This window comes from Zonotrichia leucophrys, chromosome 2 (genome assembly GCF_028769735.1).
Source record: "Zonotrichia leucophrys gambelii isolate GWCS_2022_RI chromosome 2, RI_Zleu_2.0, whole genome shotgun sequence".
Classification (NCBI taxonomy): Eukaryota; Metazoa; Chordata; class Aves; order Passeriformes; family Passerellidae; genus Zonotrichia; species Zonotrichia leucophrys.
This window is the reverse complement of record NC_088171.1, coordinates 126,349,096-126,421,184: the sequence shown is the minus strand read 5'-3', so window position 1 is coordinate 126,421,184 and position 72,089 is coordinate 126,349,096. Positions and strand designations below refer to the sequence as shown.

Genomic DNA, 72,089 nt, shown 5'->3' with positions numbered 1-72,089 from the left:
GTAAAATGAAAGTATGTATGGCACAAATCCTAAGAACTTTGCTTAGAATTATTACAGACATTGAGGTACAACTTCTTTTGGCATCCATGGGACATCAGGATTTGGAGCAGATCCTTTCCTGCAGAAACAAAAGGCATTTGTGTTATTGAATAAAGATGGAAAATGAGAACAGTAAGAAGGCACTGGTAGAATATCTATGCATATTAGGTTTGACCTAGATTATGAATTTCAGTTATGTTTGCTAAGAACTTAGAGCATTAACTATATGTAAAACTACAAGTAGGAAATCCACACAAATTACAAACCAAGAGTTACAAATCACCTGTAGTACTGTAAGCTGTAATTTCTAAAGAAGTCAGATATTCCTTAATTTTTGCAATTATGAAAATGTCAATTGTCTTGCTTAGTAGCAGGAAGAATTGAGACATTATAACACATATTCTATCTAAACATTGCCCACCTTTAATGTAGGTTTGACCACTTCCTTGAACTTCCTGCAAATGCCTAAATATAACTTTCAATCATTTTATTAGGATATAAACTGTGCTCTATGCATAAGAATCACAACAGAACACGGTGTGACCCACAGGATCACCTAGGAAACTGCTTGTGTTGGTAAAAGACCATGTTCTCTCTTCCTAACAAAAGTATTGAATGCAAATTGTCTGAGACATAAAATGTGCACACTGTATTAATATATATATTCATGAATATATATATATATTCATGTCCACATGAATTAATATAACACTTGGGCAGTATTAGCATATTGACTCTTGCTTCTGATTTACAGGGAAAATATACTGCAGTGTGTTGCAAACTCCAGCAATTTATAGAAATACAAATTAAATTGGATTGAGTAGCATCAAGTCCAGTAATTGCAGGACCAAATAAATCCCATACATTACCTTAGGATCTATTCAATACACTGGTGAACATCAACTACTTTGTGAGATCTTACTTACCAGTTTGTCATGAGATCACAAAACATTTTACCTAAATTTTCAGTAAAATGTAAAACTAGGTAAATACTCAATAAAATGAAAGATGTTACCAAATCTAATGATAAATTCCCTTTAATTAGGACTTTCTATCTCGCTCTGATTTTCAGAAGTAAAATATATTTTGAGCAATAACCTGAACTCCTTGTGTCAAAGTGATCCAGTGACAATACTTAATATATGGTGAGATTCACAGTAGCTACTTTTTTGTCAACATTTGCAGATTTTTAATTCAGAAATAGCTTGTAGTTCATGCAGGGGAGTAAGTTCTTGTTCCTTTCCACTTAATGTCCCTGGGGTTTCAAGTAGTGATGCCTTTGAGAAGAATGTTGTGGCCAAAACTTTTGATTGCTCTACTAATGCATCTCTGGTGCTCGCTGTAGAACTACTGTGCAGTTGAGGGGAAACAGCAACAACTATTATTTTTAGCAGACATCTATCTGACAAGAAAAGTGCTGCTGACTAAATAATTTGTTGCACATGCACTGGTCCAGATTCTGCTTGTCTTTTGCAATCAAAGCTCTCCTTGGTGCATCTAGGAAAACTGAGAGTGCACACATAGCAAATTCACTCCCCTAAATATTGAAGGACACATTTTCCTACTTTTTCTTCCCTTTAAGCATGAGCATATAGTGAAAATAGTACTTGTAGGATCAGTCATGTAGTGAAAAAACATTTAATGAAAGTGAAAAATTTTCCTTTAGATTTATAATAGGCTCATGCAGGCAGAAAAAAAATAATGAATACTCAAAAAAACCTCAATGCAGTGAAAATCCACATTATAATCTAAAAGCAAGGATGCCATAAATCCTGTGCCATTCACAGGCCAGTATCTGAGTTCCATTCCTTTTATCTCTGCCAAATCCTTCAATGCACATTTTCTGGCAGTCTTATTGACTCTTCTAAAGGATATTCAGTGACTCCATCTAGGTTAGTAAATCAAATGTTTCCCAGGAAATTAACTGCCTCCACGTTAAATTGCCAGGAGAGTCCCTGTGATGGCTGTGCCAAGGCTAGGTAGCAATTTCCCAAGGAATTCCTGGATGTAGTTCTGGAGGGGACACAGGCCAGAGACCATTGCTCTTTGGATGTGGCCACCACGTCTGACCCCATCAGACCTGACCATGGGGTCAAGCAGCTCTTTCACTCACTAGGAATTTCAGCATATGACAGTCTGAATAGCATCACCTACAGCCATGGGCTTTTTTTGTACTACTAGAGAAGTACATGAATTTTCAATAACCCTCTTAATTCTCACTACAAGGGATCTTTCACCAGAAATCTCTCACTCTGGCATTTGGGTCCTGGGATTCATTCACTTGAAGCAGCTCCACTGTAGGAGCATCATGGAGACTTACCCCATAACATCCAGATGGTTGTTACTACAGGTGATCTAGCCATCAGCTCCCACTTCCATTTCTATGATGCTAGTTCTTCAAGAGATGTTGTCAGTGTAAATGACACTGTGATTTCTTACACAAGAGAGAGGCTGTTAAAATGTATATATTCACAATTTTTTCCCTGTTGTCTGAAGAACTATTCTAAAGACATATGCACAGTTTCTTTGGGTTTCCACAGAAAGCAATTTCAGCACATAAGCTGTCCTCCTTCCTAGTCAAAGCTTCCTTCTGTGACTTGCTTTCAGAAGCTCCAAGATAAGCAAGTTACAGCAAGAAAGGGCTGCTGATATCAAGCTGTGTTTGAGGGAGGTCTGGAGTGCATCTTGAGATTATAACTTCCCTTATTCTTTGGTCCTTTTTAGAAAAGTTACCATTAAGATAACAGACAGTTGATTACTTAGAGAAGATTTTGGATTCCCTGATAAGTCTGTATGCATAACCACTCACAATCATCTGAAGAGATTAAAAATTAAGACCTAGAAATGACTGTAGCAGAAATTTAAAAAAATTACCATATACATTTCTTTTTGTGGCCTTCAAAGGTGATAATTTTTACAGATCCTACACCAGTGTTCTGCTTACTGACCTTGAAGAGCACATTATACATTTTTATATTTACTGCTGCCTTTTCCAAAAATAGGAGTTCTACAGAATTGCAAATGAGTAATAAAAAAAGAAATGCTGAGGAATTACTGAGTTAAAAATAGATAATACAATTAATCCTTGGCTTTAAAGGAAAAATAATGCTTTTTAAACTCATACTTCCAGCACAATCCCATTAAAACCTAGGTAGGTCTTGGTCATATATTTGCTTCATCTTCTCACAATGATATTAATGCAATTAATTTTTATTACTTAGGACACAAAACAAAAGTAGTGGGAGTGTGAAAATATCTGGTTAGACTGTGCCCTTGAATTTCCAAGGAAGCTGGCTGTAAGCTTATGTGGTTTTGGAAAGGCATAACATTCACTTTAACAATGTGCTACTGGCTTTTACCAAAAACAAGTGAGATGTGAAAAAAGACCAAAGAAGTGCTTGCAAATATATTTCAGCATAGAAAGTAGCTTGTTACAGAAGTTAGGAAAAACTTTCTCATGCTTACCAGCCTCTACAGAAAATGTCATAATATACATCCTTTTAAAGGTAGCTTCCAAAGAAGTATACACTAAAATGCATTATATCAGCACCTCATACAAATTTTTATTATTATTGAAACTTGGCTGTTATAAAGTGGGGATACTGAAAGCATAGTGTAAAGAATAAAGAAGGCAGATTTGATTCTGCCTTCTTGATTTGAGTCCTGGCTGTGCACACATAGTAAGCAATGAAGAAGCTAGTCAGGCCACATTTGGGATGCTTATAGGATCACCTCCATAGGAGTAGAGGGGATTCATTAACTGCCCTCAGGATTTAATTCAGGAAAACTCTCTATTGGAAACTTCCATGGACATAGATAGATGAAAGTATTTTCCTTTCAATAACAGGGTCTCATACTAGAACAGGCATGAAATTCAGGTTACCAGTTGTCCAGTTTCATCCTCAATCAATATGATTACCATGTTAATATTTTTGTGGAAGCAAAGGTCTGCAACTTTTAGATTTGCATTGTCAAATATTTTATTTACATAGTGAAACATTTATTTTGAAGCAAGGAAACTTCAAATTTGTCAATACTTGAGTCCTTTAATGAAGGATAACAACAGGCTGACAACAGAAAGATGGAAAGGTTGTAGTAGGTCTGTTTTTTGTGGTTTCTGTGGTGGTGAGTTTTTTACTTTTAAGACAGAGAAGACAGTAGCTGCTAGAGAAGTGGAAGAGATCTAAAAATTTGTGGAGAAAAAGGATTATCTGCACAATACAGTTGTGGGTTGGATGTAACCACTGAGCATTCAACAGAAGTTTGCCATATTCAGTCATCTGATAGGCCCTGAGGAAAAGAATATCCAGAAATATTTCTGGAGTCCATAATGAAGTCAAGAGAAGCATGCAGTGGAAGAGGAGAGGAAAAATCAGGTTTGCAGATAAGAGCTCATGAGAAGATCCAACAGTTTGATCTGTGACTGTGTAAGCCATCACATGATCAAATGAAAGAAAAGGTGGAAGAAAAAGGAGATTCTGTATCAAGAAGCAGAGAAGAAATATAGTGGGGATAGTGAATGATCACATCTTGAGTGGAAATCTTCAGGATATTTAGGAGATCATCAGAAAAAATAAAAGACAGAGTGATACTCAGAAAGCTGAAAGAGGAAAAAGTGAAACTTCAGATCCAGGCTAAAAGAAGTTAGGTCTGCCCTACGGAGGAGTCCTTGTTAAAAATGAATAAATGTGCAATGGCAGATGGCAGAAGGATATAACTGAAAGAGGAGTACAGTGTGAGTTTCAAGCCTCAGAAGAGCAGGCAAAATGATCCCTGTGGGACCACAAAATGTCCCCAACCCATTCATCATTTTTGGAGTGCCATGACAATGTTCCTGTATAGGAAATGATTGTATAGACTTAAAGAAAATATTCATAGAAATGCTGTAAATAATAATAAAAAAGCCTAGTCATGTAGCATGAAGCAACCACCACACCACTTAGAATGTGGACCAAATGTTTGTTGGGCAGACAGACGATCAGAGAGCTGCATGACTCTGGTGAATTTTCCAAGATGTTCAGGCCAGAAGATTTGCAGCACAGTGACAAAATGGGAGACATTTGGAAAATGCATTGTCCAAGATGATCTCCTATCCCTTAGTCAACCTGAAAAGCCCACCCATCACTCTGTTATTGAAGCACACAAATTAGAGAGCTTATGCCAATAAAAGATCATGATCTAACAGCCAATCAAGACTATCATGTCTTCTTGAAAATCCTTCCATGTTTTTGTACAGATTTGTGATGCCTGTTTAAAAGTTTTCAACCTCTGTGTGGTAAGTACTAGAATCTGGCTTACAGAGAATGGGGCTTACAAACTGCAGTAAAGCAAAAGATGGCACAAATATACTCATTATTTGTCCTTTCACCAAGGAGGTCAGTGTGTAAGTGAGCCTTAAGAGGTTCCTTAAGAGCCCTGAGGACCAGGGAGAAAGCTTATGAGCATCAGCCTGGGAGGCATTGGCAAAATATGCAACATCTGTGCTTGGAGCAGATAAGACACACAGAACCTTGGACAAGCTAAGATCTTTATTCTCTCCCACTAATAACATTCTCAATAGGGTGCAGGTGCCTCCTGTTATTTTGAGGAATTCCATCTAGCTTCTATTGCCAGGACTAAAGAAGCCAAATATGCACAAAGTGCATCCACCCAGTGCACACTATTACATCTTGCAGCAGTTGCAGATTGGTGGTGGATAATTCACTGGGAAAGCTGGAGGCAAGCAGGCATGGTTTCCAGAGTCATTCAAATGGCAATATTACAAATACTATACATATGATGATGATGATCTGCTTTACCTATTTACAACATATGAGAAACTGGAGGTAATTTTGTTTATTATCACAATAATACTGGAATACTGATGAACTCATTAGCTGATCCGAAAATCTGGAAAGGACTCCCAAAAGCAATGGAAGTCCCTGTTCAAGACACTAGAGAAATTAGGGAAGTCACACTGGAAATTAAGTGTAAAATAATTACAATTATTTTGAGCATTTTATGGTCAATAGCAATTTTATAGCACCTTTTGTTATTGAAATTCTTCACATTTTTTTCCTGCTTACTTTTTCTGCCTTCACAGAAAAGCAGGAGGACAAAAAGTGTTTTACAAAAAGAAACAGCACCTGTTTTATTATATGAAATGTAACACATATACTTCTTTCTCCTCTGCATACATACACCAAGTAAATACAGCCCATATGGCACTCAGAGTATGCATGTGCTCACATTCATGCCACACATAGTTATCCTTTCAAGAAGTCACCTGCTAACTTGTGCTATTCTGCAAACTGGAAGTGCTCCTACTGCTGCAATGCTGCACTGAAGAAGATGCTGATCTGTAGGACAGATGTTATCCCTGAAAAAATTCTAAATCTGGTAGTGTACAAAACATTGATTTTTCTGCTGAATTATTGATTTAATTGGAGCTTTTTCTGCCTCCAATTTTGAGATCATGGAACACTTTTTCTAAGGCTTGTATATATTGCTTGGTGGTTTGCAATATTTCAGTAATGCCTTGAGGCTTTCTGTTTCATTGCAATTGCATTTACAGCAATAAACTGTTCAACAAACACTGAGTTTTATTAAACTGGCAAAATATGTGATAAAGAAAGCTAAACAAGCCCACAGTCAGCTGTGCCAAAAATAAACAAATGCTTTCTTTTAAATACTAAAATAACAACAAACGAGGTTCAACAAAACTAAAACGCAGAATAATTCCAAAAGTGAAGTGTCTATAAAATTAAATTTCACAAGAAGAATAGTCACACTATCCAGCTGCAGTTCCACTACAGCAGAGATTCATCATTCCATGTGTAAGGAAATCCTTAGCTATTTTCTCCTATCCATGGCCACAGTGTATTGCTCCTTCAACTAAACTGAGAGACTGGAGCGCCATTCCTGAGCTGGAGGAAACGATCTTCCTTTTTGAAAGCTTTTTTAGGGTTAATTTTCACCTGTCTGTATTGACTGGTTGAGAACCAGAGATCAGTTGTACCAGCACAACTGAGGATACTTGTGTTCTCAGGAGGACAGCTGGACAAGGGAAGCAACTCTTCACACCCGCCCTGCTGCCTAATCTTACCTGTGGCATAAGTATGGTCCCCGTAGGAATGATGCACTCTACAACCTTTTCTCTTTGCTTTCTACTTTCCCTTCCCATCTTGTATCCCATGAACAAGTGTGCAAGAAGTAGAGGAAGCCATGGCCTTGCAGCTGCTGAGCTTCTTCAGCATCCATGGAATGACCCTCAGGGTTCATCCTCCAGCCATCCGGAGCAGCTCTGCCATATTCCTATTGAGCAGCAGCCAACTCACCCCACATGTGCTTTCAGTGTGAAATAAAATAGTTTGTTCAGTGTTTTGTTTTCAATTGACTACATACAGTACCTCCTCGTTTCTTCTTGTATCCTGTCTTGAGTGTTATAAAGCTACAGTTTGCATTTTATGGTTCCATCAAGACTAGAAATATCCAAGATGGGTAATGCAGAGGTGAACAGTGAAAGGCAAAGCAACTGTTGTCATATTAGAAGGCAAGTTATTGTCTTTTCAGTCAAGTAATATAGGCAGTCATAGAAACATAAGGTCGATCCTCCTCACTCCTATTTTGTCTGTTCTTAATACCCTCCACTGACAAAGACACCATAATTTGCCCAAGCAGTCTCTTACAACACCTAATTACCTTCCCCATATTTTTTTAACTTGGTGGGTTGTAATTTTTCTGCAAATGGAACATGGACATGACTGATACAAAAGATCTTTCACTAGTCAAGGCTCCATAGCTTTCTTTTAAGCTGATCATCTTGCTCAGAACGTGTATATTTCAGAGGTTCCTAACAGGAAAAGCATGAGGGGTCTTCATGCCAGTGAAAAATTTTCTTCAAGGACACTCTTTTTCAAGTTTGATGACTGCAGAAGATACACATAAACTAAGAAGCATGGTAATTCCTTTAACTCACCCCTTAATAAAAACTGGCAAATGTCACTTTACAATAGCTTGAGAAGAGAAGAACATCACCAGTGTGAAGAAAGAAGATGTTCGGGAGCTTTGTGTTGAGAACTTTAACAGCCTATTCCCTAAGAGAGAGAGATCTCCCAAAAGCAGTTTCTTCTGCCTCATTTTCAGTGGCTGTAGCAAGGCTTAAGAAAGGACACGATATACCCCTCTAGAGCTACTTCATCTAACTAAACACAGACATTGTCAATGAAGACATCTGCAGATGAGTTATTCTTCTCAATTCCCTTCACAGTTAATGGAAAGAAAGAGTTGCATTTGGCTGTGATTCAGCTTATGCCTTGGACACCTTCTGTAGGATGAGATGTACCCCAAAATGCATAATTTGCTCCTCTGAGTATAAACTGAACTTGAGATAAATAGCTTGAATATAGACATCTAGACTGTATGGATTTAAAGCAAAGTGAGAGGAACCCTTCTGCTGCTGACTTTTAACAGGAACAGTTTCCATGGATGGAGTAATTTTATTTGCAGGCAAAATCACAGCCTTGTTTTGATTAACTTTTTTTCTGGAGCTGCAGTCCATTAACACTCACTCATGCAGATTGTAATGATGTATTGTATATTCTTTTTAAATCTTATATAACAGCTCTAGTGTGGAACAATGTCATGGTAATTAGAATCACAGTTTTGACTATCATGAAGCATTTTCTGCTTGTTCTAAAACATAATTTCTGTCATTTGGCAGCTACACTGCCAAGAATGTAGCAAGGTGAGGGAGATGTGTAAACAATTTACTCTAGTTTCTATTCCAAATCAAAGCTAATGACTCCCCAGAAGAGTCAAAATCATCTGTTTCCATTATCAATCCATGAGAAAACTTCCTCCTCTCCAAAATTTTTCTTCCAAGATCAAGCAAAGAGGGCAAAGTTGAGCCTTCCCAGTAGCAGAGGGTGCAACTTAGGCTGCACTACAAAAAGCATCTGTGGAGAAACTCCCCAGGCCATCTCATGGAGCAGGCTCAGAGCAGAGGTTTGCACCTGCTGAGGGATACCTCCTATTGCAGTGTCCATGTTCTACTACTGCTCTTCTTCTGCTCCTGCCCCCACAGAAGCCCCAAGGTGAAGAACTGAATGAAGCAAAGAGTAGAATAGCATTTAGAGAACCAGCAAGTGCCCAAATTCAGGATTTTGTAGCAGGGTAAATAGTGAAGACATTCTTGGCCCTTTAATGAATTTCATTTGATTCCCAGCTGAGCTGTTTCAATATGTGTGTTGCGCTTGTGGCTCTGGTATAGCAAAAAACCAGCTGAGGTGGCTGCTATTAATACTGATGTGCTTTACTACTGCAATGATTGCACTCACTGCAGCTCCCCCAAACACGCCCCACTCTTTGGACTCTTTGGACTTTTCTAACTTGTGACTTGAGAATGAGAGCAACTGGTTGGATTGGTAAAACAGCAGCTAGCTGGCAGTGTGGAAGCTTGTAAAGGTTGGCCAAGCAGCCTCCAACAGTTTGTAAGGAAAATGAGGGATTAAATTACAAATAATGAGATATATATTGCCACTAAGTTTCTAAGAAGTCAAGGCAGGAGAAGGGCTGGAATACCTAGAAAAAGCAATGTTGAAATTTGACACCTCACAAACTTACCCAAACTGCAGCAGGACCTGGCAGTGCATGAATTGAGTAGCATGTCAAAAAAATGTGTGTGAATACTAAATAGCAATATGGTCAAAACCAGGAATAAGGACTTTCAATTTGGACAGTTAGATTATGCATAAATTTGGAGTAAATACTTTGTTTTGCTTTAGGAGTTTAGTTAAGTCACATGAACTCCCTGTATTTTAATTTTCTCATCTCTAATATTGAGATGAGAAACATGTATACAGAATCCAGTTATTTTTCTCAGTATGAGGCGATGCCTTGCTCAAGGAACAGCATGGAAATCATTTCTGCCTCTGCTGAAGCAAGAATGGATTATCTAACAGTGACAAACTGTCACCATCATTTTGCCTTGGCAAGTAGAATAACTGAGTCCTCTTTCTTTTTAGGGATAAAAACACAAATCACTTTATCCATGAATAAAACATGCTATCCTACAAAGAGATCATTTCCTCTCCAAATTCAGTGGTTGCCCAGACAAAATCATCTCAGAAACACCACAAAAATAATGAGATGTGGCTGAACACAAGGAGAGAACTCGAGAAAGGGAACAAAGTTAATAAATAAGGATGAGGAAAAGCACAGGAGAATTCTTTTCTGTGAGACAGACACAGGGTTCAGAAATGAGAAAATTTTTAAATGGTCAGGATGTCAGGAGGGCGTTAAAGAAACATTCAGAGAGCAGACTTTAGTCCAGAGAGAGTACTGTAATTCTCTTAACTTCAGTACAATTTATTTCGAGTCAGTCAAAAAAGATCCCAAATGTATATGACACACTACTGCAGCTATGAGGAGATGAGTGACTGGGCTGGGAGCAGTAGAGGTGAACGCAGGACGGAACATGAGACCCTCCTCGACAGCTGCCTGCTGTGTCCCCGCCATCCCTGAAGGAAATCCATGGGACGTGCTGAGCTGTAGAGCCCCAGATCCGAGCCCCTCCTGTCCCTTCCCGGCCGGCGGCTCGGGAGCTGGCACGGCTGCTGACCCGGGAGCGAGGCGTTCTCAGGTCCCAGCGCTGCTCGTCCTCTTTTCTTGAGCAGGAGAGAAGCCCTCGTCCCCGCCGCCACACAGGCATGACATTTCTTCTGTTCTGCCCTCTCTCAGAGGGGCACTGCGACTGCAAGCACGGACTGCGAGCCCTGGAAGGAGCGCGGGGCCCGGCCCGGGCGGTCGGAGAGAACTCGGCGGAGGGCGGCGGCAGGGGCTGCAGCGTGCCCGGAGCTCTCTGTCCCGCACCCGGCACGGCTGCGGGGAGCCTCAGTGCTCAGGCCCCGCTCCGTGCCAGGCCCGGGCTCCCTGCCAGGGCCTACAACGTGCTCGGAGCGCTCCGTCCCGCACCCGGCACGGCTGCGGGGAGCGCTCCGTGCCAGGCCCCGCTCCGTGCCAGGCCCCGCTCCGTGCCTGGCCCCGCTCCGTGCCCAGGCCCCGCTCCGTGCCAGGCCCCGCTCCGTGCCCAGGCCCCGCTCCGGCCACCTCCGGGCGCGGCTGGCCCCATTCCTGGCGCCCACCGGCAGGGAACGGGGGCTGCCCTGGCCTGATGTCCCCTCCTCAGCTCCCGCCTGACCCCGGCAAAGGCGTCTCGTAACTACAAATTGGTTCACTTTGGATATAAGGAAAAACAGCTACCAGCACCAAATTTAAGCCTCGGCAACATATTACCATTTGAGAATTCTTACACCTCTTTAATGCCCGCAGGCACAGTTAAGACTCCGCAAAACCTCTTAATTAAGTATGCAGAGAGGTGTCTTTAGGAAAGCTATTTCAAGCTTTTGTATACTCAGCTAGTAAACACGAACTTACACTACAGTAGTCTGTGGAGTCAGAAACTTGGATCTGCAGTGTTAGTTCGCCTCACTGCCCTTTTAGAATCAGTCTCAGAAGGCTCTCAGGGTACGGTTTAGAGTATCAAGCCATAGAGGAAGTGTTGTTTGACTGGCTTAAGAATCACTAACATTGTCAATTCATCAAGTTGATTTATATTTCTTTTCCCTAGCTTTCCAAAATTTTGTCCTCTTTGCCTTTTCTCATGGCACACTGAATGATGTGATTCTGACATGTTCTCCATTTGTGATTGTCAATAGCCAGGAAGATTTATAGCCTAAGGTTAAAAAAATTCCTCTGGCTATGCTCTCCTCTTGTTCTTTAGCTTAGGAATCCAAAACGGGGAATTAGTTTTAAAGTGACTGTACATACTAATGCTGGATTTAAAATTCAAAATAATACCACTTTGCTATGTATGTTTCAATATATAATATTTTGTGTTGGTCAAAATTATATGAAAAAGCCTCAGATTTTTCAGGATGACTGAAAAAAATTCTACTTGCCACTTTTTACTGTGGTAAAGTTGTGATAAAACCTAAAAGTATGTTAACATGTTTTGCATATATTAATCATCATAGTAATTATTTTGGAGCAAATGTATTAATTTAATTTTTAGCTATTTTTTTCACTTTGTTAAGTTTTAAATTTGATGTAAGAAAATAACTGAAGCTCTAACATTAAGAAATGAATGCCGACTAGGATCAGACTCAAAGTCACCTACATTAAAGCACCAAGCCCTTTAATTGCATTATTCACATTTTTTTAATTCCCTATATTTTTCATCCACTTATTTAACTTCTGGGAGTGATCTTTAGCATCACTAAACAAGACAGTAAAATCTTTAAAAGCTTCTCACATAAAATTAAGACTGTCCATATCTTGCATCTGAACAAGCAAATGAATCACTGATTCACACAGAGGAAAAATTCTCACTTTATTCATTCACAACATACATGGATCCTACATGTGTACATTCTTCCTTGTGTCATGGCTGTCCTGGAGTTATTTCTCTTATGTCATACTTTCCTGGAGGATGCCACCTTTGTTACATTACTAAACGAATCCCCCAACATTACTGAACTAAAATGGGTCCTAGATGTTATTTATTAGGTGGTGAGCCCAAATGTCTCTATATGCCCCATATCTCATCCACAGGATGCAGACTTCCGTACTTTGCTTCCATTTGTGAGCTGCAAGTTAAACTATTCTGTGTTTCTTCCTTAGCAAGTATCACTTGTCCGAACAGCAATTCTAACTGGATTATTGTTGAACTGACAGATTAATTTCACAATAAAGAGAAAGGTTTTTAATAGCACACTGAGAAAAAAAAAAATTACTTTTTTTTTTTCATTTTCAGTTGTTTAAATTAAGAACTAGCTGTGGTACCTACCAAATGCAGGTGGCAAGTTTTCTGTGCTTTAAAATAATGCCCTCAAACAACCTTTGCATTTACAACTTATTATGTGAAATTGGGTTCCCTGCCTTCCTACTTGGTTCCCATAGAAGTGGCAGAAAATAACAGATCCAGAAAAGAGATTTCACACACTGTTCCCTTTTTAGAACATTTTAAGCTTTATTAACAAAACACTTTAAACTTTGAATTAAGTGATGAAGCTCCTTGGCATCAGAAAACAGCTTTGAAAACCACTGTTTGAGTTTCCAAGAAGAAAAAGCTTAATACCAAAACCATTTCTGTTTCCAACTATAACAGTATCTGGCATAATGTGATATTGTAACAGCAATTCCCGTCTCTTGGTGAGTGTGGATGGCTTTCTGTTCCACAGTAAGAGCAGAGGTATGCAGTGGAAGGGTCAGCTTTGAGCTTGGCAGAACACAGCATTTGTGATTTTAGGCAAGTCGTTCGAGACCATGTCCAAGAAAGGCAGCAGGCAACACTTACAGTGCATAACTTCAGGGCCTGGTCTCCTCTTACAGTTCAGGTGAAGGACTGCACAACTGGGGAATTGTCTAAATCTGGCTAGGACAGAGGTCACTGAGAACAGTAACTGGACTGAGTGCCTGTGGTGTACCATTGCCTGCCTCTTGCCAAGACAAAGTCGTGGGCAGGTGCACGAGCATGGAGCACAAGCACGGAACCAAAAGTCCAAACCCCTCCCAAACGCTTCAAACACACATTTCTGAAATTTCAGCTCCTTCAGTGTTAGATGATAGCTGATGGAGCTTTTAAAAGGATAAAAATATTGGATTTATATGCCTAAAAGTTCTGTGTGTCCCACATTAGGCATTCCAGCAGCACTGAACTCTCCAAGTTAATTTCTCTTTTTACCTCAGCTACTTTAGTGTTACCCATAATGTGCAGAGCCATGTGTTTGCTAAATTCTTTTTGCATCTGGATCATATTCATTCTGTATTCACTCCTTTACACGTGGAACAAGAATACTACTCATTTACTATGAGAACAAATATATAAATATTTTTGTAAAGTGTTCAGATAATACAGACACTGGCATTTTAAAATTAGATGGAAGTACAGCTATGCTGTATATATGCTTATACTTCCATCTAATTTCAGATCTAAACAATGTAGTCAGTTAGAAGATCAAAAATCACTTTAGAGGGAAGAAAAATCAGGCACTTCCCCTCTTTCTAGGCCACCATTTGAATTCTAGATGAGGCCTTTTAGCTATCCAAGTTGTGATATGTAATTACACTGTAGATAGTATTAAGAATTACTAGTTTATTCTAGTCAGAAGAGGAACATAAATGCAGAAAGCATTCTTTATACTAAGGTTCATTCTTTATACTAAGGTTCATTTGTTGATGGAGCTAAGGGATTGATTTTGATTTTGACTGAGAGATTTCCCATGAAAGGTCTTGTCAGAATTAAATGTCAGACAATTAAGCAATTAAGTTTCTGGTGATATTTGCTAAAACCCAGTTTCTTTAGTATACATGAAGTTAAAAATCCATTACCTTTTTTCCCCCCAATATGTTCAGCACAGCTACATCTATTTCTTACCAATGATACAGTATTGAAATCAGGAGCCTTATTTACTAAGAAACACTTTATCTCCACAGCAGAAGCTGTGATGCCAGGAGGTAAATAGTGGAGAGGACACAGAGGTGGGCACAGCTGGCCCCACTCCTGTCTGCAGATATCTCAGAGCTTCTCTGACCATGGTTGGAAATTACCCCTGTGGTGGTTCACTGCCCATGGGGTGTCTGGGGCACATGAGTGTACTGGTTTTTGGTAGCAGGGGGGCCAGAGGTGGCTCCTGTGAGAAGCTGCTGGAAGCTTGCTGGCCAAAACTAGGCCAGTGAGAGAGGCTGGTAACAGCTCTGTGGTGACATATTTAAGAAGGAAATCATAGCCAAGTCAGCTTTTTCTCCTAGTCAGAGAAAGAGAGGAGGTGAGAACATGTGAAGGAAAACGACATGGTGACACCAAAGTCAGTGGAGAAGCAGGGGCAGGAGGTGCTCCAGGCACTGGAGCCAAGACTCCTCTGCAGGCTGTGGTGCAGACCATGGTGAAGCAGCTGTGCCCCTGCAGTATGTGGGGATCCACGAGGGATGCAGAGATCCACCCCAGTCCGTGGGGATCCACAGGGGATGCAGAGATCCACCCCAGCCCGTGGGGATCTACAGGGGATGCAGAGATCCACCCACAGCCCGTGAGGGAGGTGTCCATGCCGGAGCGGGTGGATGCCTGCAGGAGGCTGTGATCCCATGGGAGACCCGGTGGAGGGAGAGAGCCCTTGCTCCCAGGCTGGAGCAGCCTGTCCTTGGAGGACTGCACCCCAGGGAAGTGGGACCCACACCACAGCAGTTTCGGGAGGATTGTCTGCCTATGGAAGAGACTCACATTTGCAGCAGCTGTGATGGACCCACGCCGGAGAAGTTCACGGAGAACTGTCTCCCGTGGGAGGGACCCCACGACCTCACAGGAGTAGGATTCCTTTTCTGGGGCAGCAGATGAAAATCTCGGTGATGAATTGACCAAATCCCCACGCCCTGTCTCCCTGGACTGTCGGCGGGAACGAGGGAGGAGCTGAGTGGAAAAAGTTGTTTTAAGGGCTTATTTTACGTCTCGTTATCCTCCTCTGATTCTGTTAGTAATAAATTTCACTTTGCAACCTTAAATTGAGCCTGTTTTCCCCTTGAAGTGTTTCTCTCTGTCCTTACCTCACTCATGAAACTGGTGTTAATTTTTTTTCCCTCTCCGCTGCCCAGCTGTGGCCGGGGAGGGTGAGCGAGCGACTCTCGTGGGTGCCTGGAGACGGGCCGGTGCCAAACCACGCACGGAGAAACGGAGGGCTCATCCTTGACGGTTCATGCCCGTCACCAGGATGCCGGGGGCAGGACAAACACTGGCAGTTCTCATGCTGAACCCAAACCACACTGGGCACCTCTGCGCTCGGCGTATGTTTAAGGTGTACAACCTCATCCCGTGCGAACTGGTCCTAGACAGTTTATAAGGACTGTAACACAGGAAATTAACCTGCAGCCCTTAGTGCCACCTGCAGTCTGGGCTCTGAGGTTTTAACGCCGGTGCCCGCGGGCGGGACAGGAACGGCGCGCCGCGGACTGGGCGTCACGCGTGGCCCCGTCACCCCGCTCCCCACGCGAGCAAGGACTAACGGAGCCCAAAGAAAGGCCCGGCAAGACGGGCGCCGGCTGAAGCTCCGGCCTTTAGGGGAGTCCCCTCCAGCGAGACAAGGCTCTCTCTGGCCGCCGCGACGGTGATGGAGGGGATGGAAGAAGCCCCGCGCGGCCCCGGCCGCGCTGCGCGGGCGCTGCGGGCGTGAGGCGGGCCCGCACCAGTGCCGGGCTCTGCTCCGCCGGGCCGGCCCCGCTCCCGCCCTCCCGCCAATGACGGCCGGGGCCGTCAGCGCGCTGCGTCACGGCGCGGCCGCCAAGATGGCGAAGGTGTCGGAGATGTACGACGTGACTTGGGAAGGTAACGCCGCGCAGCCGGCGGTCCCCGCCCGGGGCAGGGGCTGTGCCCGGCCCGACCGGTCCCCGGCCGTGGGGAGAGGGCGGCGTTCCCGGAGCGCGGCGGGCTCGGGCCGGCGCCGGGCGGCCGTCCCCAGGCCTGGGGAACAGCAGCGAGGGGCGGCGGTTCTGGCGGCCGCCGGGCCGCCAAAGCGGCGACCTGTGCTCGGCCCTTCGGTGCCCGCAGGTCCCGGACGGTGCCGCGCATCTGGCCCGGAGTGGCCCGCGGTGCCCCGTGCAGGCGGGCCGGCCTCCCCTCGCCTCCGCTCCGCGGGGACCGGCCCCGCGTCTCCAGGCACGGTGCGGCCGCTGCGTCGCCGCTTGCCGGCCTTCTCCCCCTCGGTACAGCTCCTGCCAGCAAACATGGTCTCTTGGCAGGGTCAGCAGTTCGCATCATAGTTCATCTTTTGGTGAACTAAAAATTTCCTGATACTCTCGTAAAGTTCGATCATAAGCATTTATGGGGCAGCTTCAAGAAGGTATGAAGTGACACAAGTTTTTGAGAATCCCACCCTCCGGGTCTTTACAGCTTTCATGTCTGTTCGATCAAAATGGTGATTTATTTTTCATATAGCAATACTGTCTGAGCTTTATTTGACATTCTCAGTGGTTATTTTTCCATAACCGTTATTAACATGTGAGCTCAAGACAACACTCAAGCCCTATCAAGAATCCTCAGTCTCCTATCAAGAGTAAATGAATGGTTTATAGTAACAGTTTTGGCCATAAAGGGGGAACCTTTTGCTATGTACTATGCACTGTAAGCATTATAGTGTAGAGAAGATAATGCAGACAGATGTTGCGTGATCTTGGGTTTTCATTTACGTGCTGCCAATCTGTGAAGAAATAATTGAGTAGTAGAATAATTCCCCAATCATGAATTAATGCTTAGTTTGATTTTGTAGCTAACAGGAGGAACATTGGGAAAACCTTGATTAACCATTCTTTTATATCTCTTGAATGAAGGTATAGTACTTGTGAAGCTCTGCTTGGGTGGAGATCCCATAGATCATTACTGGTATTACTGTTAAAAGTTGCCCTGAACAACCTTGTGTTGAAAAATTTTCCAGTCTTTATTATTCTTGAGCAGATGTTGTTACAAAATGCAGGGACTTAGTTGTTTAGGGGTTTTTTTTGTGGTTTTTTTTTTGTTTTGTTTTTTTTGGTGTTTGTTTTTTCCAGTTGTTCTTGGGTATCAATGACAGAAAAGAGCAATGAGGTTTTTCACAGGGTGGGTAACACACATGTGGACATCTCTGTACATTTAGCCCTAGATTGTTTTGGCCCACAGTATTGCAGAGTGTGTGCTTATACTCTAAGGTGGAGGCCAGGTGTAGGATATTCAAGCTACTGCTGGTCTTGGCTAATTGATACTCAGCTGAGCTTCCTGCTCTTAGAAATAATCTTCACATTTTGTTTCCAAGAATTCTGATTGACAGTTGTTGCACTGTGCTAGGTGTAGAATTTTGTATATGGGTGGGGTTAAATGAGAAATTTCAGAGGACCAGCTTATGAGTTTTATTATATCAACTTCTCAGTCTCGTTAAGTATTCATCCGGATGAAAGGCTGGTGTGTGTTGGTACAAGGGACTGTCTCCACTTCGGAAGCATGCATTTGAAAAATTCAGGGTTTTTTTTTTTTGCAAGAGATGAAAAGTAAAGTGAAAAAGGAATCTTGTAACAGACCATGCAAGGACTCTTCTTAAAAAAGATAGCTTTTCTCTTTTCTCTGTGTGAGCTTTAACAGATCCTGGTGCAAGGTAGCTTTTCATAGGTGCGGTGATCCAGCAGTGTTGTGACCTAGTTCCTAGCAAAGAACTTGAACATAGTTCTAGGAATTTTATGTAGCTCATTTTGAATCTCTTTAAAATGCCTAATTTATGTGAAACTGGGGTATGGTTCATGTGTCCTTTATATACCAGGCATTTCTAAACAAGATATTTTATACTTATATATTGCTTAAATATGAATCTGCGATTCAAGGTTAGGAAAGAATAACATGTAACAAATGAAATAGTTTGTACCTTGCTTTGCTTTTCACTCAGGTTCTTTGAGACAGAGGTAGGAATTTTATTTTTTTAGGTACCTGCATGGTACAGGTGTTTAGGAAAGATAACTGAAAATAACTGTGTTTTCCAGTGTGGGAGCTGTGGTTTTTCTTCTTTATTTCTTTACTTTGTTGCTGTTTCTCAAGCTTTAAAGTATGTTTAGAAATCTGTGTAGCAGGAAAACATCTTGTTTAACTTTATAGTCTTGATCGATGGACTTAGATGATCCAATACCACAGAGTGCTGTGGTATTGAAAGAGAAGTTTATATGTTGCTGTGTAACATATATTTTACAGTAAAGCTTATTTACTTGAGACAAAGGTGGTATGTTGATACTTTCTTTTTTTTTTTTAATACTGGTTGTAATTATTCTAGAGAAAATGGCATATTTCCTGCTTTTTTACAGTAAAGCTTATTTACTTGAGACAAAGGTGGTATGTTGATACTTTCTTTTTTTTTTTTTTTTAATACTGGTTGTAATTATTCTAGAGAAAATGGCATATTTCCTGCTTCCTTCATAAAAGAATTAGAAACTATGTGGAGTGACAGGAAACCAAAAACTGTGGGTGTAGCCATGGAGTGTGATGTAGTAGGTTTGCACATCACTTGGTACCTGGTGATGTGTAACCTCTTACTAGGACTTTCTTAAGCTATGTAGAACTTTGTAGAATAAATATTTATCATATTTTCAGTGATACATTAAAGATTAATTTATCCCACGAATGGAAATATTTAAAAAAGTAAACACCTGTGTAACTTCATTTTAGGAGCAGGTTTTGGAGTACACAAGTGTAAAATTAGCACAATCTGCAAAGAGGCAGCAGTTCAAGAACTATTAAAATAACAATTGACTTTCACAGAAAATGCATCTGACATATTGTCAGAATTGGACAGAACGAGCCAGGTTTATTTTTCTTAACCTTGCACATCACACGCTGCTAAAGGGAAGCAGTGCCTTTCAGCTGACACTGCTGAGCTTTTTGGGGATCTTTGAGTGCTGTCATTCTTGTTTCAGTCAATAATTCTCTTAAGTGATTAAAATAAAAAAGAGAAAGGAATGGCATATTCTTTAAACTAGCTTTCTTTTGATATAAGTTGAAAAAGTGAAGAAGTATTTTTTTTAGATTTTTATTAGCTCTGAATGCCTCTTGCTTAAGTTCTCTGTAACATTAAATTAGTACGGCTGTTTTCTGTATTAAAAATTGCACTCAAAAATTTTCATTACTATATTCATGTGAGACTTTTTTCAAGGAACTCTTTGTCATTTTGGAAAATATCATAAAATGCTTTATAAGATGAAGTTTACCAGTGTTTGTATTTCTTGCAAATATGTGTATCTATGTTATTATATATGTTATATATGTTATATACCAAAAAAAAATCCAAATTAATTTAGAAACTGAGAACTTCTGTTTTTAATGTTCGGTGGCAAACTTTCTTTCTGTGACTTAGAAACTGAGTTCATATTGAGCTTGTATGGCAAGTCTCTAGGAAATAGGGAATAGCCTAGCATTTCATCTCTGTAATAATCTATGTGCAATTAACTGCTTCTGATGTGGCTTTGTTGTGTTCTGTGCTGTCTTTGCTTTCTTTTAGCTATTCCTAATTTTCAGTTGTAATCAAAGGGTCAGATCAGTTTACTCTGGGTTTTATGTATGGATTTTTGAGATTACAGCAGGCAAAGGTGAGATGCTGTTTTTTTTTTAATTGAAGCCCTTTTGACAGCAGAGTTGCCAGGATTAGAGGCAGCATCTGCAGCACCCAGAGTGATGGCTGTGCCTCTGCCTGCACCTGCCACGTGAGAGTGCACAGAGGTGGGCTGTGGGTGAAGATTTGGTGTCTGTAACAGAGATGTCAATATACAAATGAGCTCTGGAAATATAATGGCTGTGGGCTCCCTGAGTGGCTGCTGTGGTAGCAGCAATATACCAAGGTGACGTTCTGGAGTTTGCAATTTCTGTCTGCCCCAAAGTGATGATTTCCTTCATTTCATCAGGTGCTTTTAGATATCAAGGACTTGAAAACTATGATCCAATTCATCAGTGAAAGTGTAGGTACTTATAGGAGGATTATTTCATATCTGGTTGCTCAGGCCAAAGAAGCTGACACCTTCCTGGACACAAAAGTGAAATACAGGTTGTGTCCCTTGGCTTGCGTGGTTTTGGGCAAAAGCCAACATTGTCCTGAGTGCCTCCCTTCCCCAGACCTTGAAACATTTTGATTTACACGTGCCATGGGTGACAATTTAGAAAACCCCAAATCTAAAACAAATGTACTGGAGAAGTTTTAATTAAAACGTGGACATTTCTTTACCTTACTTGTTTTTTTCTTCTAAAATCTGTAATTTTGTCTCCCCAGCCTTTTATTATGTCTCCAAGACTCAAGTTATTATTGTTCGACTCTTTTGATAGATTTCTTAGTAAAAAATTCATTTTTTGACAACATTGTAAAAAGACTTGTATAATTTTACTGCAGTTCTTAGTGTTTTGTTTCTTCTACCTTTTACATAAAATTCAGTATTTTTAAAATTAGTAAATGTTTCGTTCATCAGCTGATGTTCTATTCTTTGTCCTAGAACTTTTTTTTCCATTGCTGTAAATGTTGGACTTGTGTGATGAATGGTAGATGTACCTTCTGTTAATACATAATTCAGACACTATTCCATTTGGAATCACACTGGAATGAAGGCATTGATAATTTCCAAGTAAATGAGTGGGTGGAAATCAGACAGCTTATTTATTTTTAGGCGTTTAGCTTGTCAGCTTTTGTGAATGTTTGTGTTCACTCACATTCTTGCCGTCTAACGTTGAATTTCCAGGGACCATCATATGTCTAGAACCATTCAACTTTGCCCATGTATATGAAATGTAACCCTGTGGTGGTTTTGGTTGAATTTCAAAACACAAAATGTAGCACAATAACAGTCTTATGAGCGATCTGAGATCACTTCAGGTAGATGGAACAACTTTTAGTGCTTAATTTTTAACTGTCATTTACATTAACTCTGTGTTTTGAAGTGCAAGAAAAACTGGCAGTGTTTAGATCTATCGCTCTATTTGTTTTTCCAGATGTTGTAAAGTTTTAGAAAAATACTAGCAACAGTTATCCTGGTATACCCTCTTACTAGTAAAACCACTATCTAGTAATGAAAACTATTTTCCTTAAGTTTTCTCAAAATTTGTTCTTGTGTATAGAACAGCTATACTTATATAAATGTATGTGCATATAAAATCACATTCTTAGCAATTTCCTGGTCTAGAGGATAAATAAAGCTCAGGCAAGGTAGTGTTCTCTATCTGACTTAATGAATCAGTCTGCTCTCTTGGAGATCTTAAATGTACTCTTGAAACAAAAATCTTAATAATAAAATAAGCTGTCATTTCTACCTTGCCTAGGTAACCAGTGATATTTTTTGTACCTTTGGACACTTCCCTCGTGTAGAAAGCCTTCACATCCATGTGTACTTTTATTGAAGCTCCTTTCTCTAGGAATGTGTAGATTCCTTTCAGAGGGGAAGTTCTATTGTTTTTCCTAGAATTTCAAGTGAAAATTTATCCACCTGTAGCAGAAATGCAATTTTAGTGTTGTCTGTAGATGTGTGAAACTAATCAGGAGAAATCTCTTGTAGCCTCTCTTACCTAAAAATGGATAAACTTTATTATTTATTGGATAGCTAGGTATACATTTTTTACTTCATGTGTTACTGTCCCTTCTGAGAGACTGCTAACTTAGAATTTTAATTGATAATGTTAGAGCATGAGCACAGTTTGGGTAATAAGGTTTCAGAGATCTGTTCTCTAGTAATTTTTTAATTTTAGTAGAAGTCACTTTCGTAGCTCTATTGCTCTTTAATCCCATTCTTCAGATGCGTGTCTTGTCGATCATATGCGCACTCAAATGCCATTACTATGTGAAAATCTCAATATTTTTTTTGCCCCTTTGCCCACAGATATGCGTGATAAAATGAGGAAATGGAGGGAAGAAAACTACCGAAACAGTGAACAGATAGTGGATGTTGGAGAAGAGTTAATTAATGAATATGCATCTAAACTTGGAGATGACAGTAAGTAAACAATTACTATTTTAAAAGTTACCTTGTCTGATTCGGTTTTTGTTTTTCAGTCTGTATTTTAGTTAACAGCCTTTATATGGTCTTCCGGTATGTGCTGATGTTGATGAAGTATGTATTGCTTTCTTAGTCTAATAGGCTTGCAGAATTCCAAGTGCTTATTTCTTCCCCAAATGTGGGCTGCAGTGAAAATAGCTCTAAAAATTACATGATAGAACTGTTAGCTTGCTATATTAGTATATTATATATTAGCAGTATTTAGATTGCAATGTGAAAACTTAATTTGAAACTATTACTAAGATATTATTTGCATGATTTTCTGTTCTTCAGCACTGTGACAGAAATTGAAGCAAGTCCTCATGGGGATCTGCCTAGAACATGGCAGTTAGGATGTTGGGAAAAATAGAGAATTAGACCTTTCTTGCCTTTCAAAATGTCAGAAGTACTTTGGCACTAAAAACACTAAATTGCTTAAATAAATTGTTGATTAATTCCAGCAGTTTCTTAATTTGTTCGTATTTCAGCCATGATTTGTGGGAGTAGAAGAGGAAAAATGTACAGACAGAATTAATTAATCATGTTTACATGATAGGTGCTTCCTATTATCTTAAACAAATTCCAAACCAATTATCTGCATTTATTGTCTCTTTGTGTCCAGTTTGGATAATTTATGAGCAGGTGATGATTGCTGCCCTGGACTGCAGTCGAGATGATTTGGCATTGGTGAGTTTTCAAGTTGACTTTTCTTTCACACTGTATGTATTCATCCTGGGTGTCTCTTCCAGATAGTTTTCTGGAAGTTACTGCATATTCTGAACTCCAGAGCTTGGACTGGTAGAAAGAATATCTATCAAGAAATGCACAGCAATGAAGAAACTGCCACCACCTACCTCCTCTAAGGCATAACTTTTGTTTAGACAGATCACATCTCTTCCAATAGCAATGAAAATATTTACAGCTATTCTGGTATGGGCTAAAGGTCAAGAATAATATTGAAGTTGCCATATTGTACAGAGAGTGTTTGTTTATTGAAATCCTCTCAAATTATATTGGTTTTCTGAATGTTTTGAGGTAAAACGACCCATCTTACATATATTATATGTCATGTTGGCTACCCTGAAAGAAAATCACATATTGGAGCAGGTCTTCAAGATTAATATGAGCTGCACTGCATAGTGTGTAAGGAAAGGCTGTGTTAAATCTTAGGAAAGCCAAAAATGATTTCTGAATACTGATGGAAAGGAAGATATAAAGAAGGTGGGCACATATTTTCATAGGTGTGCAACAAAGACAAGTGTGAGACATAAGCTGTAAAAAAGGCAATTCCACTTACATATTATGAAAAATTTAGTGAATTCTTTATGACAAATGGCACATTGAAGCTATGGAATCTCCTTTGGAAATGCTTAAAAATAGATAGGTATATGGCTCTGCACTCCCTTGGAAAATGGCTCTGTTTTGAGTGGGGATTTGGAGCAGGTGGCCTCCAAAAGTTCATTGCAATCCATGTTGTTTGGTGGTTGTTGGTAAAAATACTGTTAATGGATATTTGAGTCAATTTTTATGCAAATTTATTTGAATGATATAAATAAGAATTGAGATAGAATTAACTGATTTTGAACTATAACCTGTTTGTTAAATTAAAAACAAAAAAAAGCCACTGAAACAAACAAACAGAACAACCCAGTCAGCTTAGCTGGTCCTTGAAAGGCAAAATCAGGAAGAGGCAAAAGTTTGTTACAGGAAAATGTTAATAATCTTTCACTGCTCTTTCACAAAACAGTCAGAAGAAAACAGAGGCTTACCTTGTGCCCTGAATGCCATCAAGCATGAGCTTATTCTAAGTGAAAAGCCATTTTCAGGGCTCCAGGTCTTTCACTGTAACTACTCCTCCAGTTCCTTGTTCTCCATCAGATGACAAAATACCTCATAAAATCTTTGAGGTTTGTGTGATGTCATTTGGGTAAAACTAAATTCACGAGGGTGAAGATAGGCAGAGCTAGACAGGGTTATCTCACCATATATATATATATGTTAAAATGGAATATGCTGGAAAATGTAGTACAAGACTTTGAACTTGTGAACCCACTGAACTTCCCTCTCTTTTGTCCCTCAGAAGAAAATACTGTTGTAGTATAGCTGTTTGTTTAAACAAAAACAAATAGACTTACTATTTAAATAAATACATTTCTGTGTCCTGATTTATATGTAAAACAGATTTGGTCTTTATTTTCAGGGTCTTTTAAAGAAGACTTTCACAAAATTGTTGACGGAGCCAGTGTTGAAAGATCAGTTGTGAAACGTTCTTTGTTTTTACTAACCCTTGCAGGGAGTTTAAATTTCAGTGTCTGCCCTTTAAGGACTATTGCTTGAGATGAGAGAATGCAACATTTTGTATGCAGCTTGGAAATGAGATTAAAAGCATAGGTGGAAACTTAGAGGATTTTATTTTTAATTTGATTGATTTATAATAAATACGTAGTTAATTCGAACAAGTTAACATCATCTGTGGCATTTTACTAGACCTGTACCTCCAAAGTAGACAAACAGCTTTGGCTCTTCTGTTTTTTTAGCAGTGAGAGTTTGACAGCTGGGATGCATTTTGCTTGGGGGATAGGTATTGTCTACTCCAAATGAGAAGCTGAGGTAGTTTTCAGAGTGATTTCTCTGACTTTTGTCTTTTGTTTTCCTTTCCTTAATCATTACTTTGTCCTTTCTGTCCTGCACCAAAAACCCCTGTGTACTGCATGCCCCTGCTGTAGCCAGCCAGTTGGCTCACACAGGTGGTTTAGTGCAATCACCTATTGTTGGCAGCACTTGCATTACCAGTGTTTTACCTGCTGAAGTCCAGGTTTATATTTCTCTGCCTTTGTCTCATGTTTAAAAAGTCAGAAAGCAAATGAAGTGCAAGTTGAAATTTCACATGCAAATTGTGTTTGCCATTGTAACTGAGAGAATTCTGAGGGAAAATCACAAGTAGATTACTGACATGGTACAAAACCAGTCCTCAATAAAATAAATTATTATGGAGAACAAGTCCCAGTTTGAAAAGAGGACATTCAGTGCTGCTGAGTCCAGAACATTTTAAAGATACAGCTGGTGTAGTTTATTCATATGCTTTTGGTTTTATCAGTGTTACAGTGAGTTGTTCATGACTTTCCTACAACTTTTTCTGTCACTTTATTGTGTCTGATAGCTTAATCTACAGTTTATTTTGGCCCCTGGACCGCTGTGTTCAGTTGAGTAATAGTTGTGTAGTGAGATCTAATGTGAACAATTCTCATCTTGCATTACTCCTGCACTTGAGCACTACTTTCATATTGTCAGTGAGGATTTTTTAGGTGTAAAAGTCCATCTACAGATTGTGGACTTAAGTATTGTAATTGTTGGGGTTTTTTATTTGTACTTTTTTTGAGAAAAATACTACATGTGTTTTTAAAAATCACTATCTTCCAGCGTTCACTGATCACTAGACCACAGGATGGATTTATTGTGTGCAAAAGTTTTTTTTCAAGTGTACAAGGTTGTCAGGGTTTTAAAAGCTGGAGTGAATCTACTTTTCTGGGGTTTTATCTAATTTCTTCTGTCTCTTAAGGATTGTCAGAGATTAGTTCTGTCATCATGTAACATGCTGCTAAGTACGTGTAGATTTTTGTGACTAGAGCAACAGCAGTTCACCTAGATATCACTCAAAGTGCCAGTAAGCAATTTCTGTGCTAAACCTGAGTCTTTCTATGTGAAATTGCATTGTAAGGATCTTGGTTCTTTGCAAATTAAGTTGATTTTGATGCAAGTAGTCTGTTCTTGCTTGAGGCTAAGCATCACAACTTTGGTCACTGTTGCTTTTCTCTCTTCTACTTCTTGGCATCTGGGAGAGATGAGAATATTCCTCTTGGATGTGCTTTAGCAACCTGGTTTTCTACAAAAACAAAGAGGGATCCTACTGATTGCTGCTGATTTGTACTTTGTCCTTTGACCAGTGTATTTGATGAGATGGAGCAGATTATGTAGATAGGCCTCTGTTCTTCAGAACCTTATGTCTGAAGAACAAGTTTCTATGTTGTGTTGCATAAATAAGTGCCTGGAAGAGGATTCAGTGTGAAGCTTTTAATGTGATGCACACCACTGGTCTGTTTTGAAAGCCTGTGGACTGTCCTGCCTCCCACTGTCATGAGTCAGCTGGGAACTTCACAATGCTATTTAGCCAATCCATGATATGGTTATGAGTTAGCTTGCTGTGGGGAAGTTGTGACTCAGTCCCTCTACCAAACGTCCTCTGCTAATCCAGAAAAATTTGCCTGGGATCAATTCTTTTTATCCAGCCCAGGTGTCTCATTGATTTCAGGAGTTAAAAATTATGCCTTGTCTGCCAGCAGGCTGTACCCAAGCCAGTGGCAAACATTTTCTTTGGATTTCAAAGTTTTATTTTAAAAATAAACACAGAGCATTGTGTTAGTATAGTTTGTTCCATTGTGAAATATCCATTTATTAAAGAAGTATCACTTAAGCTCTCACTGTCTTTGTTTTTTTTACTGTCTTGTGTTACTGTGGGGCAACTAAATAGAATTCAAGGTTTAATAGTGTCAGAGCTGTTTTAATAGGTGAGTGTAATTTTCTGGGCAAATAACTATTTCAAATGAGGCCTGAGCATCTAATGCCCTGTATGGAAGATACTTCTTAAAATCAGTCATCTAACATACAGAATTTCAGTTTCCAGCCTTCTGTTTTCAATGCATTTTATTGCTTGTTTCAAAAATTGGTATCTACTTTTACTCACAACCGGCACGGCAGGCAGTTGAATTATTAGCGAAGGGCTTTTTTATCTGGTTTTTTTTTCTTCTTTTAGCTTCTGTGAAGATAATTATATTCACAAAAGTATTTCTGGTTCTTTGTGTAGTTTTGTCTTCAGGAACTGAGGCGACAGTTTCCTGGAAGCCACAGAGTTAAACGATTAACTGGAATGAGATTTGAAGCCATGGAAAGGTAAAACCTGAATTTTAAAAAATGTACTTCCTCTCTGAACACAATGTTTGCTCTTTCTTAAAAAAACATTCAGCCATTGCAGAATGGCAAAATAATTTTGGGCAGTTTCTTTATAGGAAATAACAGTGTCCATGATCATATTAAGATTTTTAGACATCTGTATTGCGGTTTTGCAGGTACTCTGCAGTGTTTGCTGTGTTTCATTTTGCAATCTTCCCATCAGAGATCATAGATTAGAAGGATCTCTTACTTCACAGCATAAACCATTATACAGTAGAACACTGCACAGTTTTTTGGCAAATTCTGTGAGGCCTAGGTTTCATCGCAGAGAGCATGTGAAAATCAGTGCCACTGTTTTTTTTTGCTTGAACTGCTCTTCTGTACTCCTGATTACTGCAGGGTGCAGCTCTTTACCCTTCTTTCCTAAATGTGGGTAAATGAACTTGAAAAGGATTAAATCTGTAGAGTTTGTTACAGAAACAAATCAAACAACAAACAGAATTAAATGGCTGAACATAAAATTCAGACTGACCTTTTTGAAATATCATCTAGAAGGCTTATAACATACAAAGTTCAACAGAAATTACTAAAATAATGAACAGATCTTGCACCTTTCCATATGAATGACCTCAGGACTTGAGGATTAACTTTATTGTACACATTTCTCCTTGGATACATCTTTGTTGTCAACATTCTGTTCTATAGCATTTATCTTGGATGTTGAGAATGACTTCCAGTGCATTTGAATGGTAGGAAATCTGTTCCATGCCACATTTTGCACAAAGTTGGTGAGTTGGGAGCCTTTGGGCCATCTTGATAAAAAGGAATTGGAAGCACTGCCTAAATGCTTTTTTTAAAGATATTTACTTAGCATATGTTCTTCATCCATTACATTCTTGCAAAATTAGCTTTGAAAATGATATTTGATATGAAACACTGATATATGTCCATTGCTTGGATCCAGAGTGAGTAAATGGACTCCATTCACAGGAGCTGTCTCAGGGCAGCCAGATGCTCTGTTTCACACTCACTTTATATAAGGTGCATATTTTTGAAGAATTTCCATTAAACTTAGCTCTCTTGTCTTCATTTTATATATGATAGGAAGACAGAGAATTACAGCAGTTTTTCCCCCTTCCTGAAACCTATTCAGAAATACAATGGATCATAATTCTGTTCAGGCTTATGTGTCTGCATTAAAGATGTTACTGCATGGGACCTGATCTTTGTGGGAGATGAGTGCTGTGCAGACATCATGTGTGGTTTCACCAGTAAAGCACTATGGAGATCAGAGTATCAAGGAGCAGAGAAAGTAACAAAACCCGAAGTTTTGTGTCCGTGGGTTTTCTCTAGAAGTCAGAGCAGAAAGAGGCTTCAGCTTGGGGTTGTTTTGAACAGGAACCCATCTGCAGGTGCTCTAAGCCTTACCCCAGAGGAGTGTGTCTGTCTCCCCTGAGTAAAAAAGAAAGATTTAGGCTGCAAGCATCATGTTTCACTTCAGTTGAAGTGAATTTACTAAATTCTAAGTGACTTGTAGGATCTAGGGAGGATCCTGCTTTCTCCGACAGGAAAAGGAAACAGTAATGACCATTCCCATAGACTGGGACATCCTGTAGGCACTTGCTAATAAAAAGAATAACGTTCTGGAACTTCACCATGTAAAACTGGGATTATGGCCATCAGATTCAGTCTTCTAAATGCATTTGACAAAGCAGCAACTAAGAGAGAACACAAATACAGCATTTTACAGCACGTCTGCTCAAGTCTGCAGCAGTTGCCTTCTGCTTGTTTCTGCTTTTGTGCTTCCTTTCACAGTAGTTCCTGTACCTTAGGGTAGCTGGAGTGGACAGCTGAGCTCTGGTAGCATCAGCAGTGCTTAGGGAAAAGGGCAAGTATGTAAATGAGTGTCTAAGGTGATGTCTAAGGAATGTGGAGCATCAGAAGTCCATCAGTACTATCTCTGACAAACTGCTTGTCAAACTACACATGAAGACACAATGTATGCCCTAGTTCTGTGGCAATAGCACAACAGCTGTGTAGTGAAATGTGGTTTGAATTGAATTATTTCATTTATTGGGACCGTGTACGCAGCTGACTGAACACACAGAGTTGTTTCCCAGAAGGTTTGAAGGTTTGAAGTGCTCACAGCACCTGAAGTAACCTGTTTCAAGCACACTTCAGATAGCAGAAATAATTTGCTTCAGATAGCAAATAATAAAAGTGGGAAATGGTGGAAAATATTTTCTGTTAAGATTTGTGTTATAATCTGTGGTAGACTCCTAGAGGAGTCTTTCCAGTTTCCTGTATGCAGCTACTTACACTTTTTAAAGTCACAACAGAAGGAACTTTACATGAAGTTTTAAGTTACAACAATGAAGTGGAATGTCATTATTTTGGATGGCTTTTCAAGTTTTAGAGTTTCTGTTTCTTGGGAGATGTGAAAGGAGGAGTAGGGATGTGATGGTTGAACCTATTCAGTAGACATGAAGAGAACAGGCAGGAGAGTGAGATGCTGGGTGTAAAATATCCAAGTTGCTGCTGAAACAGTATTTCATGAAGCAATTTCCATGTGTTTTTCTTAATTGGTGACAAAAAATACTGCTGTTTATACTAAGCACTCTCAAAGTAATTTTCTATAAATACAGTTTGCTTAGTATATGTATATTATATTTCAGTACAAAAAAATGCAGGAGGGTTATTAGCTATTGCAGGGAGAGTCAAAATGTCAGAAGTTCTGTATTAGCAGAAATAAATGTGAATGATTTCTTTGTACAGGTATGATGATGCTATCCAGTTATACGACAGAATTTTACAGGAAGATTCAACTAATACAGTAAGTTTAAAAGATAATTCTAAACTGCACTGATGCATTGTTTGAAATTGTGACTATATTTTATGTTTCAATGTGGAAAAATGTATCTGTATTGCTGTATTTGTTTCCTTTAGTTTTATGTTAAAATAACCAATGTTACCATTTCATAATGGGAAGATGTGATCTAATACTTTCTTAAATACTGATTTTAGGAGACAGATTATAATTAGTGATCTTTCCAGAAGTCTTAGTGGTGTTTAGAGCTGGGCCTTTCAACTCTTTCATTTCCCAGAATATAGAGTATTTAAAAGACTAATATAGTCTGTCATGTCTTCTATGCTTCTGTGCATAATCTTACTTAAGTTAACTTACTTATTAACTATTAATACACTCAGGTACTGCTTGAATAGCAGTTATTTTGATTCATGTCTGGGACATTTTACTAGCTCTTGAATCAAAATGCATAAAGCATGCCAATTGCATAAAACAAAATGTGAGACTGTACTGTTCTTCTAAGCATTTTTTGAATACTGTTTGTAAAAGCCACTGTGAGCTATTAGCTGCCAAAATAGAAGTCTAGAGAAACTCATAGCAATATATTTTCATTGATGTTTTTTCCCTCAAGGATAAAACTTGAAATATGAAGAAATTATGGAGTTTCAGATTTCTTATAACCTACATATTTATTGGAAAATAAATAAAATATTATTAATCATTGAGTGTATGTTACTTGGTTTTGAGGAGCTGTCTGTTGGGTAAACTTCTGGGTAAATGTAATACTTGGGCTATTTCAGGTGTTTTGGCAATCTCATGTTAATCTTCCTAGGTGTCAGTTGACCTTTCCTTGGTCAACTTATTTTATTTGGTCTGCTATTCAGGAGGGGAAAATCCACGGAAACATTTTAAGCACTTGGACACCAGTGATTGGTTGGAGGCTGTCTGTTAGTAGTGCTAGAACTCACAGATTTTGTGCAAGGGTAAAAGGAACTATTTCAGTTCTTCACTGTTCTTTTTCATTCTCCCTGAAATAGTAGAAGCTTGAGCTCAATGAGTTTTGAACACAAGATGCATAGGTGTCCATAGTAAATGGTGGATTTTATCACTGCATGGCCCAGAAAGTTTGACATGAACTTGACATGAGTCGTGTTGGACCAATATGGAACCCATTTGCAGTGAAATCACAGGATGGGTCACCTTGGTACATGTTTTATGACCTTTTGCTGACACCAGTGGGAAATGGAGCACCATATTACAGTGGCTTTTATGGACCACAGATCTTTGAAGTATACATTTTTGGCAGTTTTACTTTTTGTTCATCTCAACATAGCTAACATCACCTGAGGGCTTTGTTGGATGGCATTACAAAACAAAATTATATTTAAATAAGTAAAATGCATGATTGTTCCTTTATTTGAATTTTCTCCATAACCAAATCATAAAGATCCATAAACTTGTAATATTTAGAAGCAGATGTTGTAAATATTAGAACAGTTGTGTGGTTGAAGTTCTTAATTCTAATAATAGAATTGGAGAATGTTAAATGCAAAGGAAAGTTCCTTGCTGTATAACTAGAATTGGTTGGGAAAGGCTTGCATGTCAAGAGTGAAAGTTAAGTAAAAAGTTTTGGTAAGTTGTCATGTGTAGATTTCTTTGTGTCATTTACCTGTTAATTATTTCCATGCACACATGTGGCTGCTGTAGGAAAATAAATATTTCAAGATTTTAGAAAAGCAACTGTTGCTGAGTTTGTCTTGGCATTCGCCTAACTTTATAGAAATTTCTTCTGGTCTGCTGACACATGGAGTTGCTTATATGCATTAAATGTTTTGGCAAGTGCTTTAAGTGAAATATTGACATTTGTTCACACAAATCATGTAAAACTCATAGCTTGCATTGACTGATCAAAAGGTAGCATGGAAAAAGATTTTTCCAAAAAATTCCTTTTCTAAGACACATAGCAGAATTTTCCAATATAAAAAGTAAAGTTTGAACTCAAATTATGTAATGGACATTTACACTTTCATGTGAAGTTTTGTTGCTGAAATTACATTAGCAGTAATTACTTAATTTCTTGGGATAGAATTCAAAATGATCTTTATTTTTTAAAATCGGATCATCTCTTAAGTTTTCTCTCACTCTGCACTTACTTTCTGAAAAAGATTACTCATTTGACAATGGAACAGTGTTAATGTCACCTCAGAGATTTTGTTTCATTTTTCAAAGCATGTAGATGTTGAGTCATAGTCTCTTTTCTAAAGACTTTAATGAGTGAAATGTGACTCTTGTGAAATGCATAGCTTGCATACATTTCAATAGGGTGAGAATTAGAATCTTTTCCGTTCTTGTCCGTTTTGGTCGAAAGATGGTCAAGCTGACAGATTCCTTTTATTAAGGCTGCATATTATTTTCTATCATAAGGCTCTTTTATTAATTAAAATTTAATGTAGTGTCCAGTTGGAAATGTTTATAGTGATGCAGAACATTGATTTGTTTGTAGATCTTCAGATAAAATGCTTATTCTGTTTCTCAGAACAAAATAAAAGAGAGTTATTGGTTTTTTTAGTAGTGTTGGTAGAAAGGGTTTTTTTGTTTGTTTTTTCTGTTTATGTATTTCATTGAGAAATCCTTATCCTGCTCTGCTTTGGAGGAAAGTCTTTTAGTTAGACAGCTAAATATTTTTAATAAGTTGGGCTCTTTTTGAGTTGATCTGTTCAGCAGAGCAGAGAAGCTTGTTGATGAGAAAGGAAATTGGTGTCATGTATTCCAGACTTAGATTGGAGTCTGACCTGCCCCTGTCATCCTAGTGCACCTGCAGTTTCTCTTGATTATTCAGCTCAACCATCAAGAAAATTTCAGAGCACTTGGTCAACACCAGGGGAAAATGAGAAAATGAGATAAGGCACAAAGTTCTGCCTTAATTCTAATCCATAGAATCTGAAGTCTTTATTAGGATAATTCTTTAGCTGTTTTTCTTGACATTTTTCAACCAAACTTTTCATGCAAGACACTGTCTGCTTCCTTAGCTTAGAACATAGTGGATAGTCTCATTACCATCATGGGTTTAGTAATGTAATTGTGTGAATGAGGAATTTAAAATTTTTGTAGTAAGGCAGTGTTCTCATCAACTCTGTTGTTTATAGGAGTGGGCAGGAACAAGTGTATGCATATGGTCACATGCAGTTACCCTTTTTCTTATTATTTTGAGATTCTTTTTGTAGATGAGCTGGACATATTTCAGAAGAGGCAGAGGAGGTGGTTGAAGACCTCTGGAATTCCAGAATACTGGAAGGATTCAGAGCAGTATCTTACTACTTAGTGTCATGCAAATAGACAGCAGTTATATACAATGAATATCTGAGTTCATCTCTTTCTGTGACTGTGCATTACTGCCATCTAGACTGTATAGGTAAAGTTTCTTTCCCTACCTCCTTGTCTTCACTAAATAAAATGAGAGTAATGAGCACTAAATTTGAGCACTGGATATCTGTTTATCATCTGAACTGTGATATTCTTTAAAACTGCTGCAGTAGCTGTGAATAAGTTTTTAACAGGGACCTCCTGTGAAGATCTTGCAGCTTTGTACATTTATCTACATCTTGCTCTGAGTTGCAGAAGGGAAAACTGCTCACCAAATGAAACATCTACTAAAGTGCTGAATTTTCTGAGGTGATGTGTGTTTTCATTAAATATATTTGCCACACCTCCAGGAAAGACAGAACTAGACCTGAACATAGGTGTGTACACTGATAGTTTTAAAGGGAGTTGAAAAAGACAGCTTGGCACTGACTAACACGGGATGGAGTTGGTGAGAGTTGTGAAGAATGGCTGCTACTACTTCAGTTAGTTCCAACTGAGGGCTCATGAGGAAGTTGGCAATGCACTATGTGGTCCTAAAAAAATGGAGTTTTTGGTTTTGACACAGCATCATTTACCATTGCAGGGTAAATCTTTTTTTGCCTTACGTTCAGTCATGATCGGTGAAGTGAGAGAGCAGAGTGCATTCCACCATTTGTCCCATGTTTTGTGTGCATAGCACTTTTAAAAGTTGATGGAGATTTTGTCTCTTGAAATTAAGTATTTGAGAACAGAAGAGCAGCTGTACTGTAGTTGTGGCAAAAGTCCATTTTACTTGTCCTGGGTCTGGCTTTGACTTGTTGCAGATACCAGAAGTGTACAAGAGCAGGGCAATGACAGTATGCTGTGGTCTGTTCTGCCAGTTTCTATTCATCTTCATGTTGCAGTTTTCCTGTGCCAGAAGTGTTAACTCTGTTTTTAATAGCTTTTCATGAAATTTCTGCATAGATGTATTTTTAAACTTGCTTAAGTTTGCCATGCCTACATCTACAACATAATTGAGAAATTAAATGTTATTTTTAATGGATTGTGTAAATCTCCCATTTCTGGTTTTTATTCCATTCCCACACCTTCAATCTAACAATTTTATTTAATGCTTCTAAATTTGCCTGTTACTGTCAGCAGTTGTTTTCACTTTATTAATACTCATGGCTTTAGGGATTTTTTGCACTTTTCTTCCCTGTAAGCTAAGAAGTCCTAATGTGCAGCTGTTCTTGTTGCCATTCTGTGCCTCAAAACTCTGCTACTGTTCTCTGTGTCATTTCTGTGGTTTTTCTTATATTTGGGTGAGAAATGAGAGGACTGAATGGCAGTCAGTATTAAAAATGCAGGAGCGTTATGGACTTACAAATAACAAAGTGATGCCATGGATGTGTCTCTTCTGTATTCTTTTCTGATTACTCCAATATCACAGTATTTTCAGTTTGGGGTTTTGGGGCAGGGTTTTTTGATTTTTTAAGATGGTTTCTCAACACCAAATTGATGTTTTATATAACTGTTTATTGCAAGTCCAGTGTTTCCTTCCTAACCAGACAAATTCAGGTTTTTTGTGTACATTAAATTAGTATTGTTTGACCCTATATGCAGCCATTTATGTAGATTAAATTTCACGAGTCGTATTATTGTACTGGTAAAAGTACTCATTATGATTAGTTATTGTGAATGCTATTCTTTGCAGTTGTCTTTTGTTCTTTACATTTAAATAAGTCCTTATCAACATTTAACTTTACATCACTATTAGTTCCCTTGTTAGATCTCTTATCAAGAGTGCTGAGCAGTAGTTCTTAATACAGGTGATTCTGGGATTCTCAGGGCAGAGAACCCTTTTCTCTCTTTTATATATTTTGACTTATTTATCCATGTGAAGACCTTCCCTTGTTAGGCTGTGGTAACTCTAGATTCCTTCAGAGGTTTCAGCTTCGAGGTGAGACATCTTGGTGAGATTATATTTTAAGTCAAAGATGACTTTTACATGGATCTTTATTCATCCGCACTTAAGGACTCCTTGAAGAACTCCACTAGATAAGGGAAGCCTTACTTTTCTCTGTGTAAACTGTTCTTACTTTTTGTTGATATGTAACATTTTTCATGTTTGCCAATTCCAGGCTTTAGCTTTTCAGCCTGTACAGCTCCTACCCATTTGCTCTATGCTGGTTGTTAGACTTTATAGGTTGTTTATTGGATACAAAAAGTTATGTTTTGCTTTGAGGTTGTCCCTAATAGGGCAGCTTCAACCCAGTGGCTCTGTGCCTGCAAAGGTTTGCAAGATTTGACTGTCTTGCATTACTAACTTTGAAAAAAGTCTGGATTCTGGTAGAAATAAATTTGTTATTGTGGTTGTTTTTGATTATGTGCTGGTTTTGATAACGTGCTTTTTTGACATCTGTGTAATTTTTCCCTGTATCTCAGTTGAAGCTGTTTGCACTTCTGTTTTGATTTGCATATTACAATTTGAAGGAAAATATTTCAGTGGATCAAATTCTTAGACCAAATACACATTTTCTAAAATGTTAAAAGAAAAGAAAAAAATTCTTTTTAAGGTGAAAATTATCATGTGTTAAATCATGTAGTAGTTATACAGATAAGAAATTCTTTCTTTCCTAGGGGTCTCAATCACTGACAATTCTCCTACTAATACTTTCTTTAGAGCCATGAAATTTAGAACAATGTCTCTCTTGGTATGTTTTATTAATGAAATGCAGAAATTGATAAATGTTCAAGTCCTCACGTCATTTTGAGTCTACTTAATGCTAATTAAAAAGAATCATGACAAATGGAGGATTAGTTTTTATGCCAGATTGGGGATTACTAGTCTTTAAAAGAAATACCTTAGAAAGGTTCACTCCTTAATAAATTTGTACATACTGAAGCAGCTTACTCTGTATGATACTGATTCTTTAAGTATTTTTTTCATATGCATATATCTTTCCATAAAGAATTATAGATTTACAGAATTAGCCAGTAACCATTCTAGTGTTTTGCTTTAAACTCTGGAAAATTGAGGGGGAAATCTGTGTCACAGTATCTGCGTGTTCAAATTCTGCAGATCTTGTTACAGCACTGGAGGTTTTGCCTTTTCCTTTTTACTTAAGGTGGAAGGAGAGGGAAGATTGAGTTAATTTAGTTGAGGCTTGTTCTAGGAAGTCTTACTGTTGTGATGTGAAGAACTGAAATGGACCCCTTCAATGCTATTTTTAAATTTTTGTCAATGTAATTGTTTGTGACTATTTTAGTAGGCTTCTTAGACTTCAAAATAATTTCAGATCCCTGTATTTAAAAAATAATTTCTCAAGAATATTCTTGGTGGACTTGAAATTAATAATTGAACAAATTTGTACTCTCCATTTTGCAGTTTTTTAGTATCTTGCAATAGGTCCCCTAAAAATAAGTTTGTGTTTTGAGATGTGAGGTTTTTGGTAAAGAGGGCTTTTAACATAGTGGAATATGAAATTGCCTGGTTGTAAGGCAGTTAATAAATAGGAAATATGGTATAAATGCTAGGTAAAGCTTCTGAAGAATTGGTGTGAGTCTGGCTTTACTTAACAAATAACTATTTTTGTATGCTAAAGTGGTTATTAGTGTTGGCAGTGGTTCTGTGCAGTAAAGCATTTTGTTTAATTTTTATGGGAATAAATAAAAATTGATGCTATGAGTGTAAATTGCCATTAGTTATGCAGTTGTCCTCAGGATTCTCAGGAAACTATGTGAGCTCCAGCTCACAGAGCAGCACTTAAGCTGACTCACACAGTGAGCTCAGGAGCAATATAAATGAGAACAAGAATTAGAAGTTTACAGCACACAAACTGTGGTCCATGTTTTGTTTGTAATGCAGGCCTTTTTGTATATATTTTTTTAAATGTTCTGACTGCTGAAATTATTGAATTTTTTTTAAATTTAAAAACTGATGGACTTCATGTTTGAAAGAAACTAGGAATAGGAACTCAGATAGAAGAGTAGTTTGTGAATACCATTAAAAGCAACAGTAGTTTGTTTTCATGTCTTCATTTTTTCACCTGTCATATCAATCCTGTGAATTACTGAAAACCTCTTTGCATATCTCTTGGCTTTATGACTTTATTCATGTAATGGAAAAAGTTGGAATCTGGGTTAAAAAACACTCTGCATCCTCGCTGAATTCTTTCCAGTGCTTTTTAAAAGACTTTCAGAAATTCTGTGCTACTAGACGATATTATGTTCTTCCTCAGGATGTTAGCACTGTTTTGAGTGGCTGAGCCTCTCTTTTGTAAACTTAGAGTTCTGTTATCTCCCAGCATTTTGAGGGTGAAGAGAGTGCAGATTTCAAGCCCAGACGTTGCTATACTTTTGGTGATGAGGAAGGTCAACAAAAAAGTTGTAAAAGTGTAATTTTGAATAAATTTCTTGGGATTTGGTGCAGCAGGGAGATTCTGTCAGATATGAACGTAACTCATTTAATTCCTAAATGCTACCGCCAGAATATGTTAATTGTGTCTAATGCTTTTGTCCTTGTTATTTGATTGCATTAGATTACATGCTTGCTATAGGTAAATATCAGTTTATATTTGTGACAAGAAATAGTTGTAGCTTTTCATAAATTAATGCCTTGAGGCTCCTGTGATTTATGTTACTTGTGAGTGTTGTGGTTAAGAAATAAAGCAGCTGTGGAAAAAAATCTGTTTCCAGACTCTTTTGGAGGAGTGACTTGGATGCAATTGAAGAAGTTGCATTAGAAACAGAGAGTGACTTATGTAGACTGTTCCTGTTTGCCATTGCAAATTAAGTTTTCATATGCATTGATTGATTTTATATATTTAATAGATTATTTTAGTTCTCAAGGGTTTACTTTAATCAGCCCCTTGATTTCTTTAAATTTTGAAAATAACTGCGTTGTTAATCCAAGAGCTACATTTAAAAAGCTACATTTATAAAGTCAGTAGTCTGTTACCTGCAAAAACCCTTCTGTCTTCCTAGGCTGTAATTACTTGATGCATTCCTTTGGCTGTGTACATTGTTATCCCCACTTTTCATGTTTCAGGCTCAGTGGGCTGTGTATAATGTCAGCTTTGGGTAGTGGGTTAACACTGCCCTGGTGTTCCCACCATAAAAGGGGGTGACCTGCTTTACAATTGCTTTGAGAACTCCATAAAATGTGACAGAAACAGTGGTTTGGTTGAGGTTTTTTTGTTTGTTATTTTGTAGTGTTATTTTGTTTTGCTTGTTATAGCAGCATGATAAACATGTGGGATTATTCTTTTTGAATTTAAAGAAAATAAATTTAGTTATGCTGTTATCTTTATTTTAGAAAAGCAAAAATAAAATAGAGAGTGTGTTATTGTTACAGTAATAAATGTGTCAGCAGTTAAAATTTCCTGTTATGGCTTTTAGCCAGACATCTCCCAGTAAAAGTAGAATGATGTATGTACCTTCACAGGTTGCAGTTTGAGAAAGAAGCAGTGGAAACCACACTTGTTGTGTTCTAATTTGGCCTCTGATTTGTCTTCTCTCTGTCTGTGTCTTACATTTAGTCAGAAGGGTGAAATATTTTTTTAGTTGTTTTCTCTGAATTTCCATTGAATACTTATTTGTGAGGGAGATAAAGGGAATGAATTAAAAGGAAATTAATTAAATGTCAAAAGCATTTTTAGCTTTTCTGTTTTGGTGCTTGAACTAATTTACCACTCTCTTGGAAGTCATTGATTTACTCATAATGGATTAAAGGGTAAAAAATTATTTAGGAGAGTAGTTATGTTTAAAATGCTGTAAATATACAAGAACTTTTGTAGGGTATATGTGACTGTGAACTTAGGGTATGAAGAAGGTTATTTCAGAGCTATCTGAAATTCAAAGATTAAAATTGTTCAATGTTTTGTTGAAGAGTTGTCCTGTCAAGGCTTCTGAAAGATGATACCCAACTATATAAACTCTTTAGAAGATATGAAATAGAATGAGAGCTACAAAGGGGATAAACAGTGGGATTTAATTACCAGAGAAGTGTGCTTTATATTTTTTGTCACTAATATTATCTCATGGAGAAGTGACAAACAAGAGGGTGTGTGTGCGTGTTGACATCACAGACACCAGGCTGTGTTGTCTCATGTCTGACCACAGTAGTTGTGGTCACCCGAGAGCATGGGGATTAGAGGCAAGGAAGGAGGCTGATGGCATTCCTTTTTGAGTTATGTTCTGCTGGAATTGTGTTTTCCTTCCATTTGGTCAGATTTCTGATCTGATGACTTTCTGGCTGGCTGAGGTGTACTGTTTGCTCCCAGCTGGGAAGATTCCTTTGTTTTGAATCACACCTCAGGTGTATGTTGATATTCAGTTGGTTTGAGCATAGTCCTGATAACATCAAGGTCACAGGTTCAATCTCTGTGAGGACCATTCTCTTAAGAGCTGGACTCAATAAGATCCTTGTGAGTCCTGAAAACTGTAACCAGCATCATTTAGAAGCTGAATATTGGATTAAAGTACAGAATAATCAGCTATTACAATCATCTATATCTTTCCTCCTTCTGGTCTCTGACAACTTTTATAGACTTCAAAATTTAAATGTATTAAAATTCTTATAACTCATTTTTATGTTGTTTTAGTTGAATTACATTTTCTATCCACATATCAAAGTACTGCTCAGTTTTTGGCATTGAAATAGAGATTTTGTATTCCCTTCACATTGCAGAGCCTACTTTGTGCTCCAAGAATAATGAGAGACTTCTTTAGGGAATTGGTGTGTATTTAGCATTAGTTAAAGGTGCCATTCAGCACTTCAACAAGAATATTTTATAGTGGCTGAAAGCCACACTTACACAGGGACAACCAGGATGCATCTGTGGCATTCTCTAGGACTCAGTCACCATTTCTTCTCTACAGTCATAGATCTTGTGAATGACAAGGTGGGGGTAGTTGGAATGGCTGAAGATTAGCGTCCCCTGCTGTTTTGTAATTATCAGAATCTGGACAGTCATTTATTTGAATGAAATAATGCATACAGTTTGTGCCTCCAAAGAAAAGCATACATAATGTGATTGTAAGAAGAGGTTTTCAGTCTCTCAGTGGGATGTGATAGGGTATGTTTATAAACCTCAACCTAGCAGTGTCTCTGCAGTGGAATTCCACTGGTATTGAGATAATAATTTGCACAGTCAAATTGCTTTCCTTACAAAAACCCAGGGAATTATGAGGCCTAATCCTTTATTAATGTCAACCCATAGGCAGCAAGAAAGCGTAAGATTGCCATTCGAAAAGCCCAGGGGAAAAATCTCGAGGCCATCCGAGAGCTGAATGAGTATCTGGAACAGTGAGTGTCTCTTACAAGAATACGGATTGTGTTTTGCTATTCTGATAAATCTTTTTAATTAAAGTGGAATTTGCATTTAATTTACGCTTTTGCTTCAGTGCTAGTCATTTACAGAATCCCTTGCACATTCTTTCTTTTTTTCCTTTTTCCCTCTCTTGTATCCTCTCTACAGATTTGTTGGTGACCAAGAAGCTTGGCATGAACTTGCAGAACTTTACATCAATGAACATGAGTAAGTTGTTTGCTAAGTCTGCATAAAAAATGTTAATTTGAAACCCACTCTGTGTAAGTCAAAAACCACAGTGATTTTTTTTAAGGACTAATGTTACAAAGTATGCTGTCTCATTTCCAATATACTAGGCCTCAACTGGAAATAATTACCAGACTTATTTGGCTACCAAATACTTTAAAAAGGCATTTGTTTGTCAAACAAAAAGAGTTTACTTAATTACCTGTATGTTTCAGTAGTTCTTAAAAATCTGATATTTAAAAGAAGTGGTTTGAATGCAGCAGTGAACAGCACATACTTCCCATCATTTTTTGTTCATGTTATGTATTTTACTTCTTAGAGATGTTAAATTCTCTACTTCTTAAATCAGTTGATCCCAGCAACCGATATTCCAATTTTCTTTTAGCCTACCTCTCCCAGAACTTTTAGTAACCTCTTAGAAAAAGCCCACAAAGCAAAACATGATCCAGAGCTGGAGGCATCTGGTCGCCTGGGTACAAAACCCGGTGCGATCAAGAATGCTGAATGTTGTAGTAACTTGCTTATTGGATATTTAATGTTTTTGTTAGCTTTTTTTATTGCTGTAGTGACAGGAGGAAATCCCAGTGTGAGAGGATTAGCTCCAAAGCCTTAGTGCAAGTTTTCTAATATCACAGCATTAATTCAGACCTCCACCAAAAGGCGTATCTTTTTTTTTCCCCTTTTTCTTTGGTTCTTCAGGCCAGCCTGAATTATATCACAATTGTTTCCTTCTTTCCTTTTAAGAGGGTAGTAAAAGAATCAAATTGTCAAGGAAGAAATAGCCATTCTCACCCTGAGGAAAAAATTATTCCCCAATCACCTCTCCTTGCACCCCATTCTCAAAGAAAATAGTTATTAAACTCTTTTAAATGATGACTTCAGGAATAAACTAGAATTTTGATATCCACACTTCCATTTGTTTGGGGAAATCTACCAGCCACTTTTCCAAGAAAATAGCTATTAAAAAAAAAAAATTGGCTGGAAAGATATTTAAGCTTGTCAAATCTGTCAGTACGAAAGTGAATGATAGAGTGGTTCAAACATACGTATTCCATTATTGGGTTGGGTTTTTTTGCTATAATCTTTATTATGAAATTGTGCAATAAAACCCGAGAAAGAAATTGCTTTTGCTTGTATTTGTTTTGGTCTGTAATTCCAATAAAAAGCAATATGTAGAACTTCAGTTCATGGAAAGAATTCATTGTCCTCACTCTACTTCCATAAGCATCATTATTATCATTTTGATATTAAGGAAAAATCAGGCTCTCGGCTAAAAGCAACTAAAAGTTAAGTTTTAAAAGAGAATGCAGTTCCTCAGTTTATATGTTTTATCAGGGTTACAATCACAGGCTTGTGAAATCACCATGCTCTCATTTTTGTTCATAAATACACATAGATGTACAAGGTTTACACAGTCCTCGGTTCTACCCTGTTCTGCAATGAGGACTCTGGCTCCTGCTTTTGGAGAATGAGGTTGCTGCCCTTTTATCTCCAGATTAATAAATTATACACTGGAGAAAAACACAACAAATTTATTTTAGGATACAAGATTTTACACATAATATGGCTTAATATTGGTCTCATAATTGTTAAATTGCTTTTACTGCAATATTAAATGTCTACCCACACTGTCATTGTAAACCTTGTATCTCTGAATTTTGGAATCCTGTGACATAAACTTTGCAATAATGCTATCACATATCACTAAATGATGCAAATTCAGCAGATAGTTCTATTATTTGAAAGATTACAAAGCTAAGATTCTTCTCAATAAACCTGCATTTTGAGCTTGACTTCCTAGTTCTTTCTGAAAATTTTCACTAAGAAACTCAAGGACTAGCCTTCTCAAATTATAAGGATTTGCCCATTTGGAGAGGTCTGATGCTATTTTCATAGATAGATTTGGAATGTTTGAATTTTAGAACTGTTCTTAGTGTGTTGGTTTTTTTTGTCACAATTCTATGGTTCACTGTTGGTAGGTAAAGTTAATTGACAGTGTAAATGCTGTGATCAGTAGCTGCATTTATGAATCCTCAGGTAGTTGAATTTTCTTAGGAAAAAAAGGAATTATTTTGTAGTTTCAATTCAGTGTCTTAAAATACCTAATACCTATTTCTACTCATCACTAATGCTGATGAGAAACGGCACTTATTAATAAGAGATTTATATATTAAATGTTTTTTATGAGCTATTCCAGTTGTACCTAGACCATTAGATTTTGTGCATTTTCCCCCTGTCTGTGATATAAAAAAAGCAACTTGGTTCTAAACTTCATTTTTAAATGAAGCATTTTAATTAATTGTGAATCATGTGATTTTATGAGGGGAAAAGTAAGGCTTGTGTTGTGCTGTAAAAAAACTGAAGCAAAGAGCTGTGTATTCATGTCTCATTTTATCACTGTTTTTTGTATTTTGTAGCTATGCAAAGGCAGCCTTCTGCTTAGAGGAGCTTATGATGACTAATCCACACAACCACTTATATTGTCAGCAATATGCTGAAGTAGGTATTTCAGAAAAATCAATTACTTCTGATTACATTTTCTGGTTTTATGTTAGAGAAGTGGTGAAAATGGTTTCTTTATTTTTTTCCCTAGGAGATTTTAAGAGTTCACAGAGAATGCTAACATCTCATAGAACTGAACATGTTCTGAAAACTGTGTTTTCATACTCAGTGACTCAGTCACAGTGTGACTAAGCTAAATATAACAGTTAGGGGAAGAATTATTCAAGATAAAAGCTAATTTTAAATGAATTCTTCTTATTGAAGTTTTTATGCACTTTTCCAAAATGTGCTTGAGAAGCTAAACTTTTCTACAACAATGCTGTCTAGGAGGTTATGATACATTGCCTGTTACTGTGGACTCAGATCTTGGAATCCACATATTAAATTCTGCCTGAAGGAGCTCTGGTGGAAGAGAGGTAAAAGCTAGAGGTAAAGTTAGAAGTTTTAGCTCAAGGTTTTAGCCATTTGAATTTGTCTTTTCTCTCCAGATTATTTTTTCCCCTAAATTATACTGTTAACTGCTTAGAATAGGTTTTATTTGTTTAGTTAACATGGGTAAAATTCGGTTGACATTAAAACTTGAAAACCTAAGTAGCTTTCTCATAGAAAGACTTCGAAGCATATCTTCTAGTATTTATCCCTCTGTTTGTTGATCTAATATCTGGAAAAATGAATAGAAACACAATGGAGTAATCCTCTAAACTTTGTGTGCTATTTTGAATATATAATGAAAGGCATTGTGTTGTTTTGTTTTCATGCTGAACTGTTTTCATGCATGCTGTGGGAAAATAGTGTCAGTATGAATTTCTGGTAGTCAGAACTAGGATTTAAAGTTTGTGCTGCTTTTCATAAGAGACAGTCCCAAGCTTTCAGGTATTTATAGATGAAAAATCTTGTAACAATGCACTAATGAAATTAATGCTGGGGTTTTTTCTCTTATAGTTAAATTTTTTAAAATGTATACATTGTGAAGAGCTTGGATTTCTCACAGGGCCAGTATTTGGCCTTTGATAGGACTCACCTGATTTGAAATGTCATGTGAAACAAACTTGGAGTGAATTTTTGTAATATCATTGCTTCAAAGTGATTGCCTGAGGTATGAATGGCATGCAAGTTTCAGGCGTTTACCATTTTTGCAGGTTAAATACACTCAGGGGGGGCTTGAAAACCTTGAGCTGTCAAGAAAGTATTTTGCACAAGCACTGAAGCTTAACAACAGAAATATGAGAGCTCTATTTGGACTTTACATGGTAAGCATAATTATGTATTTTCCATGTTATCATTCGGAATATGTTAATGCGTGTATATTATCCTTTCCCATTTGCTGTTTTCCCCCTGATTTTTAACTTAATAGCTCAGATTATTAACACTGTTTTAAAATGCGGGGTATTCTTCATACCTTTGGAGTATGGATAATTTTGTGCTAGTAACTACTCCTTACTGAAGTGCTCTTCACCTTTAAGTCTTGCCTGTATTTTCAAGAGAATTATTGTTATTGGCATGGGAAGATAACTTCTTGAAAAAGGATTTAAAGTCATGCATCCTTTCTAGAAGATGATGAATTGCTGAAAAACACCAGCACAGTAGCAGTGATTACTTGCACAGTGGATTTATTTATATAAGTAAAAAACTTTGTTTGGTTCTTAAGTAATGTTTTTTATTCTTTCAGGTGAGGGTGAGCATATTTTATCTAGAGTCTTATCTGCCTTTAAAATGTTTTCTGATGCTACAGGGGAAAATGTCATGTTTTTAATGGCAGCTTGGACATACAAGTGATGTATTTTATATTGTCTCTGGTAAAAAATTGGATGTGGAAAACTAATTCATAACTTTCACTTTAGGAGAAGCAAATTGGGTTAGCTGATCATGTCCAGGTTTGGTTCTTAACTCAGTACAGAATTGAACTGAAATCTAATGTAGCTTTAAATAGAGCAAACAATAGTTTAAAAAGTCTAGCTGAATCTTATCTGGATGCTGCTTGCTGGTAATAACTTTTAAATTTTTTTTTTGTTATTTTCCATTATCACTGTGCATGGGGCTTGGACTGTAAGGATGCTCAGTGTTCTCAGCTTATTTCATGCACATAAATTTTATAATTACACTGGGTTTTGTTTTTTATTTTATTGTATTCCTAGTCTGCCAGTCATATCGCTTCCAATCCAAAAGCAAGTGCAAAAATGAAAAAAGATAATATGAAATATGCCAGCTGGGCAGCAAACCAAATAAACAGAGCATATCAGGTTAGTACTTCATTGCTTTATGATACTCCTAGCTTGATCTATAGTTCTTTTCTGCACTTCTATCAGCTGATTTTCAAGAGGTTTAATATGGCATGTAAATCAGCATAGTCTGCTTGGGTTTTTTTTAACATTCTGCTTCTGTTTGATTTCCTGGAAACCTTCATTAATAAAAGGTTAATGTTTCCTGGAAACTTTTATTGATAATTTTACAGTTACTAATTGCTATCATTTACTTAATAGCTTTAAACATATTTTTTCTACTAGCATTAACTGAATGTACATTACTGTAATATTGACCTTCAAGACTTGGTTCTACAGCTATTTTGGTCAAACTTGGTATATCTTAATTCTTAGAGTGACTTTGTTATCCTCTTCTGCTTTACTAGAAAACAAATGAAAATTCTAGTATTTTTGTTTTCCTTGAATTTACTCTAACCTTTCAAAATCATATTTAATTGCCTTAATATTTGTGGCTGAAGTCGGTTTTGTGTAGTTTTGTAGAAAAGTGATCATTGAGTTGTGAAAACCTAGATTTTGTTGGCCATAATCAAAGCTTGCTGAAGTCATTGGAAGTGTTTCAAACTTTTTACAGAGTTATGTGTAAATTTTTATATTTCCTGTTGTATTATAGGCCTGTATTTCTTTCTATAACTATGAGTGAAAACATGTTTTAGCTCATAGGCTCTTCTGTCTGTGTATCCCAAATATATTATGTGTATTTGACTCCCTTACAGCTATTCTTAATGATCTGCCAATCAAAGTTTATATAAAAGTAATCCTGGATATCAACATCATACTGTCCAATTCTTCCCACAACTTTTTTGTTGAGCAAATGTATTGATATTAAATGCAATGTCTTTGTATGTATGTAGCTCTTCTTAATCCCTGCAATATTACAGTATTGGAGCCCAATATTTAATTTTTTTCTTCTTGCTACTGTTTCACAGTTAATACTACCAAATGGCCTTTTTACAAGCAGCATCTATTAGGGAATTAAATTAGATTTTCCTTTTACAGACAGTGCAGTTTTCTTGATATTTAATTGCATTTCGGTTCCTTGCCAAGCGTGCAGCTTCTTGTGGCTGATGTGTTTTTGATATATTCCAAGTTAGAGATATTTTCCATTTCTCCTACTTGGCCCTGTAGCTTCTGACTGCACAGTGAAGAGCATTTATCCCTGGGGACATAATGAAGCATTTTTAATATGTGCCTAAAGTTTATTTCTCTTCTGCTCTCTAAATCGCTCTGCTTTTCAGTAATAAACCATTTACCTGCTCATGATGGTAAGGTGTGTATGAATTAGCTATTTTGTCTGATGTTTCATAAATAACCAAGGCTTCTTTTGACTTGAAGTAAACCTGAAATTCCTGTAAGCACAGTGCAGATGGAAAATTCAAGTATTGCAGGACTAAAACCAAACAAAACCCAAAAAAACCCAAAAAACAGCAACAAAATGCCCCACAAAAACAACAAAACAATCCAAAGAAAGAAAAAAAAAACCCCAAACACAAATCCAACCAAAACAACCAACCACTTACAAAAACCGTTCAAGAATGGAATACACCACGGAATCATAATTGACAGAACAAAACAGGTTTTAAAAGATGTGTGAATTTTTAGTGAAAACCAGTATTCCATGTTTTACATCTTAGTAAAATCAACTGCTTAGATTATGGGTTTGCATATGTTTTAAGTAAATATTGTGACTAGAGTTCAAAATACTGGTAGAGACTTGTTAGCGCTTCTGGGAAGCAGTGCCTTTCAGGGTGCATCAGGGTGGAAATTTAAAACCAGTGAGGGCCATGGAGTGGCCTAGAAGACCTGGAAATAGGCATCTCCTGGTTCTAAATATAATGGATGTTTAATTGTGACAGTTTCTAGTTAACTGATTCCCATCCAGATAAGCACACCTGTTTGGTTTTTGGGGGTTTTTTTCCTTCTTTTCTGTCCTCGTGGCTTTCTGTTAACATCATAATTTCTCTAATAAAACACGAATTTATTGGGAGAGATGTGGTGCTGGGAGCATTTTTAAGTGCAGGGGCTTAGGGATTTTGGGGGGGATTGTTGGTCGGTTTGTTTGTTTGTTTTCTTTTAGTTTGAAATTTCTGTTACTTTTTTGGTGGAGTGCTTTGGATCCTACATTAAGCATTTTTGGTTGTAGCTTACCAGAACAGGCCATGGCCGTGTTAACACAACTAACATACATACATATATACACACACATACACACACACACACACATATATATATATGTACACTTATACATACATACATAGCCTCCTTTTCTGCTCTCGTTAGCTGTTTGGGATATAAAGTGAAGAACACTGTGTGTGATGAGAATCTTAGGGGAAATTCAGCTCTTGAGAAAATGAAAGTGCTGAAGCTCAAGCCAGGATTTGGCAAATACATGGGGTGAATACCCCCATTCCCCTTCCCAGAAGAGCCACAAGAAGCTCCAGTGAGCACAGCTGGGCAGGATATCCCCAGGCCAACCCCCCTGGGTTGTTACAGTGCTGCAGAAGCCTTTGGCTACTCCAGTCCCTGTGCCAGAGACTCAGAGCATCCAGCAGCTACAGCCAGGGGTGTTAGGTGATGCAGTCGGTGGCAGTCACCCTGTGGGTCAGTGCTGATTTGTTGCTCCCTTGGTGAGCTGAGCAGTTGGAAATTGTCACCATTTGGACCTGAGGATGAAACCTTGGTCACTTAGTGCCAAGGGAAACTCTTACAGTGTTCCTGCCTTAGACAGGTTTTAAGCTGGATATTTATATGACCTCTATAAATCCCCCCACTTTCCATGCATTATCCTCCTGTGAAGTGCAGTAAGAGCCTTAACAGCTTGTTGGGTTTGACTTTGACTTTATTGGCTGCATATTCTCATACTGCTAAATGACATTTTTCTGGTGGCCGTGTTCTAGAGAGCAAGATGAATTTAGAATCCTGATTTGGATGTCTATACAAGTTATATGAATTTGTGACTTTAAATTCCAAATTATTAATGCAAAAAGTTAGTTTTGAGCAATTGTCTTGCAGTGAGATCTTTCCCCACTTCCAGTTTGGATTTGAACTTGAATTACCAGCAGTTTGCTCAGTAATTTTGGAGAACTGCCTTTATTTTTTCAAATGACTGGCTATAGTTGCTTTCTAAATATTTAATTATTTAGAAAATTATTTTGTATGCAATTGACTTGAAATATTTTTACTGGTCCCCTTCTTTCAATTTATTCTGTCATTCAAGCAGTATGCTTTAGGACTTGATTTTTGTTTTTCCTGTGCATTCCTCTAGGAAATCAGAGGAACTTCTTAGTTTGTTGCCATTTAAAGAAAGCAGTGTTTGAGTATAGAAAGAAAACCTTACTTCCCCAGTGTTCGTTAGACTGTGCAGCACCGTCTTTACAGGAAAACATGGTGATAAAAATAGTTAAAAAATTGTCTGAAATGCACAGATATTTGACCCTCCAGCTAGTTAATATACTTAATTTGATGTTAAATATGTAACCATCCATGCTGATTAGTACTTCTCATCTGTGTCTAATCTAGGAGAAATGTAAACTTCTTCAGGAAGACAGAAAGGTTTTGTAACTAGGGCTGCTGTATAGAGCTGGAATTCCTGGCTGCTAACACATCGTCTGAAAAAAAAAAAAGTCAATATGCTCCAGGCTTCTTAAATTTAATTGACTGGGTGGAAAAAAGACCCAAATAAAATTTAATTTTAATCTTTTATTTCAGAATCTAGTGAAGTACTCCTTATTCAAATAATTTGTTTTAAGTTTATTGTTATTATAAGCTTACTTTTGCCTTACGACTGGGAAACTGGATCATTCCATGTGTGCAGACCCTGAGAAGAACTTCTGTCTGTTTTAACTGAGGACATGAGTCACAGTTACTTTAACACCAAAACAAAATAAGGCTACCTGGTGCTCTTCAATTAGGTAATTGGTTTAGCATGTCCTCTGGTAGAAGCATTTCAGCAGAGGCAGGCAAGTTTGATTAATGCTCACCAAAATCTTTAATGTGATCCTACTCACAGTAATTTTCCAGATACATGCTTCTTGGGTACATTGCTAAACTCTTCTGTGTTAGCAATCTACATGTTATTTATGGCTGGAGAGAGGTGATTTTGTTACTAACCATTTGGGAAACAGAAAATTAAGTCATGATTTAAGAAATGGATTCCAGCTCAATCAGTCAAATTGCTGTGTAATGGCTGAATAGACAAAATAATTGTTCGTCAGGGCAAATTTGAAGTGATTACATTTCCAAGTGTGCTTCTGGTTGTTATGACGTAGAGTTTGATTTTATTTGTTCAGTTTAAACTACATGTCAGTATCATGAAGGCAACTGCTCTTGAAATTACCAAGTAGCATTTTTTTAAACCAATGTCATATGTCAATTTTGCTTCCAGTGTCCATGTCAAGAATAAGTAAAATATTTCTTTATTTTGAAGCTTTTCTCTGCATGCTTTCTGCATGTCTTGCCAAGTGCTTTTTGGCTGCAGTATATTTAGGCTTCTGTGCTTTTTATTGAAATTTCTGAATGCTTTGAGTTTGAAACAATTTTTCACTTTAAACTTTTGACTTTTTTTTTTTTAACTTACTTATTGTTGTGAAAGGATTTGGAATTTTCAAGTGTCTCTTTAATGTGGACAAAGAAAGGGTATTTTATTCAATCAGATAAAAGCATAAGTTGCTGCTTTCACCTTGGAGTATCTTAAGAAATCTTGGATTTTCCTCTGAAGTTGACTATTGCGTGTCACTTTGGAACCTGCACACCCTGAAGAATGGGTTTATATATGCTACTAGAATCAAAACCTGGTATACCAGTTAATGACCTGGAAATATAAAACATGAAAATAGAGTGTTTTCAGTACATCTCTAAGCTGTAAAGTGTTGTTACAGTAACAAAATTTCTCCTAACTTTGATTTGAGATAGCTTATTATTTACTGTGCCAAAACTATTTTTAAAAAAACTCAATGCTGATTGGGAGTTGCAATGCTAGATTGTAGCCTAGGGGTCAAAAGCAGGTTAAGAGGTCCTGCAGCTTGGTGCTGGTGTGATATTACCTGAGTTTGATGACTTAATCTTTCTTAACAGGTCATGAAGAGTTTGCTAAATTAAGTTAATTATAAGGGAGAAGGGACACATTATAAATCAAGGACTAGCTATGCAAGACACCAGTGGTATTTGAAATAAAAAACTTCAAATTGAAAATTTATTGAGTGTTTAGATGTTACCATTTAAGTAGAGGATCGGTTGTTTTACTAAAAGCAAGTTTTAGTTACTGTTTCTGTAATTTCTTTACTACCCCTCCCAATCTGAAATGCAGAACTTTTTAGTGCAGATACATTAAAAATGGTTAGGAGTTTCATTTGACTAAAGACCAGCCTGGTCAATGAATCTCCTTTGTTAGATATGGCTTATGAGTGATGGCAGTTGTCAGTATCATTAGAAAAACCCTTTTGAGTTCAACATGGGGTGGTCAGCATTTCCTGTCCTTCTACCCCTTCCTTTTTAAAGCCACTAGTAGTATTTGTTAAGCTGTATCCTTCTTCCTTATCAAGACAGACTTAATTTCAAACGTTCTCTGAAACTGGTGTTTTGATAGTAGTCAAGTACAATGTCATCCACCATGGCTACTCTGAACCATAAAATATGATTATATGCTGTTTGGATTATTTTATAGTAAATTTTGATTTTTTTTTTTTTCTGTCTTACTTTAACAGAAAGTATTTTTTCTTTACTTCATAGAAGAAGGTAATATAGCTTGTATTCTGGTAAAAATTCTGAGGTTCAGTTTTGTGCTTTTAAGTTTTTAGTAAATAGAGTTAATTATTGGTATTTGGTTTGTAGAACTGTTACTTTCACAGGATTTAGACATAGAATTTCATATATATGACAAATAACAATCCTTTCTTTTCTCTTTAGTTTGCAGGTCGTAGTAAGAAAGAAACTAAATACTCTTTGAAGGCAGTGGAAGATATGTTGGAGACTCTGCAAATCACTCAGTCTTAGCTTGGCACAGAGATCTAATATGAAATTTTCCAATACCACACTAACCTGTAATGACCTGTGGGTTATGTTACTCTAGTGCTGTTAAAAGTTAATTTTGTATTGATTATGTGCTATATAAAATAACATTTTATGAAAAGTAAAATGCCTATTTATTGCTGCTATAAGAAATGTGATGAATACCCACTGAAATGAATAACTTATCCACATAAACAACACGAAGAAATGACGTGCTGCACATCAGTATCCTCAGATTTTTGTATGTACAGTACCTGCTTCTAAGCCATAATTTGTAGAAATAAACTTGTTAAATGATTAAGAAAATACAGTGACTTAAATTTATATATGTAGATTAATAACATATGCTAAATATTTTTCTTATTTGCACATTTAAGAGTAAAAACATGCTACCAGGGTATACTTTCTGAAAAATAAATCAAGGAGTGATTATGAGTACACATTATTAGAGAAGAAAGTTTGTTAAGGGTTTTCTTAATGAGTTCGTATCTAGTACTGTAGAAATGGTGAAAACGTACTCATGGACTTTGCTTCAAAAGTGCTGTTGTACTGGCTTAAGGGCACAGACATTCTTCTCTGTGGCTTTGTGGGCAAATGCTTCCATGTCCACGTAATTCTCTGATTGGTGTATACATATTCCCTTTTTTTCTTCCTTCTCTGTGTCCTTTCTTGTACATGTGTTCCACATGGTGAATTTCATGTGGGGCTCTGTGCTGGTCTCTGCTGTTCTGTGTCCCTGGTATGGGCACCCCTGCTGTTGCTGTGGCTTCTCCACATGGAGCAGGGGGTACTGCACTGAAGGGGTGCCAGGAGAGCTTGCTCAGCTGCCGTGCACTTACTGAGAGATAGTGCTTGGTACACCATCAGCATGAAGCATCTAGCACACTGTAAAACTCTGTTCTGTTTGTCTTCAGGCACTTCTTTATTTGCTCAGGCAATGAGTCAAACACCCTCATTCAAGCATTTTGCACCTCTGATCATTCTGGATGTTGTTCAGATGTGCACTGTGGCAATTCAGTTGTGCAGCCATCATTTCATTTACTGCAGCTTCAGTAGGATTGCATAACAGCATCAGCGTCCCCTTGGCAAATTCTAGTACCAGTACTGCAATGTTGTTTTCATGGCTGCTACAACCATCCAAGATGATTAACTTTCAGATTTTGTACTGCCTAATCTATATAGATGGATAAGTTAAAGGCTGTGTATTAAACTCTATGATCCTTGGACTTGATGTAATAAAACACAGCTGAGATCCTTCTTAAAAACAAACCAGCAACAAAAAATTCCTTCAAAGCTTCTAGGTTTGTATAACTGAGCTAGTTTTTGCATGAGACTGGGCCTTCAAGAATTATGTAGGATCTGACTCTTATCCGTGAAGTAGGTTGGAGTGTGACAGAATGGATGCTGTGCCATGTGAATTAATTGTATGTGGAATCATAAAATAGCTTAATTCACTGCTGTTTAAATACAAAACTGTAGATACTATATAGTGTTACATTAAATCATCCAGTTCCAACTTGGGGAAATAGTGCACATCCTTTTATAATAATAATTCACAAACTGGCCTTGGAACAGTATATGTGGCTAGATTATACATGCTTTGGGTGGAAAACATCATAGTGAAAACATATCATACTTTGTCCTGTGTATTTCTGTCATAGTCTTTGATTGTATGAGTGTGCCATCTAGAGTTTTAAGCCCTCATTAGTATTTTTTTCTGTTGTGCCTACACCTCGTGTAACTTCGTTGCATTTTGAAATTAAAAATAGTGGGAAGTTGTACTGAAGATTAAAATTACTTAGTGTATAACATTTTACCATCAATACTTAGTGTATAACATTTTACCTCCAATCTATTAAAATTGAGCAGTGCAGTATTTTTGTGCAGCAGGCACCTCCTGCTGAAATATGCAATATATAAAGCTTTGTTCAGAGTCAGCTTTTAATATAGCAATGTCAGACTTGGATATTTAGTATATCAGTTTCTCTGTAAGGAAATTTGTTCTGTTTGTTGTTTTCAGTTATTTGATGACAATTTTCATGTCATTTGGCTGCTTAGAACCTTCTCATTTTCATTACTGTTTAGCATCTCTTTGAAATTGCTATTTAGCAGTCTGATTTGTGCTTGTATTTTGGCAAGATTTCCACATAGTAGAGCTTACAAGTCAACCTTGCAAATATTTCTGACAAATTTGTGTTTTCTTCAAAGGTTAAATAAATTACTCCAATGAAAATGAGTGAGCAGTCTCAAACAGAACTATTCAATTGCAGCAATGGAAATTGAGAGTATTTTTCATATTGAAATTTAAAAATGAAGTTTAAAAATCCTCTGCAGGGGAAGTAACTTCTTGAAATGCCCTGCACTCTCAGCAAGAAAGTGCTTGCTGAGAAGAGAAGCTGTCATATAATATGATCTTTTACTAGAACTGGAAAATTACTTTTTCAATGATTTTGTAATGTTAGGGATGCTGTGTTGCATTAAAGAATAGGTTTTCAGAGAATGGGTTACTTAATTAACAAATGAATTTCATTAAGTTCTGTATTGTGCTCTGACAGTGACAAATGCTACACAAAAATATTATCAAACATTCAGCCTCTTTCCAAAATAAAAGGCCATGTTTTCATATTGTTTCAGTTGACAGTGAAAGCTTGGGACCTTTGCAATGCCAGGCTGAGTAACAATGGCTGTGTCTTTATTTTCTCAACCATGCTTTGGTAATAGGCTTCAGAGGGAGAGCTCAGTGTTACCTGATGAGGTAAAAGTCATTGAAGAGCCACCAAAACCTCCAGTTCTGCCTTTGTGATACAAGTTATTGATAACTTCTTCAAAACCTTTTGTCCAAATGTTATACAATTCATATTATGTAGTTGCAAAAAGCACATCTTGTTTAGAATATATCCCTAAATCTCTTCAGTTCAGTGCCCAGAATGTCTTGCAGTTGCTATTGGAAACTGTTATTAGTCAACGGAGCACTTCCTCTTGGCAGTGCTGTATTTGTAATGGCATCCATGTTTGCTAGTCACTGCATTTACAGTGGAACTTGTATTTCAGCCAGCTTTAGAAGGGAGGGGAAAAGGAAAGCAAATTAAACTTGACTTACTGGCATTAATTTGTTAGCTTCTTGTTACTTGCACTCTCATCTTCCAAGAACACCAACTGTAGCTGCAGTCAGGTTTGCAATAATAATTCTTGTAATTTAAGAGCTTCTATATATTCAGCTCTAAACTCAAAACTGTTATAATCTAAACCATAGAGATTCCAGTGCAGCAGTGCTATGTGATGTGCACATATCTCTGTGCAGGAAAGGAATACACCCACCCTCCTTCAAGTTGGTGTCAGAGTAGAGTGGCAATAATACAGATTTTGACTGTGGTTTTGTCTGTAAAATTAATGCAGCTTAGTATTTCTCAAAATATTGCTTAGTACTTGTTCAGTGTATGAATAGAATGTCAGGACTGTTGCTTAACTACAGCAAGTAGAGTCCACTACTTAACTACAACAAGTACAACAGACTACTTAAGTCTACCCAGAGAGTAGTTATCAGGAATAAATGGGTCTGCCTCTTAAACTGAAAATAAACCCCCATCACCAAAACCCAATCCCTGCCCCCCAAAAAAACAGAAAAAAACACCAACCCCCCCCCACCAAAAAGCAAAAACCCAACCAGCCAAAAAAAAAAAAAGAAAAAGCAAAAAGCCAGACCAAACAAACAGAATAAAGCCACCACACAAAAAACCCAGAAAAAACCCCCAAAGTCAAATAGAAATCAACCCCACCAGTATCACCTGGTAAAGTTGTTTTTCAGCTGCTGGATGTGAAATGAAAAACTTTTATCAGTGCATTTTATAGGTGAATTTATTTTGCCTTGTGATGAGGAAGTCCCTTGTAATAAGCAGTGCAATCCTTTCAGTGCTTATCAGGAAGGAAGGCTGGAGAAGCACACAGCCTGTTCAACCCAATGCCATAGTAGTTTCCACTGGCATGTTGCTAAGAACGTGCCATTCATCTGCCCTCAGGATCCCAGAGCTGAGCAGTCATGGTGAAAAGGACTAAATGAGCCTGGCCTGGCCCAGCCCAGGGCCATGTGCTCACAGACCCAGCACAGCACCTGAGCTCTGCCAGCAGCACTAGGGCTGCACTTTGCCATGAGTCCCCGAGTCTCCCCACAGGATCTTGCATCTACTAAGGACTGTTCTGTCCTCTGCTTTGCTTTTCTCCCCTTGGCATCTCCACAGCTGGAGAATCTTGCCGATCTGCTTTTGATTTGGGACTGGCGTAGAGGCGAGGGATCAGTTGCTGGAGTGATCCTGGCTCTGTGAAGGTTTTGTGCACTCTTGGCTTCAGTGCACTGAATGACCAGTGCACCCCTAAAGGTCAGTGTGTAAGGTCTTTTGCTTTGGACTGAGTCTGCTCAAACCCTTTGTGGGTGCCTGACAAAGAGTGCCTGAGGTTGGATGTGATCTGTGTTGAATGACCTGGAAGTGGGGAGATCTGTTACAGTGACATGGCGACTGCAGTTTGGGTCTCAGTCACTGGGCCTGTGTGTGTGTGTGTGTGAAACAGCATGGGGTGAATCACTTCAGGAAAACCATTCCAGCTGGGAGGCTCTTTCTTTATCCAAGTCAAAGGGATGGCTGGAGGGAGGACGAGCTGCCTTTTCAGCTTGAGTGAGTGAGAAGAGGTCCACTAGCTCTCTGCCCTGTAGAAGGTGACAACATCTGCTGCACTTTTGTATTGCCAAAATAATGATAGGTGCTAGGTTGTGTTTAAAATAAAAAAAAAAATTGTGATGCAAAAATGTTTCTCTCATCATCCCTGTGTATTTTAACTGCTTTCAATGTAAACTTGATGTTATGATTCCTCATGACATGTGGGTGGCATGTAGGCATCTCCCTAAAGGCAGTGGAGAAAGACACATTTACAGTGACTGCTCACATGGGGAGTTTCTGGTGGGGTTCCATCATGGCAGGCCACAACCTGTTTGCACTTCTTGTCTCATAGATGGAGCTTGCTCAAATAACATTCCTCTTAGGATCCAGGCTAATTTTCCCCAGAGAAGGAAGGCTCTTTTCCCAAATTTATACTTTTTTTCTGTAGCAAGCTTTTAGGTTTTGGTCATGATGTTTGGACGTGAAACTTTAAACCAGGCAGATGTAATCCTCCCAGGGAGAGACTGCAAAAATCAACAGTGAAGCAGTTTCAAAAAAGTGAACAGCAAGTAAATTTAACCATTGCCTCTGTTTATTTAGGTAATTGAGCTTGACACCATGGTGTGTCTGACAAGTTGGTTTGTGTTTTTTATTCCATTAAATACAGATACGACACTCATAGCTGTCACTGCCCATCTGAGAATGTTTGTTTCAGTTTAAACATGGAAAACTATGTAAATGTGGATAGATCACGAGGTGGACAGCAGTAAAAAAACTACCCAGTAGAACTGTATCTCTTTCCCTGGACAGCTGTTGCAGTTTACTCTGTTTAAGTTAGAATCAAGAATGAAAGCCATAAAAATTTATTATAAATCTATTAAAAGTCAATAGCTGCTGTCTCTTCAATTCTGAAATCAGTGTTGTTACTCCTTTTTTTAATTAAATGATTATTCTTTGGGCTGCTTGGCCATTATTAGGCTTTATTGTAAGCCTGAATGTTTGAAAGATTCAAGGAGAGGATGCAAACTCTGATAAATCTATAAATACCCTGGTATTTATGCAATTGAGATAAACTGTATATAAAATGAACACAGAATTTCTGTTTTAAACATATCAATACCATTTAGTGCCTTGTAACAATATTGTAATTGTAGTCATGCCAAGCTTTTTGATCAAAACTTCCCAGAAATGTGATGTCTATGTAGAGACAAAAGCTCTAATAAGCTTTTAAGTAAAATTTGATTTAGTTAAGTGTAGGCACCACCCAGACTTAGAAAGGAGCCTTTGCTAATACAGATAATTTGCTCCTCTTGGGAAGCTCCCATATTCAGGTAATTCTGAGCCTGATAGCCATAAGAAAGAAACAGCTACAACTATTAGAGTAGTTTAAAAGAAAATCAAGGCTTTTCCACATACAAACCATCTTCTCAGTGGAGATGTAGATGTGGTTATTTGAGACCAAATCAATACATGACACCATCATTGGAACTGGATGGAGAAGCCTAACAAGAGACAACTGATTTTTCTTTAGAACTTTTTTTTTTGTGTGAAGTTTGCTGAAGAAAAAGGAAGTTTGGTGCTTCAGCTGAATACATAACAGTGAATTTTGGGGCTGTGGACAGACAGGCTGGTGGGTGGCTGGAGTCAGTGCAAGGAGCAGTGTCTTACACTGGTTCTGGGTTGCTAACACCTGGGCCTTCTATGCCAAGGCAGTAGGGCTTGGTAGCCTGCTCCAACATTTGTGTTGGGGATTAGAACAGACCTTCCTTTGTCTTTTCAATGCCCAACCATCATATTCAATCTTCTGAATGCCCAATAACATGAGCAGTGCTTTAAAAAAAAATTCTAGTGATTTCCCAGTGCAGAGGAGATCAGTGATCGAATTTATTCCTTCCAGCTCTAGGCAGCATTCATACAAATATTTTGTTCAAAATGAGATCCTGGGCCCTATTCCTGGATTCTTATTTAGACAACAAAACTAGGGATGGAATTCTCCAAGTCATCACCTCCCAGCTGGCCTTGCTGGTGTTTTCTTGATTCCAATTTTTTTTTTAATCAGACCACATATTTAAGTGCTTAAGTGCTTAGACATGGATTTTATTCTTAAATTTAGGCACCATTTTTAAAAAATATTTTATTTTGTGTCCTTCATTTGCCAGACTCCTAAGTGGAAGCAGAACAGATATTATCTGAATCACCCAGGCTCTGTGTTTGTAAGCGTATGAAGAGTAACTTTTCATAGACAACCATCTGCACCTAAAGTGGAGAAAGAAAGCAATGGAAGTGATTGCTATCTAAAGCAGTAGGATCAATATTTTAAACAAAATTATTGCAAAAATGGCTACAGGTACAGGAAATTGTAGGAGCTAGTGAGGTTAGAGGTCTGCTTGAAGTATGGAAGGTATAACAAAATCTGTGCACTGCTGGGTTCTGGAGATGCCCTAGTCTTTTGTCCTTTTGTCTCCACATCTATTCCCACAGTCTCTCTCTCCCCTGTTGCCTCCCACCAGTTACATCCTTTGTGGTGGCTCTTTGGGTCAGGTTCTGCCCATGTGCTGTGGCCACCTGTGACACATATGAGGATGGAGGGATAAGGTCTGGATGGCTTGTCTGTTGTTTTGCCCTTTTTCCTTTTCAGTGGTGGGTGGGACTTGAGAGTGTGTTCTCTGGCAGCAAACAAGAAGCACCAGAAGACTGCCATATATTGGCTGTTTTCACTTACCTCTGGTCATTTCAGGTACATGAGCCAGAGAAATCAAAAGTGTCAGAAGGAAATCAAAAGTGATCAGAAGAAATCTGTGGGACCAGCGTTTCAGTGCCACCATGGGAGTAGGAGGAAGATGAGCACAAACACCCTGAATAAAGAAGACTACATAGATGGGAAATTATACTACTGAGGAATGGCTAGCATGCAAGAATTCCATATTGCAAAAAAATTGAGGTCTGACTGCTGCTTTTGTTCCATAACAGAAAAAAAGAGAAAGCCAGAAGAAACCTTTTCACCACTGAAAAAGCCATACCCACAAGGTTTACTCCACACTGGATTACCAGCAACTAACAACTGAGTCATTTCCTTGTGTGGTAGGAGGTGAGGGTTTATATTGTCTACCTGATTGCAAGAGACTTTGAACTTGTGTTTCTTGTATTCCCAGCAAGTGGCCTATCCATCATGTGTGGAGTCAAGTCTCTGGCCCAGGGAGGGTTGGAAAAAAGGGAGAACTCAGTATGAGACAGCTTCTCTTGGCAGCTTGAAAAGACAAACTTTGCCTTTCTTTCATGGTGAACTTCATGTATCAGCAAACTACTGAAAGGTTAACTAAGCTTGAAAAAAGTAAATTATCTTTCAGACATACAGATGCATCTTCAAATCTTTAAGTTTAGCTTAGCACATTTCTTGGCTCAGACCTCAAGTGACATAAATGGTGCTGGCAAGGAAGGTGCATACCATTGCAAAGACATCTTAAAACATAACTTCATTTTTCTTACCTGCTTAAGTATGGTGGGTTTTCATTTTTTATATTATATTAGCAGAGTTATGTTGATAAATTTCCTTATAATACTGATCTTCTATAAAAGACACGTGTAAATGCTGTTCTTTTTTACATTAGTAATGTCTTTTTTCTCCAGTCATTCAGTCTGTGGGGTTATTCCTTTTTCCCCTCTCTCGGTAGTTTAAAATATCTCTGATGAAATCTGTACACAGAAAATAGGTAACTTCACTGGAATTTATCTTTGATTAGGTATTTTTCCCTTGTGCAGTGGGAGTTACTCAATCTTTTTTAATGACAAAAATCTTGTGGGTAACAGTAGAGTTCTGTAACCAGCTTGAAGCAAGCTGCCACTTCCTGAGTTTTGTTACTGGCCTGGCTCTGCAACATCGTTCAATTCAGTAATTCAGCGTTTTTCTCCTTCAGATTTCTCAAATGGAAAATATAATCAATGAAATCTTTTGCTCTCCCAAAAAATCACTGCTCATAGGTGTTGCTTTGAAATTAATGCAATGCTTATCAGTTTAATCCTGCTTTACTTCATTAATGTTCTATTACTAGTTGGCTGATCAAGAAGCTAAATCTGTCTGGGGAAAGAAGTAATTTCTCACAGGTAACAAGAAATTTATGTCATGTGGGTCATTCCAGGCAGTGCTTCAAGTGACAGGAGAGTGTAGGGTAAATTTGGCAGAATTCATGTACATTTTATACCGACTCCAGATGTTTTAAACATTCTATGCATTCATTTTAAAAAATGGTCTTTTAATAGTTGAGGTGGTTATTAGTTTTTCTGCTCAAACTGAACTTTAATGTGAGTAGTTGAGGGATATAAATTAGCATGTTTTCTAACCTAAAAGTTTTTTTATTTATCCATGGTTTATTTTCTATAGTTGTCAAGAGCTTTTGATCCTGTAGTCTTCCTTGACTGTATAAAAGATAATCTGCCGTTTAGATTAACAAGAGAAATATATTTGAAATATTTTTTTATGCAGAATTTTTATATGATCAAGTGCAAAACAATAGATCACAGAGTAAAGAGATGTGGAATAAAGTGTGAAAAGTCTTGAAGAAAAAAAGAGAAGTGGTTCTGAATGTTAGTGGGGTCACAACTAATCCTGAAATTAATTATTCTGCATACTGAGAGTTAATCAGCTCAGATTTAACTAAGGAGGAGTTTTAATTTTGATCTGAATGTGAACTTGATGTTCTGAGTTTTAGGTCAAATATTATATTCCATTAAAAAACAAATTTATATTTTGTAAATAATTTTCATTTATAATCATAGGTTTCTCTATATTGAAGGTGCTGCATTGCCAAATACCTTGTAATGAGTAGGACACATGACAAGTCAAGTGTTTAAAGTACATGATAAAATAAGAAACTGATCAAAAATTTTCTCTTATTTTTAAACTATTTTTTCATCACAAGTCTGAAAATTAAGTAACTGATTTTTTTTTTATTGTCATTAGGCAGGTCTGCTAAAATTTATGTTAAGAAGTTTTGGCCTGTTTATGTGTGCTGAAATTTGCCAAAATTGGTAATGTGATATTCCATCTTTAGCAGGACTATAGAGCAATAAATAATGACACATGACTGTATGTGAGTGTTGTTAGTTAATTTTTTTGTGGTGTTCATGAAATGCAACAATCTTCCAACCCAAATTCTGCAGCATTAGGCAGCAAGTTGTACTCTGAACTAAACCAGATGCTGATCAGCTCTGTTCCTATTATCGACTTGGGGCAGAGATGGTAACCAGACCTTATTTGCAATGTTAACATTTGGAACAGATTAACAGCATTTAGGCTGAAATGAGAAACCTCCACTTCACTGAAAAGGTTCAAAACATGTAATGCTGTAAAAATCAGGATGTCTGTAGTATGTTAGATAGGAATAAATAAGTTAACTGTAAGCCGCACTTTCTCCTTCGCAGGATGTGTTGTTTCCAGTTTATGAGTGACTCTTTAAAGGAAATGTTTATAAGGTATAGTCAGGCTTAAGTCCTGATAAACCATCTACCTGATGAGGTAAAGTATATCCAAACTTGGTGTGCCTGTTCATTGTGAGAGAGCTCTCCCCAGAGCCAGGCTGTACAGAACATTTCTGTCTGGGGGACAAATCCCACATGCATTTGGGAAGTGCAGAGACTCAGGGTACTTTTGACTGCTGGCCTTCTGCTACATTCAAACCCAATGGGAAATGTGACCCAGAGGTCCTGCCAGAGGGCATGGAACACGTGGTAGCCCAGAATGCCACTCTGGGCTAGGGATGTGTCTCTGTGCCTGCTTGTGCTATCTCAGAGGATCCACTGGGAACTGGAAGGGTTCAACAGGAGTGGAGCACAGGCCGAATGCTTTTTAGGCTGAAATTGGGCTAAGCTTCATCACTTCTTTGTGAATATTGTATAGATATTGGTGGAACCATAAGCTTCTACAATGCATTATTTCTGGTGCTGTATTACCTTCATCCTCCTTTCCTGTGCTTTTTTATTGGGAATATTGCTTTAGCAGGAACTGAATAGCAAGCTTCAATTATAATGAGAGTATTTCTGCAAAAGTCAGTCAGAGATGTTGCTGGGTTCTCATTGTGTCACCTGCTGCATGGTTTTTCCATCCAAAGAAGGGCTCCTGGAAGCCTGGACAAGTGCCTGCCTGACATTCCCATGTGTGGTGGGTACATGCTGGTGTATGCTTAGACCCACACTACCCAGGGTTTTGCTCCTGGCATTCAGTCGCAGAAATAAAAAAGTTGCCTCCTAGCTTGTGTCCACCCAGCATGGATATGAGGCAAGTTCAAGGGAATGAGCAGGTTCAGACAGCCTTGGACCTCTGCTGCAGAGGTCTGCTAGTTTTGCCTCCAGTAGTTCACAGCTGCATCACACAGTTCCTGAGTGAACCCATTTATAGGTCACCCAGGGATATGGGTGTAGGTTAACTTCCAAAATTTATTATAAAAAGTATGTTTGCCTTTTTCTTGACCTTCTAGGTATTTGGGGCTTATGAAAATTGATCAAGCTGTTATTGAATTACAGGTCAGTGTGAAGCCATTCCTGGCCATGGTGTTGCTTAGAAGCTTGTCTGAATTTCAGTTTGCAGCTGGACCTCTTCTGTGCTCCCTGTATTTTAAATCAGAAAGAATAGTTTCAGATGCAGAAGAAAAGCTGAGACTACTTTGCAAGTAATAGTATTTTCCACATAAAAGTGAAAAAGTAGTGGAATACAAATCTGTTAGTTTTTCAAAGAATGATTTCTTTGAGATGGTGTATATCTGGGAGGCACAAAGGAGGGATTAATTTTCCCCCTCAGGTTAGCAGCTCTTGCCAAAGAAGCTTAGAGAGAAGTATTTTATGGCACTGGCACTGCAGAAACAGGCAGATGGGTAGCTCTGAAGCATGGTGGATGTTGCTATCTCTGCTTAAAGAGTCTGAGCTGAGCTGAATTTAGGGTATCTAGCATAAGCATACAGTGCAAGGTGGTGAAGCAGGAGCAAAATGCCAGCAAATCACTACAGCTCAGCATGTCAGTATGCACTGGTGCATGGCTGTGGTGTTAACAGCTGCTACACTGAAATGGCTGCAAAAAAATTATAAAGTGGAAGCATGGCTTCAAGCCAGGCAGAGTTTTGAGAAGAAAACTTGGAAGTCAGAAAGCTTTGTGTGCCCCTTTTTTCATATTTTCAGTCCTTCACCTCTCTGCATTTCTCAGTCTCTCAGACACATAGTGGTTCTAAGGAGGCCCTGCTCAGCTGTCATTTCAGCATCCACAGGACCAGTAACCTGGTCTCATTTCTGATAGTACAATTTTGCTCATCCTTTACCTTGGTCACTTGAAATGTTTTTCTAGGCAGTGGCATATTTGCATATAGGCAACATTTTGCTCTGCAGACAAAATCATGCTATTTCTAACTCTTGCACTCTAACTTCTCTGCTTTACCTTTGCAACGAGCGTTCCTATTGTAAAGAGTTCCTTAGCCTTTTTAATATAAAGCATTGCTTTTAAAGGTCCTTTTTGCCTGTTGTAAGAAATCTGACATATTGGAATTAGTGACAGAATTTTAAATATGGAGGTGATATGTTGTAAAATCTCAGTTGCAGTTTGCATTTGATTTAGACTTAAAATGATCAAAAATGCAATTGAGGGATAAAAGTTGGCAATACTCATAGCCTAGGAATTATGTTTCAGACTTTGGAAGGAAAATGGTTTGGCTTATTTTTTTTCACTTTCAGGAACACTATTGTTTTCTTACTTAATGGTTTCAGATGCTGTTAAATGAAAAAAATATTTCTGGAGTAAGTGAATTTTGCAGGTGCTTTGTCCTGGGGTGTCTCTTGGAGTTTTACTGTATGACTCTTTATGAAAGCAACAGGTCACAAACCTGCATGAAGTGGCCTCCAGCCAGCCAGGAGTGACAGGTGAAGTTGCTGGCGTTGCAGTGACCCTGATGGAGTGTGACCAACCTGCCCAGCTCAGTGTTTCACCATGCTGGGGCGTGGCTGCAGCAGGAGAGCACTCAGACATCCCTTTGGAAAAAATGTGTTGTATTGCATGAAAAGAAGACGAAAAAGGATTCAGACCTTAAAGGCTCAAGGACTAATAACGGCTTGGCATATTGAACATGTGTGGCCCAATCATTTTGAAGTATTGACTGGATTTAGTTGCTACAACTGGAACTTTGCAGGGCACCCAAACCAGTGGGAGAGGTCTGCTCTTAGCAGGAGCTCCCCATGGGCATCACCATCTCACATATTTATTATTTATTTCTATATAACAATATATTATTACTGTCTCAGGCGTGCATTTGGGTTAGCTATGAGATTAATTATAAAGAAAAAGCATAATTGTTGTGGTGATCCTTAGAGGAAATTCTTGTGCTTTCCTTTCCCTACAACTGAAGAAGCCCTCTGTATGAACCACACTGCCCTACCTCTCCCTCCTTAAGAGCCCAATCCCATGCTGCGCTCACAGCTCCAGTCACAGCAGCAAAGGGGCTGTGGAATTTGTGGAAACAGTGGAATTTGGTGGAGTGAGAGCTCATCCATCAAAGACCAGCATTGCTCTTAGAGTCACTCCAGAGCAGCCAGCATCTCCATCCTGGCACAGAGGAGGCAAATTTGATCAAGAGGCATTTCAGCCAGTTCTACTAAAAAACACACATAACAAACCATGTGGTCATGAGGTCTGAGGCTTCAGCACACTGAACTGGGAGGTGGAAGTTATCTTGGAAAGCTGAGGTTTAGGCTATCCCTTACAGCTTCATATGTCTTGTGGCCACTCCCAGGAGCAAACAGCTCTCTTTGGGGAATGGTAAAAATGACCTAAATATTTAACTTATTTTAAAGTCAGCCTATGATTTCAGATATATGATTGCTTTCCTGCCTTTTACTTGTTTCATTACAGATCAATCACATTTTTTTTCTGCCCAAATACTTTTTTTTTTCCAACAAAAATTTACATGTCAAATGATAGAAAAATGTTTTTGGTGTTTTTGAGCCATTTAGTTTTTCTCAAAAAAAAAAAATCCTGACTTGTACTCAAACATGTTAGTTCCTTAATTTCTTACATGCGTATTTTTGGCTCCCACTATCTCTTTTTAAATGGAGAAACCTTTTTAGGCTTACGCCAGGTCAGATGCTCTTTCCTGCTAACACAGTGTCATTGCAGTAACACCAAGGCACTGGATGGCTGAGGAGCTTTCTGGAGCATTTTATCCCACAGGAACAGTTTCTGAAGTGACCTGCATGTTGTCCATGCTGATAACGTCCTGAGGCTGGACCAGGCTCTTAGAAGTGTCTTGATTTTGTTTTATTTTCAACTTTTAAACATGAAAGAGAGGTAGGAGAAATTTTAGTCAGAGATGAAGGTTTTACAAGTATTTCTCATTCACCTGATGCAAAATAAATTCTTTACAGCATAACTGGAATGTCTTTGCACGTGTTCCAGGATGGTTGTACCCAGCTCTGAGAAGAGAGCAGTGCCTTTCCAAGTAACACACAGATAACTCTGCCAGCTTTACACGTAGCCTTTAGTCAGAGACGTATGTAATTTCTATTTTACAGCTGTCCAGACACACTTCTGAAAAACCTAAGCCATATACACCAGATGTTACTTAGTCCAGTGTGGTCTACCTTGGACCCATTCCAAACCTGCCTGCATATAATTTTCAAGTCCCAACAGCCCTGCAGTGCCAGAAGATAAAAACTGACCATAACTGTACCCTTTCATATTACTTAGAGCTCAGTTTAATTATCTGAAATGCTACCAGATATATAGTTCAATCACAGGAATTCCACCTTAACAATAACTACTACCATATCAATTCTTTTTTTGTAATTTGAGACAGGTTTTGGTTTACTGGCTCTGAATTATGCAAAGTTCAAATCAATGATTAGCATCATATCTAAAGAGGGTTTTTTCCTTAAATTTTAAATAATGGAGTGTGTTTATATGGCCTTATTGAGAAAGGCAGCCCATGAATTTATATGATTTTGTTTTATGTACACATGGGTGGGGTATGTGTGTATGATTTGGATTTGATATTTTAAAAACCCGATTGATGGACTTGCTAAGCAACCAGCAGTGCTGATGAAACCCTCTCAAGTAAGAAAGTTTCTCAAATTTTTTGAGTCAGCCCTGTTTAAGCATTAGCTTATAATCAAATGGATGCTGAAGTGCTTCCCTGAAGATGTCAGTAACCCAAAGATGGTTTTAAATCAGGGCCTTCTGTGCCTGTAAGGTTTCTTTCAGAGTCCTGATTCTGATTGTAGCCTAACTCTGAAAAGCTATTTAGATTTCTAGCCTAAATAGCCTCTGTTGTGGGATTTTTGTGCTTTGTAAGCCTTCAGCCCTTGCCCTGGAGGCATAAGGATAAGAAATATGAAGTTGTGTGGAGAGCCCCACTTTATTTAGACAGTATTTTCAATGTATTATTATCTCATATTACAACTGTATTTTAATATGAAAAAAATTAGAAAGATTAATAGTTTGGTCCTTTTGTAGTCATTGCTGGTTTTCTTAGTATTTTCCTTTATCGATATGAATTTTCTGCATACATTGACTGTGATTAATTTATCTCGTTTGTCTTTGCTGATTTTTTTTTTTGTCTTACACAACTGTTTACTTAGTTTTGGATCAGGAAAGAGTTCAGAGAAACAACAAACCAAGAAAAATATTAGTGAGAATTTGTAAAAAGTGATGATTGATGCTCAAAATGAGTAACTGATGGAAAGAGCAGCCATTTGGTTATGAATTAATTTTATCAGCACACATAAGCAAGACTCATGTGACAAATTAGAATAAACAAACACTTTTGATTTTGATGTTAAGTATTAAGCATGTTCCTTTTATAATAATCTACGTCTTGGCTGTTATTTGCCTGAATGATCCATTACATTTCAAGTAGTGGTACTGCAGGGTAAAGTTAAATCAGATAAAAGTGGTTAATGAAGGAAGTAGATATTTCTATCTCACTCTGTGAATAGCTTCTTTCCTTTCAGATTTTAAAATAGAAATAATAACAGTTATAAGAAATATTTCCAGCTAATATATTATCTTTTCTAGATTTCTTATAACCTACATTAATTAGACCCCTTGCTTCTCATGTTTCTCCTTTTTGATTTATATTATCTTATGTTTTAACTTTCTTTTCAACTTTAGATTTTGTGGTCTCCTTCATGAGTCAGAATTACAGAGTACTGAAGATTTTTACTTCTTTTTGTCCTGCACTTTAAGAATACATTAATTTCCCAAACTGCCTTCACATTTGTGGCTGCAAGCTCCCTACTCCACTTTCTCAGTGCTCCATTTGAGCTCCTTCTAAAACTGAAAGCTTTGGGAAAAATAAATCTAAGATGTCAATGACTTAAAGCCCAGTGCTGTAAGTTCAAGATGTTTGCCTAATATCACATCACCGAAATGGAACAGATAAAGATGAAGTGTAAAGTATATGTAACGTGGCTTGCAGTTAAGTGCAGTAATTGGAGAATGCAGGCAGCAGATCTGGGAAGGTGATAAGGTAAGCAAAAGCTTCTTGGGAAAGGTAAACTGTCTGAAGAGCTGACAGTGATATGCACTGACTGGAAGGAACCCAAAATTGTTTTAGCCTTTAAGCATCCAACAGACATTGAAGTAATTGAGTAATCATACACTCTGGGTCCAGTATTCCTGTCACTGATACCCCGTGCGTCTCAGTTATTGGTGTAATTTAAATCTGATAGCCACATAATGGACCAAATTCTCTCCTCTACTTTTCATAAGTTGTCATATTGGATTCAATATGAAGAATGTTTGCTTAAGTGCAGTGAGCAGGATTTGTGTCATGAGCCTTATTTTGCTTCTCAAAAGTGGTATTCCCTGCTGTATGTACTGTATAGTGCCATAGAAGACAAAATACTTATTCTACAGAAAAATACCCTGAAGCACCATAGATTAGTTTAAATTCTCTAAAAGGTGTGAGCTTTTCTGTTTCTTCCAGTGTTTAGGCACTTTTTCTTAATGTTTATGCCAAAAATTGTCCCCAAGTCTCCCTTTTGGTGCCAGTATTTTGAAAGCGTGTCAGATTCTGCACCATAAAAGATGACGCCTGTCCCTATGTATTTCTTGGAATGACAGCTTCTACCTTTCATAGGTCATTTGTGTCAGAAATTTTCATTAAAAAATATTTGAGTACATGCCACATACCTTGTCTGCTTATTCAATCTTAATATTCAACAAAACATTTCAATATTGCTAAGCAGCCAGATCGGAATAAGCTCATTGGAGCATGGGAACATCTTTTTGTGCTGGTTTTGTATATAGCACCTCATATGCTGAGGCTTGGGGTGCACAGGCTGTACTGTGGTGCAGATAATAAATACTAATCATCAGGAGAGCTTTAAGGTGGGACTCATGCAATGAGCAGACAGCTTTGCAGAACAAGCCAGCCCTTATTTGTCAGGGAAAATGGGTGATGGACTTGCATGAGTCTCCCTAGTGCTGATTGATTAATATGCATGATGTGTTATAGGGCAGGTTAAAAGGATCTGGCTAACTCCCCAGCCTGCAATGGGTGGAAAGCCAGGCCCACAGCTTAATGCAGAAATTTGGCCCTTGTAGAATTTTCCCAACTAGGAGTACTTATGCCATGGGGGAACCTTTTCTTGAGATTATGTGAGTTAGTTAATCTTGGGATTTGTTCAGCAGGTTTCTTTTGCAAACTCCCCCCCTACATGTTTCCTTCTACTCTCTCCACTCTCCCCAGCAATAGGGTTGGTTTCAGATTGACTCTGGCGCAGTAACATTAGTCTGGCAAACTAAATTAGTCTGAGCAACTCCTACTAAGCCAAACAAGCCACAGCACTGCTGTGCAGTCAGTCACACAGTGTAAATGGTAGCACACTTTCTAGCTGGACCTGGGCCGTGACAACCATCGTTTCTCCAGGGAAGTATGTCCACCGAAAGGACATCCCCAACAGTCTGGGGAGCAGGGCAGCCAAGGAACTGTTCCAAAAGCCAGAAGAGATGAGAGCACCCTCTTGGAGGAGAGAGGGGCAGGGTACAGCTGTGTTGAAATGAGCTGTGCTGTGCCAAGTCAGAACACAGTCTGGCACACTGCAATAAAATAAGCAATAGGTATGAGTACATTTGGGGACAAAAAATTGTCCTCTGGTAGTAACCTGAGTCTGTTCATTGAGACTCTGTATTTAGCTGAGATATCCTGCTCCCTTTATACCACAAAGCAGCCTGACAGGCTTTGAGTCTCCCCTCTGTCATCACTTCTGCAGAGAGCAGCCCCTCACTGCTGTCACCCATCTATCTAACTGACACATCACATCCCCACATCTTTCAGAGTTTTCACTCCAGGAAAGAGGACTGAGTTTTCAGAGAGAAAGAAGGGATGAAGATGCCCAGCCTGTCTAAGACATGGCTGGTCCTCCCTAGCTGCATGGCTAAAGCTCACCCTGTAGCTTTCACCCACCTCATGTTCTTGATATCTGCATGCTTTTTCTAGGTATGATGAATGCAGCCTTGCTTGTTGCTTCCATCAGGATATTGCTGCATGGGTCATCCTTCAGCCTTGTTGCTTTGTGCCACTTCCCTCTGTAATCCTTCCTTGGTCCCTCTTTATCATTTCAAAAGTAAACTCCTTTCTCTCAGTTCATCAAACCTTTCCAAACTTAATCTCCATCCTGCCCATTGTCCAGCAAAAAGGATCAGCTCCACCTCCCATTACCCCTGAGAGAGGTTTTCAGCCAGACACTGCCCAGCTCTCTCCCTGGCTGTACTGCAGAACAGTGGGGCTGGGCTCTATCCACAGCCCCATTTCCTTACACCCATTCGCACACCTTTCTTCCACCTGCTGCCTACGGAAAACTAGAGGAATGTGAAATGTCACTGGCTAACCTTACCTCACAGTTATACTGTCTTGCTGATCTTTATCAAGTCATTGCCTTTGGCTTTAAATTTGATTGAAAAAATGAGGTTTGCAAATATGTTTTTAGTCAGAATTATGCATTTTAATAGGACATATGAAGCTCAATGTTTTCTGATTTTGGGTATAAATTCTTCTAGAAGAGGGTTGGTATATTTAAATCAGACAGGTTGAGGAATAAACTCTAAGGTGTTCTTGTAGTACAGAGTATTTTTCAAAAATAACCCTACTTGGAAAAATACCTGACCCTACTTCATTCTGCAGGAAATATACCCTATCTTCTGCTGCCTCACAGTGTTTGTATGGTTTTGTATGTATTGTTATACTTTTGTTGGTTTGGAATAGAAGCACTTGACTACTATTTCTAATCTCAAAATAGGTGTTGATTCCCACAATTTCCCAAGATGTCTGTTTTAAAGTTAAAATCAAAACAGAATCTGGTTCAAAGATATGACCGAGAGGAAATGGTACATATTTTCTCTTGTTTAATTCTGAATGCTGATAGAAAAAAAAAAGAATCTAGAGCCAGTCTACCCAAAAAAATTATTTTAGGAAAAGTTACTTTAAAAAAGGAGATTTTTGTGGCAAATGGATTTCTTCAATGCAAATAATGAACCACAAATCATAAAATATGTATGATTTTTTTTTGCTAAAAATGGAACCAGTTGCCTTAGAGATTTGTAAATGTTGGAATAATATATGATATTATCTTTCCCAGTGCCTTGTAAAGCTTAGGCTTTTCCACTGAGAGATGTCAGCTAAGGTGATTATGCTGTGAGCAGACTAAACCTTGGGATTTCACAGCAGATCTCAAATGTATTAAGTAAGACTAATTAGCTCATTTTTAACTGGACTTTGGTATTTTTTTAAAAGAAGAGCACATTTATATTTTTTATAGTGTTTCTAAAGGACCAGTTCAAGGTAATTAAATGGAAAAACAATGTAATAAATTCTTGGAAACAATCCCCTATAAATATTGGTTTATCATTTGGCATTCTCCTCTCATTTCCACCGGATACCAGTGGGATTTGTATATCCGCTTCCTTTATGTTTCCAATTAAGAAACCACGTCAGATTTGTGGAAAACCTACACAATCTGTCACTTTGACTGCTGAGGAATGGTCATGCTTCCCTGACCCCTATCCCCATCAATCTGTATAGATCCAATTTCTTTGATTTATATCGAGTAGAATTTCATTGGTGGCTACTGCATAAATCTACAAAGACTTTCACATTTTGTTTCACCTAAACAATGATTGGGTGGAATGTGTCCATTTAAAAGTGACCTTGCTTCAATATTTGAATTTCGGCTTATAACAGGGGAGAAAAAGGTTTTCGTTATTTTTGTTCCCAAAGATTAAAAAAAAAATCATCACTGAGTTTTCCAAGGTATTTGGTTCATTTAAAGTTTTTCACCCAAAATCTGACAATTCAGAAAATTCATAAATACAATTTATTCAGAAAAAGGTCTTAATAAATGTAAGAAGACTAATTGGATAGAGTTGATTTTTTAAACTGTGTTTCTTTGTAAAAACATGCCTTGTTCCAGCACAACTGACAAAGCCAAG

General features: G+C 38.0%; 1 protein-coding gene across 2 annotated transcripts; it reads left to right on the top strand.

The window, feature by feature from the left end:
* The first annotated feature begins 16,265 nt into the window (after positions 1-16,265).
* On the top strand, positions 16,266-52,289 carry EMC2 (ER membrane protein complex subunit 2). Of its 2 annotated transcripts, none has more exons than XM_064706313.1 (11): positions 16,266-16,393; positions 22,426-22,539; positions 23,204-23,268; positions 27,443-27,528; positions 30,304-30,361; positions 40,882-40,967; positions 41,140-41,199; positions 43,635-43,716; positions 44,859-44,969; positions 45,855-45,959; positions 51,882-52,289. In XM_064706313.1, the coding sequence occupies exons 1-11, from the start codon at positions 16,306-16,308 to the stop codon at positions 51,966-51,968; spliced, it is 942 nt and encodes a 313-aa protein (XP_064562383.1). In that variant the 5' UTR covers positions 16,266-16,305; the 3' UTR covers positions 51,969-52,289. The 2 variants fall into 2 exon arrangements, with proteins under 2 accessions (XP_064562383.1, XP_064562384.1); XM_064706314.1 differs by lacking the exon at positions 16,266-16,393 and adding an exon at positions 16,779-16,907 and having other exon boundaries at positions 51,882-52,115.
* Positions 52,290-72,089: the final 19,800 nt, after the last annotated feature.

What these genes read in the sequence shown, in the direction of transcription:
- EMC2 (XM_064706313.1), top strand. Translation starts at nt 16,306, where the DNA reads ATGACGGCCGGGGCCGTCAGCGCGCTGCGTCACGGCGCGGCCGCCAAG. An exon ending in ATCTAAACTTGGAGATGACA is followed by an intron (nt 22,540 to 23,203) that starts GTAAGTAAACAA and finishes CTTTGTGTCCAG; the next exon opens with TTTGGATAATTTATGAGCAG. An exon ending in CTTTACATCAATGAACATGA is followed by an intron (nt 41,200 to 43,634) that starts GTAAGTTGTTTG and finishes TGTATTTTGTAG; the next exon opens with CTATGCAAAGGCAGCCTTCT.